A 55,000-nucleotide genomic window follows, 5' to 3' on the forward strand; every position below is an offset into this window, starting at 1 on the left:
AGAGAGAGAGAGAGGGACCCGTTTCCATTGACGTACCTTAGAAAAAAAATATATACCACTTTCCACTATATTTTTTTCCCCCATGTGTTAATAGGAATGGAATTTGAGACGTGATTGTGAAATTTAAAAAAAATTGTTATTGCCAAAAGGCCTACAATTACGTCATGGCCATTTACACCTTTTGAGATAAGAAGGTTAGGTAAGGTACTGTTGACTCGTGTGTGTGTGTGTGTGTGTGTGTGTGTGTGTGTGTGTGTGTGTGTGTGTGAGAGAGAGAGAGAGAGAGAGAGAGAGAGAGAGAGAGTGGTTGTGGGTGGATGTGTTGGAAGGTTTGAAAATTGTGAGTGGGAGGGGTGCTAGTGTGTGTGTGTGTGTGCGTGCGTGCGTGCTCCCTATAGAGACAAATAGCGATGATATTGGTGTTTCTGCAGGTAACTTAGATTTGCATGCATTAGGAGTAAGGTAGGGTATGTAAGTGTGGTTGAGCTAGAAAATGAGTGTAAGTGTATTTTGTAAGTGTGGACATGGATGGTAAGGGTTTGATGGAGCAGAAAGAACCAGGCAGAGTGATCAATACATGCTGGCCAGGTGTGTGTATTTCTGGATGTGCGTGTGTGTGTGTGTGTGTGTGTGTGTGTGTGTAAGAGAGAGACATTGAGAGAAAGAGGGTGAGAAATTGAGAGTATGCTTTTGAAGTTGGACAAGATTGGTGAGCTTGTTGTAGAGGAGAAAATAACCAGAGTGAGTAATGGTGACTGATAGCCACTGGGCAGATTGTGTGTGTGTGTGTGTGTGTGTGTGTGTGTGTGTGTGTGTGAAAGTGGGTATGGTCTGAGGGTGTGCATGTTAGCTTCCATATATTTGAGTTGATATGTTGTGGTACTGGGAAAAAAGAGAGCGAGAAGTAGTGATCGATAACGCATGGCCAGATGTGTGTGTGTGTGTGTGTGTGTGTTTGTGTGTGTGTGTGTGTGTGTGTGTGTGTGTGTGTGTGTGTGTGTGTGTGTGTGGAAGTGACTAAAGCGAATGAGAGAGAACGAGCTAGTGAGTGTAACTGAATTATTGCGTGGATCTTAGTTTTTGAGTGAGCGCGCGAATTTGAGTGTATACTGTTGAGTGAGTGGATGAATGTGAGTGTATTTTTTGGTATGATCATGTGTGGTGTGGCCAAAAAGAGCCTAAGGGATCGATACTGTGTGGCCAGGGTTGCTACATCCTCTATATTGATCTCCGACCTTTGGCTTCCGTGGCACAGCTTTAAGGTTGACCCAGTGTGGTGGTGGTGGTAGTGGTAGTGGTAGTGGTGGGGGTGGTCCTGCCTCAGCCTGACCACGGGTTGGGGGGGGTGGAGGAAGGCCTGCTGGGTGTAGTAGTAGCCTGTTTTACATCCACCCCCTTTTGCCTTCCCTTTTTAACTTTGTTTTTCTCCCTGTCTTCTCACTCCTTAGTTTGGGCATATTATTTTTACAGTCCCTTTTATCACTTCATCTTCCCCCTCTCCACTTTGTATATATTTTCTTTTCTTGTGTCTTATGTCTCTCCCTCCCTTGCTTTCCCTTGCCTTCTCCTTTCTTCTTATATTTTCTCATTCTCTCCCCCTGCAGTGGTGGTCCTGTCTCTGCCCTGACCACGGGGAAAGGCAGGGATGTTTGGGTGTTGCAGTAGTAGGCTGTTTTACATTCACTCACCCACTGTACTCTCGCTTTTCCCCTTTCTTTTTTTCCTTTCATATATTCTTTCCCCTCTGTTTCCTTCTTTTTTTTTCTCTTCCTTTTTTTCTTTCATGCCTCTCCTTACAATTTCTTTTCCCATTCCTCTCCTATTCTTTTTAATTTTTTCTTCCCTTCTCTTCTCTTCCCTTCCCTTCTCTCATCTCTCCAGTGGCCCTGTCTTGCCTTGTCCATGGGGGGGGGGATCTGGGTTTACTAGTAACCAGTAAAAACCATGTCCCTCCTGCCCTCCATTTTTAGCTCTCTTTTTCTCTCTCTTCTCCATTTTCCGGTTTATGCATTTTATTTATTATTGCATTTCCTTTCCCTCCTCCCCCTCCCCTGTCCACTTTTTATTTATATTCTTCTATTATAGCTTTCCCTCCCTTCCTTTCAGTTCAGTACCCTGCCCTGCTTTGCCCTACCCTACCCTACCGCACCTTGGTTTTCCTTACCCTACCCTACCTTGCCAAACCAAACCCTAACCTTCCTTTCACTATCTTCCTTTTCCCTACCCTACCCTACCCTGCCCAACCATCCTTTTCTCTCCCCTCTCTCTTTTCTCACCCCTTCATTGGTACTCCTGCTCTGACAACAGGGAGGAAGGAGGATGTCGGGTGTAATAGCAGCCTATGTAATTCTCCTTCCCTTTCCTGCCCTTTTTTTTTTTCTCCTCTCTCTTTTTGTCCGTCCCTTCTCCTTTCTTTTGCATTTCATTATCATTATATCTCCCCCTCTCTTTTATCTTTATGATCTGTTCCCTGTCCTTCCCTACCCTACTGTACCTTATCTCTCTCACTCTCACCTCTTCCTCACTGCCACCTCTTGCCCTATCCACCCCACTCCTTATCCCGACCCCTCCCCTCCCCCATTCCTTCCCCACTCCCCCTCCCCTTCCTTGTCCCACCCCTTCCCCACTCACACCCCGTTCCCTTACCAGCCTTGCGCCTTAGCCCACCCCCCTCTCACTCATATCCCTGTTCCACCCCTTCCCTACTCCCACTCTTTCCTTGTCCCACCCCTTTCCTTAATCCCAATCCCTCCCACTCCCATCCCAGTTCCACCCTTCGCTTTAACCACCACCACGACCACCCTGCAATTCCGGGCTGGGTGTCGCTGTTAACTCAATTCATTTAAAGGTTGTTAGCGCCATCTGCCCACTTAAATGCCTCTGCCCCACGCCCCTTGACCCCTCACTGCCACGCTCACGACCCACATCATGACGACTTCCTTCTCTGACCACCTTTAAACGACGACCATCACTTCTCACGACCCCCACACGACCCTACCCCACTACCCACATCACGACGACTTCCTTCCCAACCACCTTTAAACGATGACCATCACTATTTGCGACTCCCTCACGACCCTGCCCCTTCTCACGACTCTCTCACGACCCTGCCCGTTCTCACGACCCCCTCACGACCCTGCATCTTCTCACGACCCCCTCACGACCCAGCCCCATCTCACGACTTTTCACAGCAGTACCACCACATAACGACCCTGAAGCAAACATTGTCTTTAATACACGCCATTTTCTTTGCAATTTTTTCCTTTTTTCCCAACCCTTCACGACTTTTTTCTTGCATGTATATGAGTGAGTGGGGTGTGGGTTGGAGACAGGGCAGACTGATGGTGAAGAAGTGGCTAATATGGAGATGATTCGTTGATGGCCACCCCTTTCTGGGATTAGGACGTATGACTATAGATAGATAGATAGGTAGATAGATGGAGGGAGAGAGAGAGAGAGACAGAGACAGACAGACAGACGGACAGAGACAGAGACAGACAGACAAAGAGAGACAGACAGAGACTTTTCCAACCCTTCTTGACGACCCCTCTCGTGACGACCTCCCTATATCCACCCACTCACTGCCTTCACATGGCCTCGATATCCGATTTTTATTTGAGAGAGAGAGAGACAGAGAGAGAGAGAGAGAGAAAGGTGGGAGGAGTGTATGAGAAAATTGGGGGGCAAGGGAAGGAAATGGTACAAAAATGTGTGTGTGTGTGTGTGTGTGGGAGAGAGAGAGAGAACAATATCTTCCCTTTGTGCTCCACCAAGTGACTGGACTCCGGTCAATATTTGGCCGCCATCCCCTGAAGGAGGACCAGAAGAGGGCCTGAGGAGAGGAGGAGGAGGAGGAGGAGGAGGAGAGGAAGATGGGGAGAGAGGAAAAGAGGAAAATCAGGACAGAGAGGTCGGAGGAGGAGGAGGAGGAAGATGATGGACAGAGGAGGAAGAGGAGGAGGAGATGGGGAAAGAGGAGACAAGGAAGATGGGGAAAGAGCAGTAGGAGGAAAAGAAGGAGATGAGGAAGATGGGGAGACAGGAGGAGAAGAGGAAGATAGGGATGGAGAGGGGCTAGGAGGATGAGATGGGAAGGAGGAAGATAGGAAGATGGGGAAAAAGGGAGAGCGGAGGAGAGGAAGACGGGGAAAGAGGAGGAGGAGGAGGAGGAGAGAAAGATGGGGAAAGAGAAGGAAATACAAGAATACTAATATAACAGAGTGGATGATTTAAGAGAGAGGAAGAGAGGATGGAAGGGAGAAGTAGACAGGGAAGATGAACTGAACTTAAAGGAGGAGGAGGAAGAGGATGGCGGGGTGGAGAGGAGAGGAGAAGAAGAGGGAAGTAGGATGTATGACAAGAAAAAGTAGAGTAGGGGGAGAGGAATAGAGGTGGAAGAGAAGAGAACGAAGCCTCAGAAGTAAAAATTAATTAAAAGAAGGTAGAGGTGGGTGACATGTACAGTTACGGGCAAGAAAATCGTCCCCTTCTTTAGTCGAACCTTTATGAAACTTAAATAACATTCTGAATTTCTTGATGGAGCTCCGATAATCGCATCACTGGGTGCTAAAAAGTATTGTTCAGTCTCGTTAATTATCATGATGAGGTGTTGATATTTTTGTTGCCTATTGTACACACGTGCGACGGGAAGGAGAACAAGAGGGAGAAGACTAGAGGTGGAAAAGTGTATGTGGATTAGGAGGAAAGGAGGTAAAGGTGGAGCAACTGAGGAGGGGAGATAAAATGATGTGAGAGAGAGAGAGAGAGAGAGAGAGAGAGAGAGAGAGAGAGAGAGAGAGAGAGAGAGAATCTAAAGCAGCATAAAATTTGGAGAAAAAGAACTCATTGAAAAGGGGAAAGCTGAACCGGCTTGCCTAATGGAAAATGTAGAAAGTTGACAGGAAAATGGATTTGATAAAAGTTACATGGACGATAACTGACACACAGAGATCCAGGAAAAAATAAAAATAAAAAAATGGATAAAATGACCTCACGATGTAGCTACGATGTGGAAATATAAAGAAAAATTAATAGTTGAAGTGATAGTATGATCAAGCTGGAGGGAAGAAAAATAAAAGAAGAAAAAAGAAAGAAAAGGAAAAATAATAGCATATTGTTCAATTTATGAAGAGAAAGCACAAATGGAAGAGGAGGACGAGAAGGAGGAGGAGGAGGAGGGCGAGGAGAAGAGGACAAGGGGAGAGGAAGATGGAGGAGGAGGAGCAGCCTAAGTGAATAATCTTAATCACTAAATATTTAGAAATAAGAGAAAACTAGGTAGGTACGGTAAGAGAAATGTGAAAAACTAACCTGCTAACAAATTAAAGATAAATATTGTTAGCCAAAACAAAGTAGAAGAATCCCTGCTAAAAATGGAAAGAGAAAGGGGAAAAGGAAAAATGCTTCTAGGCTTCGGTAGGCGCAGGACGTATATGACTAGCGAGTGGGAAAAAAAGTGATTTAAAGGAGAAGGTGCGATCAGAAAGCAGTGGCTGGCAGGAAGGTGGGGATGATGTGTAGGTGTGTGGGTGCGTGAGTGAGTGGGAGGGTAAGTAGGTGTGTGAGGGTTTGGGTGAGTAAGGGAGTGAGTAGCCTAGGTGAGGGTTTGGATGAGTAGGGGAGGATTTGGGTAAGGGAGTGAGTAGATGAGGGTTTGGGTGAGTAAGGGAGTAAGTAGGTGAAGGTTTACGTACGGAAATGGATGAACTAGGGATTGGGTGGGAGTTTGGAGTTTGGGAACAAGTATGTGTGTGTTTGCTGGGAGGAGGAGGAGGAGAGTGAGGGATTGAGTGAGGCTCTTGAAGGGAATTCATGCGTGTGTGTGTGTGTGTGTGTGTGTGTGTGTGTGTGTGTGTGTGTGTGTGTGTGTGTGTGTGTACCTATGCCTACATCAATACCCTTGTGTATACCTCCACGTGACCAATATTAAAAAGGCAAAGGAAAAATGTGAACAGCCTCTCACACAAAAAATGTTGCCCTGAATTCTTTATTATCAAGAACAACTGAATTTAATAGCCAACAGAATATTAATAAAATGAGTGGCCACGGAATAAAAAAAATCATCCAGGTAATTAAGATGTTTATTCTGATTTAATTAATGTCTCCGCCGAAAGCAAAAAGTTCAGCAGGTAATTCCGGGGCACTTAATTGGAGGTGGAAGCTGGGTGTTTGGTATAAGTGAAGGTAATTATATACGGGAGTACGATTTCTCAGTGACCTCGGGATGTCATTACCTGAAGTGGTGTCATTATTAACCACTTCACACCGATGACGCATTATACTTGTCTCTGTGTCTGTCTCTGTCTGTCTCTGTATGCATTTATGTATGTATTTATATTTATTTGTTTATTTATTTATTGGTCGCTAATACCAAACTATTTGATAATGACGATAACGATTCTATTATGTGATAACGCTAATCTTACACGGAAAGCAGAAGAGGAGATAGGAAGGCAGACAGGAACGATGATAAGACGGAGGAGAAGCAGGAGGAGGAGGAAGAAGAAGAATTAAGGAAAGGAACAAGAAATGGAGAGAAAAAAGGGTATAAACAAGAGAAAGAGGAGAGGCAAAAGCTATTTCGAGAGCCGAGCTAAAAAGAAAATGGCTTGTCTTTAAGGAGCAACAGGAGGATTAGAGAAAGATTAAGGAAAGAAAATTGAATGTAAGAGAAAATGGGGAGCTGAACGGGAGAAAGTGTGTGTGTGTGTGTGTGTGCGTGTGTGTGTGTGTGTGTGTGTGTGTTTTCTAGGTATTAGTGAAAGTGTGTTGACAGTATGTTTATTATTATTATTGTTATATTATTATATTATTATATTATATTATTGAGTGAGAGCCGTGGAAATGAGTTATTTAAGAGGAGCCTGTGGAGTCACATGGAGAGACAGGCTGACGAATGAGGATATAAAGGAGCGTTGTGGTGTTGATGTGGATGTGATAGGAAGCGTTATGAGGAACACACTGAGGTGGTTTGGCCATGTGGAGAGGATGGAGGGTGAAAGACTGACGAAGAGAGTGTATGTGAGTGAGGTGGAGGGGGAAAGAGGGAGGGGGAGGCCGAGGATGAGATGGAGAGATGGGGTGGAGAGGTATATGAGAGAGGGGGGTGTGAGTTGGGAGCAGGGCAGTGAAATGGCGGGGGACAGGGCGACTTGGAGGCGATTTGTTTGTGGCCACCCCAAACGGGATTGAGGCGTCTGGCAATAGATAGATAGATAATTATTAATATTATTATTAGTAGTAGTAGTAGTAGCAGTAGCAGTAGCAGTAGTGTTAAGTATTAGGTAGTTAGATATAAGGACCATTGGCAAGGAGAACAGACGAAATTTGACCTAAAAATAAAGTAGGAAAATATGAGAAAGGTGAAGAAGTATCCTCGTATGTTGAGTTTGGGAGGCAATTGGGTCCGGAAAAGGTAAAGAGAGAGGAGCGAGGAAGAGTGTTAGGAGGGCAAAGAGAGGGGAAAAAAAAGTATGAGGTCTGCGAAGGTGGTGGTAGGGGCAGGGGAAATCTCGGCAGGGAGGGAGGTGTGTGGGCAGGGTATGAGGTGTAGAGGCAGGGTATGGGGTGTAGAGCCAGGTATAAAGGTGTGGGGACAGGGTGTGGAGTGTGGTGGTAGGGTATTGGGTGTCGTGGCGGGGTGTGGGATGTAGAAGCAGTTAGAGAGGTGTATAGGCAGGATGTGGGGTGTGATGACAGGGTGTGGGGTGTGGTGGCAGGGTGAGAAGTGTAGAAGCAGGGTGTGGGGTGTGGTGGCAGGGTGTGAAGTGTAGAGGCAGGGTGTGGAGTGTGGTGACAGGGTGTGGGGTGTGGTGGCAGGGTGTGGGGTGTGATGGCTGAGTGTGGGGTTCGGTGGGAGTGGTTTGGATACAGGATAAATCAAAGCAAGAAAGGAGGGAGGTTTGGTGGAAGGTTGTGGGGTTTTGGACAGGTTGTGAGGTTAAGACAGTAAATACAAGACGGGATGCTAAGTTGTAAGGATGAGGGTGAATGTTTAATGAAAGAAAGTGTAATTAAATCGCAAAAATAAAGGGACTACTTGCTCAGGTGAGATGCCTTATATAGATACCTTACCTACACAAAAATAGGGAGGTAGCAGAGTGGGCTGGGGGTCAGGTGAGATGAGAGAGTAGGGAGAAAGGTGAGATCAGGAGGTGAGATCACAGCTTAAATACACAAACAGGAGAGTGGGAAGATGGCCAGGGGTTCAGATGGCCTTTTGAGTTGATGGGTCCGGGTCGAGTTAGGTCAGCGGGAGGTCAGGGGAGGGCAGTCTTCAATGGCTCGTTTAACTTTTTGCTTCAGTAGAGTTTTAAGGAGCGGCCCCGCCCCCTCCCTGGCGATGACAGGAGCGTTTTGCACCCACAGTTTGAGGAGCACCGTCTTGAAGGGAGAGAGTCTGCTTGAAGATCATTTAGGTCTGTTTTTCCCCTTAATATTGTTTATGTACTGAATTATTATAACTTGGTAGGCTAATAAGTGATCCAGTATTTTTTAACTTTTCTGGTGGGTTATTTTGTTTCCCTCTGTCATTGTGTGTTGTGTAATCTGGTGTATGGATTTTTAAATTAATTTGTTTTTCCATCTGTTTCATCTTCTTGGAAAAAATGTCATCGGGATCGAGTTGTATAGCGTTATGGCAAAGGCTTCACAGAAATCCCGAAAGAGGATGGTCAGGAATCTAAGGGATGTACGAAGATAGAACGAAGGGAAGGATGAAGTAAAGATGATAGGGGGTAAATGGATGACGAAGCGATGGAAAAGTAAGAGAGGAAAGAAGACATGACGAGGGGTAGAAGGTGAAGATGACAAGAGAAGGAGACTAAAAGAAAACAAGAAAAAAGAGATAATGAAAAGAGGACGAGAATAAAAACAAGACGATACAAGACACGGAAGCAAAATGAGAGAAAGAAGAAACGACAAGAGAAGTGTAGGAGGGAAAGCGAGATGAAATATTATTAGAGAAAACTTTAAGACAAGACGAGAAGGGAAAGGATGAGACACTTGAACCTTGGAACCCTGAATGGCGAAGAGCAACAGGGAAGAAGGAAGAAAGGGAAGGAGATCAGGGAATGAAGGAGGAGAAAGAAAAAAAGAGGGGAAGGTGAGTGGAGGGGAGGGATGAAGAAGAAGGGTAGGGATTATAAGATGAGGGAGGTGTAAGAGGAAGAAGGGAACATTAAGGGGAGCAAGGAAGTAGGAGACGAAGGGAGGGGATGAAGAGGAGGAAGAAAGAAGGGATGATGAAGGGGAAGGCAGGATGGAGAAGAGGGAAATTTGGAGATGAAAGAGGTGGAAGAGGAAAATGGGGAAGGTGATGGGAAAAGGAGGAAGAAGAGGGGAAGATATAAAAGAGAAAGAGGAGAAGGTTAAAGGGGAAGGGAGGAAGGATAAGAGGGGCAGGAGTTAGGGGACGAAGGAGGAAGAAGAGAAAGAGGGGAAGGTGAGGGGGAAGAAAGGAAGGAAGAGGAGAGAACCCTAGAGAGATGGGAAAGAGGAAGGAACACTGAAAGGATTAGGGGATAAAAGGAGATGAACAGAAAGAGGGAAAGATGAAGGGAAGAGGAAGACCCCTAGAGAGATACAAACGAGGAAACATCATTGGAATAAAAGGAGACGAGGAGAGGAAGGAAGCGAGGAAGAAGAAAAAGAGGAAAGGGGATTCAGGAATAAAAAGAGGAATAAGAAAAGAGGGGAAGGCAAGGGGGCAGAGAGGAAGGAAGAAGGAAAGGAATTGAGGGATAAAAATAGGAAGAAGAAAAAGAGGGGGAGGTGAAGGGAAAGAGGGGAAGGAAGAGGAAGATGAAAAAGAGGGGAGGGTGAGGGGGAAGAGGGGAGGGAAATGGATGAAGCCCCAGAGAGATGAAAGGGAGGAAACAGCAGAAGTGAAAAGAGGGAGGGAGGCAGGGAGGGAAGATAAGCCGGGCTGAGAGGAAGGTAAACAGGTTGCTTGTAAGTAAGGATTGGGAGGTCCTGGGTAGCCGGAGGGAGTTGGGGGGGGGGGAGTGACGAGGAGGTGGGCCATAACCTGTGATGGAGGCAGCATGGTGTGAGTAGAGGGTGGTGTGAGGCAGGATGGTGATACGAGGTTGGTGTGGGGTAGGATGATGTGAAGTAGGTTAAGGTAGGCAGGTGATATGAGGTAGAGGTGTGTAAGGTAGCATGGTGTGAATACCGGTAGAGGATGGTGATAGGTTGATGTAAGGTAGATTGGTGGAGTGAGGTAGGATTTTGTTAGGAGGTTGTTGTAAAACTGATTGGTGATGTGAGGTAGGAAGGTGATAGGATTGTGGTGTGAGGTAGAATGGTGGTGTGAGATAGGAGGGTAGTAGGCAGGCTGCTATGAGGTCTGATAGTGCTAGGGAGGCTGCAGTTAGGCAAGTTGGGTGTATGGGTGAGGCAGTATATGTATATATATATATATATATATATATATATATATATATATATTTAATGTGTTCGACTCTGGGCATAGGCTTCACAGCCTGCTGCCAAGGCCCAGTAGTCCTCCTACATACCATACACCTCTACATGTATGGGTGTGTGTATGAAGCAGGATGAGTGTGTGAGCGAGGCAGGTTGGGAGGCCCATGTGTAGGTAATTGGCTAGGTGTTGGGGTGAGGCAGGTTGATGTGTATGGGGGAGAAGCAGGTTAATTGTGTTGACCAAGTGAATTGAGTGTGGGCTGGTGTGTGGCTGAGGCAGATTGGGTGTGTCTGTGCGTGCGGGTGGCAGGTTGGGTGAGTGGGTGAGGTAGACTGAGTGTGTATGTGAGTGAGGTAGGGTGCTTTTATGAATGAGGCAGGTAGGGTGAGTAAGTGAGGAAGATTGGGTGTGTGAGTGGGACAGAGTAGTTATATAAATGAGAGGGTTGTGTAGGTGGATGAGGAATGTTTTGTGTGTGTGTGTGTGTGTGTGTGTGTGTGTGTGTGTGTGTGTGTGTGTGTGTGTGTGTGTGTGCAATTGAATGTGTGGGTGAGGTATTGTGGTGTTATGGACGAGGTAGATTGGGTGATAACAACATAGGTGAGGGAGGGTAGATGAGGCACGTTTGGTGTGTGGATGAGGCAGTGCAATATATGTGTTGGGTAGACTGGATGTATGAGTGAGGCAGGAGGGAGTGTATGAGGTCAGGGCAGGTCAGGGAGGACAATGAAACCATTCCCTCGTCCTCTTCATTTTCCCCTCATCGTCACCACAATTCCCCTCTCTCCCAGCTTCCTTTGTTTCTCCTCTTACCCCTAGGCCCAATTCTCCCTCTCTTTCCCGCAGGCGCTCCCCCTTTTCCCCCCTCTCCCCTCACTTCCTCCCCTCTCTTTCCACCCCCCCAAGGAACAAAGGGCAGCACGGGAAAAAGAAAATAAATGCAGGGAAGAGAACCGGACCCGAGGCGGCGGAAGAAAGGGGAGATCAGGTCGAGAAGGGAAATAAAATATAGACATCAAAGGGGACCTGGAAGCCGACCGAATTAAAATTGCCCCGCATTGTGTGGAGGGAGAAGACGGTGGGGAGGGAGATGGTTGTTGGGGAGAAGAGGAAGGGGACGTGTGGTGGGGAGGGAAGAATGTTTAGTGGTTATACTGCCTGTCTATCTATCTTTCTCTGTCTGCCTAACTTTCATTGTGCAGTTGAGGAAGATGGTGTGGTGGTGGGGGAGAGATTGAAGGAGAAGTGTGGTTGGGAGGGAAGAAAATGTACCGTAGTTATTCTCTCTCTCTCTCTCTCTCTCTCTCACACACACAGACACACAGACACACACACACACACACACAGACACAGACAGACAGACACACACACACACACACACACACACACACACACACACACACACACACACACACACACACACACACACACACACACAGATCCCCATTCTTCTCCCCAGCACCACTCCAGGTCACCACAACACAGTCACCCCCTGTCCTCTCCCTGCCAGTCTTTGAGCCCCTTATCATGGCGTGTGTGACCCCCTGCCCCACTGTAATGAATGGTGAAATTGTGACGTGGGCTGGGAGTGTTAAAATGAGTAGCTGTTGGCTGCTGTGGACGCGTTTATAGTGAAAAAATGGAGATTGGATGGTGGTAATGCTACGTACTAGTGATGGTGATGGTACTTATGATGCTGGTAGTGATGTTGGTGATGGTGATGTTGACAGTGTTGATGATAATGATGATGACAATGATGATGATGATGATGGTGATTGGGAATATAATGATAAAAATATTAATACGGTGATTATATTCATATTACTACTACTACTACTACTACTAAGAGTATTACTAATTAAGAATAACTGATAATAAAAAGGACGCTACAGCAAAATAACACCATATCACCTTATCCTTCTGGGCCATCCTTTTTAGAACTACTTAAGGTGTCTGTCTCGAAGCATCATCAGCAAAAAACAGCTGATATCTCGCTGCCCTGATCAATGGCCAGTCTGTGTAACCTCATCTGGGCTGCCATTACCGTCTGGGTTGAGGATTATAAAAACAAACGCATAAATGGCAGTCTTCACAAATTGAGGGGTTGCCAGCGATCACCGGGTAATTTAATTGGGAACGCGGTCAACTCCTCCCAGCTCACACAGTCATATATATTCTAAAAAGCCCTTCAGGACATTTTGTGATGAACTATACTTAAATTCCTCAGTACTGTAATCAATATTCTGTATATAATTTACTAGGTTAAATACTGAAGAACAGTTACCAGAATGCATAAAACGACTAGTGGTCCGCTTGCATTCCATCACATAATATTAGGAGTCTTGCTGCATGTTTAATTTTAAACGCTTATCACTTAGTTATCAAAGAGGTTTCATCTGGCAAGTGCTGAAGAAAATGTACCGACTATTAGTTATATATGTATATATAAAAAAAAATCATAATTTATGAATTCGAAATCATGCGGACGAAAGCGTCGACCGAAATCACAAGTACCGATGTTTCCAGGAAGACAACAATAAAACTGGTGTTTATAATCTTCATCTGATCCCAGTACATACTTTGCAGTCAAACGACTTTGTATTAGTATTATATGTAGACATATATGTCCGTAAATTTAATTTGATTAAAATCATACTAAAAGACATGACAATGTGAATCATCGCTTTTAAGCAAGGAACAGGCTTTGTCGTGAGGTGTAGATGGTATTTTAGACTAGTTTAGTGATTCCTTTCAACTTTATCATACTGAAACTTTTTTTTTTTTTCATTTTATTGAGTAAATATGCTCATAAAATTATACTGATGAGCTGAGTGATGAAGGAAACACATACAAAACAGTTGTGTAGTTGACTGCGTTTTCGTTTCACATGAAGTTATCAGGTAAAAATTGACCATTTTTTTTAGAGTATGTGAACGCTCCAATTAAAACACTGTTCCAACCCTTCTTCATTTTCTATGAGTTGGGGACACTGAAGTGTTTTAGCGACGATCTTAGGCGATAACTCTCCCCAGAATTTTCAGTCTAAGTAATTTAATAATGCGTTTTCTGGTCATGAAGGACGGGATGGTACAGGGAATGGAATACCAGAAAAACTTGTTAGGAAGTCTCTCTCTCTCTCTCTCTCTCTCTCTCTCTCTCTCTCTCTCTCTCTCTCTCTCTCTCTCTCACACACACACACACACACACACACACACACACACACACACACACACACACACACACACACACACACACACACACACACACACACACACACACACACACACACACACCGCTCGCTGGTGGAGTGGTAACGTTCTCGCTTGCCATCTGGTAGACGGGAGTTCGCGCCTCGCTCAGGTTGCGAAAAGTTTCACTGATGAAGTGGGTGGTTACTGTCCCCCTAGAGCAAAGGGACGGGTGTGTGCATGTGTGAAGGTCACAGCCTTGCCCTTAGATCGGACTATATGAGCTCTCAGCTCCCTTCCGGGAGGGTAAAAGCTGACGATCACAACCACCAAGTGATCCTGACCGACCCGGTGACCCGGTGAATCACACACACACACACACACACACACACACACACACCTTCATTATCTGACCCCCTCCCCCCAGCATCCGGTTATTGAGGTAGCTGCGTAAACACTCGCACCTGTATCTCCCCCCCCCCTCCCCGATGAGAGGCTGGGGGCGTATTCAGGTTAAATTGGCAGGATTTTCTTTCTCCTTCCCCATCTCGCCCCTCGTGTTTTCCTCCTCTCATTTCTTCCTTTCATCATCATCATCATCATCATCATCATCATCACCATCTTGCCTCCTCTCGTATTTATTTTGTTCCTTGTCTTCCTTTCCCCCATTTTCTTCTTCCTCCTCCCTGTTTTTTAGCACGTTCTGTCTCTCAGCTTGTTCCTCCTCCTCCTCCTCTACATCAGTTCCTTCCCACCTCATCTCCCCATCCCCTTCCCACTACAACTCTCCACCCTCCTTTTTCCTTCTCTCCTCCGCCTCCTCCCCACCTCATCTCCACTCCTAATACACTTGATCCCACTTCCTAATACACCTGCTCCTCCCTCTCCTCTCTCCCTCCTCCCTTCCCCCTCCTTCCTTCCTCCACCTCTCTTCCTCCTTCCTTCATCCCCCTCCTCTCTTCCCCCTCCCTTTTCTTCCTTCCTCTCTCCCTCTCTGCTTCCTCCACCTCCACTCTACCTTCCCCCTCCCCTTCTGCTTTCCTTTCCTTCGCTGTTACCCCTCCTTCTGAATCTCTCTCTCTCTCTCTCTCTCTCTCTCTCTCTCTCTCTCTCTCTCTCTCTCTCTCTCTCTCTCTCTCTCTCAGCCTCTATTATACATTCTTAATATCTGTAATTCACCACAGGATCGAAACCACATCCTGCCAGATCTCTCTCAAATGACATCCTTCCTTTCCCATGAATAATATCTTCTCTTTGTAAAGCGTATCTGTTTCTTTGATGGCCTAAGTTCAAAGTAGGTTGGTCTGATTAGATGGTGTGCTTAGATGATCCGCTTCATTTTTAACAACTAATTCATTCAGGGCAGTTTGATCTCTCTCTCCCTCTCTCTCTCTCTCTCTCTCTCTCTCTCTCTCTCTCTCTCTCTCTCTCTCTCTCACACACACACACACACACACACACACACACTCAATTCTTCCCTTATGCTCATTTTCCTTGTAATTCGTTCATTGAGCATTAAGTTCATGTTAGAGTGTCCTCTCCTGAAAATAACCACCTACGTTACTACCACGATCACTGCGATGTTGTTTTAGATTGAAGGGTATTACTAGGAGAGAGGCCCTATCCGTCAGCTTCTCACTAACCATTTTCGGGCGCGAGATAGTTATATCCATAGATTTTAGAAACCAGCGACGCTACATCACACCATACAAGTCTCTCACACCATCTCACACAAAATCACACCATCCCAAGGGCAGTACCTAAAGGACCCAGAAACTCCCGCATCTTGTATTTTTGTATCAGTTCATTTCCTTTAGACTCGCCTAACTCTAGCAACGAGGTGGTGAGCATGTCTGTAGGCGATTTACTCAGAGAGACACCAGACTATAAGATTGATTGAAGAGAAAATACAGGTGTTAAACAGGTAAAGGCTCTTAATTAATCTTTTATTTTGTCCACACTAACGCCGTCTTTAATATGCTGAGTTGTGACAATAGAATACCATTGTAAATTGGTGCTAGTCACGAAGAAGTGCCATAATGAGGATGTAGAGCAGTAATATTGTTTTTCTTCTACTGATCTGCGTGATATAAGTTGCAAAGGGACGAAAATCCAGTCACGAAGAAGTGCTGTGGTAAGGATGTAGATCAGTAGTATTGTATTTTTCTTCCACTGACCTGCGTGATATACTGTAAGTTGCAAAGGGACGAAAATCCAGTCACGAAGAAGTGCTATGGTACGGGTGTAGATCAGTAGTATTGTATATTTCTGCCACTGACCTGCGTGATATAAGTTGCAAAGGGACGAAAATCCAGTCACGAAGAAGTGCTGTGGCAAGGATGTACCCAATCAGTATTGTATTTTTCTTCCACTGACCTGCGTGATATAAGTTGCAAAAGGACGAAAATCCAGTCACGAAGAAGTGCTATGGTACGGGTGTAGATCAGTAGTGTATGTTTCTTCCACTGACCTCCGTGATATACTGTAAGCTGCAAATGGACGAAAATGTGGGCGAAAATTTGGGCCAAGTTAAATGGAAAGGAGTATAGTCATAGGGGTCCAAACTGTAATTTCATAGTCCGATTTTTATGTGTGGAATCAGGCAGACTAACACAACTTTTGGCTGGGAACTGCTGTGTTGGACTCCACGTTGCATGTTACCCTATGTTTGCCGTCGCGCTTGTTTGGTCATGAGTTGATTTGATTTTGGATGTGTTTGCCCCCACCCCCCTGCACCCCAGCACCATCCTGCCACCATTCCCTCCCTCCCTTCCTCTCTCCCTCACTCCTTGCCCGCCTCCCTCCTCCTGTCTCTCCCTCCCGTCCTTCCTGCATTTCGCCCTCCTGTCCCCCCTACTTCTCTCCCTCCCTTCCTCCCTACCTCTCCCTCTGTCCGTCCTTCCTTCCCTGCCTTCCTCCCTCCCTTCTTCCGTCCCTTCCTTTCACTCTCTCTCTTTCCCTGCCTGACGTTAGTGTAGGGTTGGATGTGTGTGTGTGTGTGTGTGTGTGTGTGTGTGTGTGTGTGTGTGTGTGTGTGTGTGTGTGTGTGTGCCATGTATGTATGTGTTTGTCCAGGTGTGTATGTGTTTTCAGGTGTGTGCGCGCGTACGTGAGTAGGTTACGTGCGTGAGTGCCAGCTTTGATAACGTCACGGGGGCCAGACTCAAGGAAGCGTAAAACAGAGAGAGAGAGAGAGAGAGAGAGAGAGAGAGAGAGAGAGAGAGGGAAATGAAGTAATATCGGTAGTGAAGATCCATATTCACGTCCTATCATTTGTTTAATTAATATCGACCAGAAGGAATATTGTGGTATGAAATAGTAAGCTGACGAGTATATTATTTGCCCCTGCCGTGTAAATACATTATACTGTATAGCAAATAGCATATACAGATATTATATATATTGTATAGCTTGAAGATAGAAGGTTGTAGTAGTAGTAGTAGTAGTAGGTGATGGTGGTAATAGAAGTAGCAGTAGGTGGTGGTGGTGTTAAGAGTGGTAGTGGTAGTAGTAGTAATAGTAGTTGTAGTGGTAGGTGGTGGTGGTGGTAGTTGTAGTAGTAGTAGTAGTTGGTGATGGTGGTAATAGTAGTAGTAGTAGTTGTTGTGGTAGTAGTAGATAATGGTGGCAATAGTAGTAGTAGTAGGTGGTGGTGGTAAGAGAAGTAGTCGTAGTAGTAGCAGCAGTAGTAGTACTGTAGTAGTAGTAATAGTAGTAGTAGTAGTAGTCACAGAAGTCAGGCAACATTAATGCAGAGAGAACGATAATATTGGCGATAGTATAATCAGTCAGGGCCAAGTTACAGCACGCCAAGAAGCCAAATAAAAAACGCACACAGGCGAAAATATGAGGGAAAATACAAGAGCTGGTCTGAGGTTCCCTGATGAAATACTGGCACCATTATTACCTGCCCCACCACTACCATCACCACTACCATGCTTCTGTTCTTTACCACCTTCACTACTACCACATTTACTACTATCACTACCACGCCACTACTGACACATACCATACTAGCACTAACATTGCCAGCATCCCCCCCTCAGTAACTGCCATAATCACTACCACTACTGCTACTACTACTACTACTAATACTACTACGATCATCACTACCGCCAACACTACCACTCACTACCACTATCACCACCATCATCAAAATCATTATTTCCACCACACGCACGCCACCAATATCAGTTACTTTCACCATTACCACTACTACCAGTTACTGTTACCTCCACTACCACTACTGCCACCACTTCCATCAAACGCACCAACACTACTACTATTTACTATCACCATCGCTGCCACTACTACTACTACAACTACTACTACACTTCATCAAACTCACCACCACATCACCACATCAGTTGCTGTTACCACCACTACTACCACCACCACCGCTATCTATATCATCCAACACCACCACCACCACTTGTCATCTCCTGTCATCGCCACTATTACTACCATCATCACTACGGCGTGGCACATCATCACATCCCTTTTTCGCCTCACTAGACAACACACTAGAAGCCTCAGACAGCCCTCATTATCCGTCCTCAATCAAGCCAGCGCCGTGGTTAGATTTCACTCAGCTCGTCGGCCCGGCTCTCAGACAGGTGATGAAGTGCTTGGTGGGACCTCAGGGGTACAGGTGGCCGCCCAGACAGGTAGACCGAGAGAAGTACAAAGGCTTAGATTCCTGTAACCAACCCAGCCCACGTGCAAACACCTGCCGACAACATTCCTACACCTGCGTAATTGAAAGCGTTTCCAATCCCCCTCAACTTACAAACGTCCATTCTGAAGAGAAGGAAAAAGTACAGAATTTGTTAAAATGTGGAAAGATGCATAGAATTAGTTAAAATATGGAAAGTGCATAGAATTAGTTAAAATGTGGGAAAAGTATACAGTAGAGTTAAAATGTGGAAAAATGTATAGAATTAATTAAAGTGAAGAAAATGTGTTGAGTTAAAATGTGCTAAAATGTACAGAATATGTTAAAATGTCGAAAAATTTATAAATTAGTTAAACGGGGGACAAAATATATATATAGTTAAAATGTGGGAAAACATGAATATATTTAGTTAAAATGTTTAATCGTACTAAAGAGGTAATGAATTTTTGGAGGTACTGGTGTTAGGTTACCAGATTCTGAACGGTTAAATCAGTTCTACAGTCGTGACAAAAGTATGTTCTCTGTTAAAGTCGAAATACGTGGAGAACCAATTTTTCCGTAGCTATGAACACCTCTCAGTAAAATTCCCTCACCTGCCAACGCTACGCATTTGTCAGGAGATGCCGAGACAGAGAGAGAAGAAAGTAGAGTAGCGTAGAGCATGGGTGAAGCAAGGGAAGGGGAGATAGGATGAGGCCATGGAAGGGGAGTGGAGGGGTTGGTTGCAGAGGGGTGTAGGCTCAGTGATAGGAGGGGGGGTGGGGACCATCTCAATATCGTAAACAAGGAAGGGTCCACTATTTACGGGGGAGTAAGGTGCCGGCTACACTATCATCTCGTATCAGGCAGAGGGGGTAGGGGAGGATAGGTAGGCTAGTGCAGGAGGTTAGTTAGGTAGTGCAAGGTAGGATGGGATAGGATATATGGTAGGGTTGAGTAGGAGGTAATTTAGGTTGTGTGTGTGTGTGTGTGTGTGTGTGTGTGTGTGTGTGTGTGTGTGTGTTTTGTATACACACACACACACACACACACACACACACACACACACACACACACACACACAGAAATCCCCCCACACTCAAATACACTCACACAAATCCCACCTCCCCTCCCCACGAAAAATGGAATATAGAGATTTCCCGCATCCCATCAGTGCCCATCTACACCTGCATTATATTTCATCCCAGGTGAGTTCAGAAGTAATTAACGTAGTGCTGGCCATCCAATCGGTGCTCAGGTGTTCCTGTTAATACCTGTACCGTGTAATTTGACGTTTTTATTATTCCTACCTGCATGTCTAATTCTTAAGCATCGAAAACTGAAACGTGAGAAAAACATCGGAAGCTGAAACAGGGGAAACGTAAACTTTGGAAAGTGAAACAAGGGCCAAGTTTAAGTGAAAGAACTGTAGTCTGCATACATCTTAATCTCTGTGTGGGTAGGGGGAGGGCGTTCGTATACGGAGACATACCGGTAATTTGGTACCCCAGCAGGGTAAAGAATTTAATACCTGTCTCCACCTGCATGCAGTTTCACCCGTCTGCATATTTTCTTCCCTGAGTTAGTTCATTATTTTTTGTTCTTTACCGCCTGTGTGTTAGTGAGGGGTGGGGAGGGGGGTGTCGGAGGGATCGGGGGTAGGCCTGAGGGGGTTTGGTGGGGTGTCGGGGGAGGGGGTAAGCCGTGGGGAGGGGGGGAATGTCGTATATCTCTGCACTAGCCACTTACCGCATCGATCACAAGCTACCACACTGGCCGCTGTGGTGGTGGTGGTGAGAGTGAGGTAGTTGTTATTGTGGCGGTGGTGTGGTGGAACTGTGGCTTGATAATGTGTGGTTATGATGGTGTCGTGGTGGTGGTGGTGGTGCTGTGTGTGTGTGTGTGTGTGTGTGTGTGTGTGTGTGTGTGTGTGTGTGTGTGTGTGTGTGTTTTGAAGAAAGAAGGAACAAATATCCCAAAATAAGACCTGCATGGAAGGAATTGCACGTCAAACCATTAAGTGACCCCTGAAGAACCAGTGAGAAAGGGAGAGAGAGAGAGAGAGAGAGAGAGAGAGAGAGAGAGATTGTCTTTCAGTAAAATCATTAACAATAAATTTAACATTACTAAAATCATTGACTGATAGTTCTTCCCCAAAATGATACACTGTACATAAATAAATAGTGAGTTGATTGATTGATTGATTGATACACAGTTCATCGTAGAACGTAAATCACTCAGGCTGGTATTCCCATCTCGTATGAATGCTCCCTAACACCTCATACTAAGTGATTTATTTTGCTTATGTTACCGTTCTCTTCTGTGTTACTAAATCATTCCTTTATCACCATACTCTGCATAAATAACATACAGTTTGATATTAACCAGTCATGTCCAAAAATAAATCGCTAAGGATGAGGTGTTAGGGAGCTCCTTTACCTACGAGTGTACGGACCATAGTATTGACAAAAACAGACATCAGGACCACGACCCATAAAAATAAAGATAAAAATAAGCAGTAAAAATAAATAAAGGTAGATACACACCCACAAATAAATACACAGATCAAAAAATAACATGACAAGAAGGGCGGAGTCGGGATAAGGAGGGAGGGGGGGGGGAGCGGGATTTGGAAGGAGGAGGGGGGGAGTGGGATTAGGAAGGAGAGAGGGGTAGTGTCTCAAAAGATGTACTGCGCTACGTCTAGGTCCGCATAAGGGAAGGTACGGGGACACGCCCTTCTCTTCAAGTTAGTCTTCTTTTTTTCCTGACTTTTTATTTTTTTCGTTCGTTCTTGTCTTTTTTTCCTGTCTTCTTTTTCGTCCGTTCGTGTCCTCGTCTTTTTTCCTGTCTTTTTTTTTTCGTCCTTTTGTGTCGTCCAACCTGGTCTCTCCCCAACCCCCCCCTCTCTCTCTCTCTCTCTCTCCCCATTCTTACCTTTGTCTTTTCCCTTCCTCAGTTTCTCTCCCCCATCCAGGTATCTTCGTCCTTATTAAATCCTTCTTATACCTTTCTAATTAACCTGTCGATCTCGCTCCCTGTCACCTCTCTCTCTGTCCCCTTGTCAAGCTTCCGGAATATCCATATACATTTTACCTCCCGTCTTTATTCCCCGTCATCTTCCCGTCCAATAATTGTCACCTGCCTCACCTGTTTTACCTGTCTCTTCGGTGATGGAGAGGGACGCCTTCATGTGGTGGCACTGATATATTTGAGCTGCTCCTCTGCCCTGTTTTGCTCCCTCCCTATCCCCCAAAATGATGGTGAGCTGCACTAGGAGGACATTTTCAGCCTGCAGTCCACTGGGTTCACGTTCAGATGAGCCTATTCTACTATTTTCATCTCCCCGTTTCCCGTCATCTTGTCTTCCCGGTCAAAAAGTTTATCCTATCTCATCTTGTCAAACACTGATAACAACACATGACCTTTTTCGCTGTCATCTCAGTCACCTTGTCAATCGTAGGCACTATATTTTGTGTGTGTGTGTGTGTGTGTGTGTGTGTGTGTGTGTGTGTGTGTTACCTCGTTCCTTGTAAGACATTTAGAGCATTTTCTTATTATTTATTTGACCTCCTTAAGCACAGCAGTCGCCCTTTTTTCTTTTTCTTTTTTTATAGCCGTTTTCCTTTTTTTTTTTTTTTTTTTTTCATTTATTCACTTAATTTCCTCAGCCACCGAAGTCGCCAGTATTTTTGTCTTTTTTCTTTTTTTTTTTTTACTTCCTTTTAATCGTTTATCTTAAAGATATTTTTTTTTTTCACTTCTTTGCCTTGTACCTCGTCAGTCGTCATGTTGGGATGATTCATGTGATTCTAATTTTTCTCATTCGTTTTATCAGTTCCAGTCTTTTCTTCCTATTTTTTTTCTTTTTCCTTCTGTCAATCTTTCTATTGATCTGTCTTTATCTATCTGTCTATCTATCTGTCTATCTCTATCTATCTTTTTTTCTCTCGTCACCCTGCCCGTCTTCTTGAAGCCTGTTCTGACTTCCCCTTACCTCCTTATTCCCATCTCTTTGCCGTCAGTCACATTCACCTTTTTTACGTCTCCCTCGCCTTCCTCCTCCTCTGCTACCTTGTTCCGTTTTCCTCCTCTGCTACCTTGTTCCGTTTTCCTCCTCTGCTACCTTGTTCCGTTTTCCTCCTCTGCTACCTTGTTCCGTTTTCCTCCTCTGTTACCTTGTTCCGTTTTCCTCCTCTGCTACCTTGCTCCCTTGTCGTGCATCGAGAGCGTTTCCTTGTATCAGTTACCATTGTTACTTTGTTCCTTCTTTCTCTCCCACTCTTCCTTATTCTTTTTCTTCTTTTTCTTCTGCCTCTGCTTCGATTGCGTGTCATCCATTGTGAGCTTGACTGTTTTCCTCATTTGATCTTATTTCCTAGCAGTCAGTATTATTATTTTCTTCCTTTTCCCTCCACTCTTCCTTGTTCTTTTTCATCTTTTTCTTCTGCTTGCGCGTCATCCATCGAGAGCATGTCTGTGTTTTGTGTTTGATTTTCTTCCCTTTTTTCCCTGTCTTCTTCCTTATTCCCCTTTCTCCTTCGATTCTGGCTTTTCCCACTCATGTAGGGCGCTATTCCTTGAAGATCGTCTCCATTCAAGGAACAAAAACCCTTCCAATCATCCTATACTGTGTTTTTGTAATCACATCAAGCGTCGAAATTTAGGTCTGCCTTGTTGATGATCCGTTTTGAGAAGTGGAAATGTTATGGGAGAGAGACACAGGGTAGACCATGAATTCTTTATTTTCTTTGAAGATGGGTTCTGTGTAGCCCGAAATGTTTGAAAGAAAAAAAATCAAGCTCATGCCAGTGTCCCCTAAGTCTGCCTTCTTCATCCCTGACCTTCTTTTTCTCTTTTTCTCTTAAATCCATCTCATTGGCAGTCTGATATAACATTTTTTTTTCTTATCTCAATACTTTCTTCATCGCTGCCCTTCTTCTGCTTTTAAGTACATTTATTTGCTTGTCAGTTGCATTCACCATTTTTTCATCTCCCAATACCTTCTTCATACCTTCTACTCATAAATTCATCTCTTGCGTGTCAGTTACATTCACTTTCATTTTTTCATCTCTCTGTCTCCCTGTCGTCTTCCTCTCACCCTTTACCGTGTCAGACGTCGAGAACAAGTGTATTCTTCATATTTCATTACCCCATCGCAGTCACCCTTTCATTAGCAGTCACCTGTCGCCCCATTTCACTGTCACCTTTACGCCTACCTGTCCTCTGCTGCACATCCTGAATTTGTTCATATTATAGTGAATATTTGTATCTCATAATTTTCACTTTTTTTTCGTCTTCCCACTCCTCTGTCGCCTCTCTGCCACCCATCCCGTCATCCGTCGCCCTGTCAGACTTTGGGTACACGTCTTTATGCATCATTTGGGCGCTTTATCCCGCCAGTCACCCTGTCGTTTGCAGTCACTCACCTTTCCATCGTCCCTCTCTCCTGCCACCTCTGTGCAGTTCAGATACAACTTTACTTCATTTGACATCTTTATCCTCTCACCTTTCGAGTCATTCTTTTTCTGTCTGTGTCACCTGTTACCCCTTTTGCTATCCCCCCTGTCCTTCTGCAGTCCATCATCGTCCTTTCAGGGGATAGGGAAGTAGTTGAGGGAACAGGGAAGAGGTTGGGGGACGTTTGTTTTATCAGGTACCACACTAAAGCCTGCGGTTCACTGGGTTCACATATCAGATGAACCTGGACCACTACAGCAATAGCAACAACCCCGTCTCTCACGCCTGGTACAGTCCCCGATTACCTTTGTATCTCCCCATTGCCTTTGTCACCTGTCCTCTTTATCTGTCACCTTTATGTCTTTTTCTTACCTGCACCTTGTCTGTCACCTCGGTCGCCTGTCACTCCTCAGTCATTGCCCTCACCACTCCCTAATCTTTCAATCTGGTCGTCAATCCCTTATTTGTGCAACCTCTTTCATCCTCTTCAGTGAACCTTCATAATCCTTTCCCCTCTGCTGCCACCCATCTCATTAGTCCCCCTCCTCTGTCACCACTTCCTTTCTTCTCTCACCCTTGTCTGTCATCATTCCTTCTTCTCCATCACCCGCCTATACCACATCCCTTCCTTCCCTCACCGCTTTCATCATTCCCTCTTCTCTCTCTCCCGTCTGTCACCACTCTCCCTCCTCTCCGTCCTCTGCCATCGCTCCATCATCTCTCCCACCCTTGTCACCACTGCCTTGCTGTCCCACCCGTGTCATCACCCGTCTCCCACCCCTGTCACCAGCCTCCCTCCCTTGTCACCAATCAGTGGCAGAACAGGGAGCCTCTTTGTATGCAGTGAGTGCAGGATGGCGGAATGCTTTTACCTCTTTTTGTCCCCTCTAACAAAAGCCTTTCTTTGTCCGTCTCCCTTTGCCCTTGTCAGCTTCTGTCTACTCGCCCTCGGGGTGTAGGTATGGGTGTGGATTTGGATGTGTGGGTGTAGGTGTGGGTATGGCTGTGGGTGTAGATGTGGGTATGGCTGTGGGTATGGATGTGGGTGTAGTGTGGGTATGGGTGTGGGTTCGGATATGTGGGCATAGATATTGGTGTGAGTGTAGATTACACACACACACACACACACACACACACACACACACACACACACACACACACACACACACACACACACACACACACACACACACACACACACACACACACACCCTATTCATGTAGACATATAAGAAATACCACAATGATTAATTTTTTGGTCGTAATAATTCATGCATAATTCACATACGGTAAGCGGATTTCTAACAGGGAACAAAGGAAAATGCTCGTCCATGCGTAGTTTGAAGCTTAGAATAGTTATTAAGGAATTCATAATGGGATTTGGTAGGAATTAGTAAGACGTATGGATACTGAACCAGGTATTTAAAATTAACTAAATCACGGGGAATTGACTGTAATTTCCATTGCATAAAAAAGTTACATATTACCAGGATTTGTACAGAGATTAGGAGAGATATATAAAAATGTACGGTATATCTAAGAATGTATGGTATATGTAAGATTGTACCATGTTTATATGAACCTACGATATTTACAAGAACGTACGGTATTTATAAGAACGTGTGGTATTTATAAGAACGTACGATATTATAAGAACGTTCGGTAGTTACAAGAACCTGCGGTATTTATATAAATGGAAAGTATTTTAAGCACCAAATGAGACCCGCTGCGGCATCATAGCTAGATCAGATAACACAGTGCCGTGCGTGAGAAAATCTGGGCTATGCGTCGAAGGAATTGAGCCTCGGCACATCTGGTGACACGTGATAACTTGAACACAACTCTCCTGCTACGATAACATAACTCAGCTGATCACACACACACACACACACACACACACACACACACACACACACAGCTGACGACAATAGCACAGCTCTTCTGACACGATAAGATACTCATAAATGAACCGATCAAAAATAAATCAACAAATAAAACGACTGATGACACTAACAGAACTGATGGAACTAACACAACGCAGATGATGACATTGACGCCGCTCAGATGATGGTGGTGAAAACGGCGAAAACTCAGCTGATGGTATGTAGTATCAGAACTCAGCTAATGACAGCAGTAAAACTCAGCTGTTGACTGCAGCACAACCCACCAAACGAGAATAACACAGATCTACTAACGACGGTAACAAAACTCAGCATTTAACAGTAACACATCAGCTGGTAACAGTAACGCAATTCAGCTGATGACAGTACCAAAACCAGTCGCCCGTAACACTGCTCAACTGACGAAAAAAAAAAATGCATACTAAATACATACATAAACGATACAGCTTAACTGATAACGATAACACATCTGAAGGGACGACCATAACACGAGTCAGCAAAAAATACAATCAATACATGACTAAGAATCCCGCCCCATCTAACAACAAAAGAAGTCAGCTGATGGCCACGTGTGAATCAGCTGGTGGTGGTGTTGGTGTGTGTGTGAGTCCCACGCACAGCTATCCCCCCAAAAAACCACTGTGGCTCTACTCTTTCACTCCTCAGGCTCCACAGATGTAAGCTACACTGCACAGCTGCTGGTAAACGCTGTGGAGGTGACTGCTGCTGCTGCTGTGGTGGCGGGGTTTTGGTGGTTGCTGTGGGACTGTGGTGATTGACGTGGTGATGACATGTTAAGTTGCTGTGGAAGTGGTGGTTGTGTTTTGAGATTTTAGTGGTGGTGTTTTTGGCGGTGGGTGGTGGTGCTGTGGTAAAGTTTTGGTTGCTGTGGTGGTTGTCGTGGTGGCGACGTATTGTGCTGTTGCTTTGAAGGTGGGTAGGGTAGGATGAGGTAGGATAGGGCTGGGTGGGGTAGGGTAGGGTAGGATTGGGTAGGGTAGCGTAGGGTAAAGATAGGGTAGGATAGGGTACACTCACTGTCCTCGCATCGATCTGTCGCTACGCATCTAAACACCCACCCTGGATCTCTGAGCTGGGTGGAGCTGGAGGTATGGACACAAAAGGCCAGACGGGGCAGTGAAGAGGGCAGAGTCGGGCAAGGACTGGGTAGGATGGGTCAGGATAGGACAGGGTGTGGGGTGGGCAGGTTGGGAGGAAGATGGGGGCAGGTTTGGATTGAATATTGAAGGAAAGGGACAGGATGAGGTGGGATGAGTAGTGGAGACGGCAGGATGGGTGGAACAGGGTGGAGCAGAGAGGGAAGGATTAGGTTAGGCTTGGTTTAGAGATGAAAGAGAAGAACAGAGGTTTGAGCAGGATGTGATAGGAGGCGAGGAGAAGAGCAGAGCAAAAAAGTCAGTGAGTAGAGACAGGGTGAGAGAGGATGAGGTTGGGCAGTGAATTAGGCAGGCAGGTGAGTGGGTCTGGGAAGAAGCCAGACAGGTTTAGAAGAGACAGAGTAGAAGTTGCGATTGGACAGCGGAAAGGACAGACTGGGCGGAGCAAGGTCGGGCAGGATCGGGCAGGGCAAAGAAGAGGTCAGACAGGATGTGACGGGACGTTGAAGGGGACGAGTAGGCTAGAATAGGGAGAATTTGAGATTGGGAATAGGGAAATTAGGGTAAGACTAGAGAGGAGTAAGACAAAACAGATCGTGGTTGGGAGGGCGGAGCGAGGCGGATAGGGTGGAGGGGGAGAGGTGAAGGAAAGTGAGTGATAGCACACGGGCGTCTGGTGGCAGGGGTGGGGGTAGGGCGATGTAGGATGGGGGTGGAGAGTAAGGGAGGGGAGGATGTGAGAGAAGTTGAGGAAGAGTAAGAGATAATGGTGTAGAAGGGAGACAGAAAAGGGAATCGTGAGGAGGATGGGGAAGAGGTTGAGGAAACGTAGAAGGATGAGGGGAAGCAGAAGAGGGTATAGCGAGGAAGGGTTGGGGAAAAGTAGAAAGGGGATGAGAAGGAATAGGAGAGGGAATGGTGAGGAGGAGTAAGAGAGGGAATAGTGAGGAGAAACAGGGAAATGAACTAAGGAAGAGTAGGAGAAAGGGGACCTGGAGTGATAGGAGAGAGGTGGGTCAGGTGGAGGAGAAAATGGAATAAATTGTAGGAGTGGCGGGGAGGGGAGAAGGCGAGGTGGGGAGTAGGCAACTTGGGGAGTTAAGCATAGTGTTGGCGAGGATAAACAAGAGCCTGCTAAGAGTTATAGGTCGTTAAATCACTGTTATTCCCGTACTATTACACCTGTCCCCAAACTACTACAGGTCAGCCACTGCTCTGCGTGTCTCCGTCTCATACCCCACGACACTGCCTCCGAAAATCGAAAGGCAGGCGTAAAAAAAGTATGATTAGACTGGTTTCATTATCGCGCGAATATTTTTGGGTCGTAAAGCATGTAAGTTGTTGGATTCCCCAGGTTACAAAACGAGTGAAATTCAATACGATAACGCTATTTTTACTCTGATTTTTGTTTTTAGATTTTTTTTTTTCATCTTTGAGTGTACGTCTTTGGTTCTGTCACCTTAACCTGGCCCAGATTTTCATCCTTTTGTAGAAGAAAACAAAACTACAGCCTTATGTCCTTTCCATAGCACTTCCTCGTGACTATGGGAGCTTCCTTGTCTGATGTGAAGACGAGCCTTGATGGGGTTCATACTCTGCATAAATAACGTACTAAAGAATATTAACCACTCATATCCCAAAAATAAGTAGCTCAGGAAGAGGTGTTAGGGAGCCTCCTTGCCCCAACGAGCATACGAGCCATGGTAGCGTCTGGTCTGGCCACCCAGGATGAACTCCGGGATTGGGCGTGTCAGGAGATAGCCCCAGAGATAAGGCAGTAACCAGCGTGTCGAGCACTTAGGGTACACTGACATGTTTCTTATTCCCCTCAGTACCTGTCTGCTGGGTGGAGGCCGTCACAAACCTGTACCCATTTGGCGAAGCTCAGGGCCCTGCTATCCTCAGTTAAGGAAGCCCCCTAACACGTCTTCCTAAGCGATTTATTTTGCTTATTATTATTCTCTTCTGAGCCCGTATGCTCGTCGGTTAAGGAAGCCCCCTAACACGTCTTCCTAAGCGATTTATTTTGCTTATTATTATTCTCTTCTGAGCTCGTATGCTCGTCGGTTAAGGAAGCCCCCTAACACGTCTTCCTAAGCGATTTATTTATTTATTTATTTTTTTTTTTATGCGAGGAAGAAGGAACCAAAGGCCATGGCCCGCAGTAACAGTTCCTTCCAAGAGAAAAACAAAATACAATAGAGAGCCAAATTCAAGATCCGATCATTTTGAGATGCCTGGACACACTGCGTTTGAAAGACTGGAGATCATAGGCAGCAGGAAATACAGACAGAGGGAGACAGTTCCAGAGCTGACCTGTTGCATAAATGAAAGACTGGGAGTAACGGTTAACTCTTGCATTAGAGAGTTGGACAGAAAAGGGATGAGAGTTTGCTGCCAGACGGGTGCTACGCGCCCGTCGTAGAGGTGGAGGAATGCAAGCAGACAGTTCAGAGGAGCAGTGACCATTAAAGTAGCGATAGAAAAGAGATAAAGATGCAACAGTGCGGCGAAGAGACAGAGGTTGAAGGGAGTCAGTAAGAGGAGGAGAGTTAATGAGACGAAAAGCCTTTGACTCCACCCTATTGAGAATAGCTGTATGTGGGGAGCCTCCCCACACATGAGAGTTGTACTCCACACAGGGGCGGATAAAACCTCTGTATAGAGTCAACAATTGTGCAGGGGTAAAGAAAGAGCGGAGTCGGCTTAGCACACCCAATCTCTTGGAAGCAGATTTTACAAGAGATGTAATATGATCTTACTGCCCTATTCTGTGTTGCATAAATCATTCCAGCATCTCCATACTCTGCATAAATAACGTACGAAAGGATATTAACCAGCCATACCCAAAAATAAATCACCAAGGAAGAGGTGTTAGGGAGCCTCTTTAACTGATTGATATCCTGGCCTGAAAGTTAGCTACGACAATAGGCAGAGAACAGGTATTAGTGAAATTCTGAGTTAAATAAAAAATAAAAAAAAACGATAGAAATAGAAAAATGGTTTCGTGTGTAGGATGAGAGTGGCCATTGATAAAGTATAGTCCTTTTATCTTAAGCTGGCCCAGATTTTCGTCCTTTTGCAGCCTGTTTCGCATAACTCAGTGGCAGAATTACACAGCTCTAATTAAATCCTGTTCCTAGCACTTCTTCGTGACTAGCGCCGTATTGATGAAGCCTTTTCTAAGCAGTTGACGAAGAGAGAGACAGAGAGAGAGAGAGAGAATAAAATCATAACTGGGGAGGAGAGAACTATTGAATTACTGAAACTTTTTATTTAAACAGCTATCCCCATCAAACTTTAAAATATATATACGCCATTCCTCACTCAGAGAAAGGGTATATATTTTTTGAGCAGAGTTTACAGGAGATATAAATTACATTCGTATTGTTCGTGTATATGAGAAGCTTTATATTTATGCTGCAGTGTTAAAAAAAAAAAAATAATAATAATAATAATGGCCTTTGGTTCCTTCTTTCTTGCTTTAAAAAATGTGTGTTCTCGTTAAAATTAATGTGATTTTCATTTTCCATCAGAGTAATTGATGCTTTCCACCGAGCGTAATTTTTGGCTCACACAGTATGATAGTGTGAACGTCTCTTCTTGTCTCGTGTGACGGTCTCTTCCTGCCTAGTGTGACGGTCTCTTCATGCCTCAATACTTGTCTCACCTGTTTAATCAGTGTGACGTTTTCCACCTGTCAGAGTGAATGATTCCAAGTATGTTAGTATGAATTTTTTTTATTGCATTTAAGTGACTGATTCTTGTTTTACTAGTGTGATGTTTCTTTACTGTATTTAAGTACTCACTCTCCCAGTATGACAGTGTTATGATTTCTCCCTCATATAGGCGAATGATGTGCTGTTTCCTCATTCTTCGAAGCACGGTATTTTGCCCTTTCTGCTTGGTAGTGTGATGATCCATACTTCTCACTTCTGTTACTCTTCATGCTTGAGTGTGATGTGTTCATACCTATCTCAGTTCGTGTCTCTGCCAGCATGCAAGTGTGATGACATATTTAACGAGTGGGGTGGCAGCGTGTATGATCACCTTTAGAGCACACTAATTGATCTACCTGTCTCTTATTTGTGTCTACCTCTATCTCCTACCTTTACGGTGTGTTCGTACATATCTCAGTTCGTGTCTCTCCCAGCATGCAAGTGTGAGGACATACTAAAAGAGTGATGTGGCGGCGTGCATGACCACCGCTACAGCACACTAATTTAGCCACGGCGTCGTTCCTGCAGCGCGTCTCACAACTTAGCGTCATAAACCTGCGTCGAGGGCTTATCGCAGGCTAGATATGCAAATTGAATGCTGTTGTGGGGGTCATATATCAGAGAGCAGCCCACGCACGCACACACACACACACACACACACACACACACACACACACACACACACACACACACACACACACACACACACACACACACACACACACACACACACACACACACACACACACACACACACACACACACACACACACACACACACACACACACACACACACACACACACACACACACACACACACACACACACACACACACACACACACACACACACACACACAGGGGGCAGCTCATAAAGAGGGCAGTGTAATTCAGTGGTGGTGGAGTGTGGGACAGGGCTGTGTGCTGGGGGTACTTCAGTGGCTGGCGTAAACTGCGTGTGTGTGTGTGTGTGTGTGTGTGTGTGAGAGAGAGAGAGAGAGAAGTGAGGCGTTTGCATGAAGCGGGATGGAACGTTTGCAGGGAACTGAAGCATAGGTGTGGCTGAATAGCGAAGCCGAAGGAAGGGAAAGAAAGTAGAAAGGTCTGCAGGAAGATAAAACATTACCACCAAAAATTAAGGAAATAGGGAGAAGAAATAGGGACGTTTACGAGAAGTGATGGGAAACGTTTGTGGATTATAGTTGCCATCTGAACGTTTGAGAAGAGGAGATAGGAACGTTTGCAAATAAAACAAAGGTGACCGGGAACTGAACTGCGGTAGAGAGAATTGGAGAAGGAAATATAGAAGTTACAGGTAGGAAGTTGGAGAAAGAGAGACTGGAACTTGAGACAGGAAGTTAGACGAAAGGAGAAGACGTTGAAAGTTAGAAGAAGGGAGAAAAAATAGGAGATTGAGGGACAGAATTAAAGAGAGAGAGAGAGAGAGAGAGAGAGAGAGGAGTTGAGACAGAACGTTAGAGAAAGGGAGAAGAAATTTAGAAGGGAGAAGAACTAGAAGGTTTGAGAAAGGAAGAAAAAAATGAAGCTTGAGAGACAGGAAACTAGAGGAAAGTAAAATATTAAGTTTGAGAGAGCGGGGCGAGGGGAGTAGGAACTTTTGCGGGAGTGGTAGGAACGTTTTCGGGAGTGGTAGGAACGTTTGCGGGAGTGGTAGGAACGTTTGCGGGAGTGGTAGGAACGTTTGCTGGTAAAAAACGTGACCACCTGGACCTTAGTTGGTATAGGCGAGGTAGGAGGCCGGGGTGGGACGTGCTCCTCTGAATAAGGAATCGAAGGTTAGCGTGGTGGGGGAACTCGTCTTGGGGAAAGGGAGAGGCTTGTAGGAGGGGGGACAAGTGTTGTGAGGGAGGGGGAGGCTTGCAGGAGGGGGGACTCGTGTTGTGGGGGAGGGAGAGGCTTGTGGAAAAGGGGACTTGTTGGAGGGGAAAAGCTCTAGGATGGGAGACTCGTGTTGTGGAGGAGGTGAAGGCTTGGGGGGTACACGTGTTGGGGGAAGGGAGAAGCTTGGGGGGAGCACTTGTGTTGGGGGGGTAGGAAGGCATAAGGGAGGGGGACTCGTGTTGGGGGGAGGGGAAAAGGCATGAGGGAGGGGGACTCATGTAGGGGTAGTAGCTTGAGAGAAGGGAATGCATACGTCGGTGGTGCAGGGTTCTTGGTTAGTATTATGGAGTGATGGCGTAGTTTTAACCCTATGTCTTTATTTTTTCGGTCAGTATTTTGTTTATATCGTCTGGATCTTATACACGCATTTACTTGTAGAATTTAAGCCTGCTGGAAGAGTTGGATTTCATATACTGAGAGCCCAACTTAAGTACAGTAATTATTTAGCGAAGTTTTACCCATTATTTCCTCCTCCCCTCTCTCTCTTCACTTCCTCTTCCCTCCTTTCCCACTCTCCTATCTTCATTCCTTCCTCACCACTCTTCTGTGCATTTCCCCGTGGATGTCTCCTTCCCCTTCTCTCCTCTTCCTTCTCCTGCCTCCCCTCCCACCTCCCTCCTGCCCTTCCCTTCCCCCTCTTCCCTGTCCCCTTCCCCCTCCCCCTTCCCTAAACTGCAAGAATTGTAACATGTTTCACATTTGAGTCAAACTTTGCCTATCCAAGTCTGCAAAGTGTGTATTCAAAAGTTTCGTGCAGTTAGGCTGGCAAAGTTGGTGTTCTGTGTTCATTAGGGATAAGAAACTTCATACAGGTGCTCTTTTAGCGACGGTGTATATGTGGGGATTCTCTCTCTCTCTCTCTCTCTCTCTCTCTCTCTCTCTCTCTCTCTCTCTCTCTCTCTCTCTCACACACACACACACACACACACACACACACACACACACACACACACACACACACACACACACACATTTTATGAATACAGTGCCGCAATAGCCCAGTGAATATATACCTTAATTTAATCCACTATAGTAAAGATAAAAAGTAAAATGGACGCTTTATTTTAACATATAATGGTACTTGAACATAGCTACACCTTTCACAGCTTTACTAGTGTGACAGGAAATGATATACCTGGGTGAGCTACCGGTGTACCAATATAGCCTGTCTGCCCTTCAAGCCATCTTCACAGAGGGGTCAAAGGTCAACCTGAGCGTGACCTTTGGACGGTGGGAGGGAGAGGCGTAAGTGTAATAAATGGATCAGCGGAAAGGGAAGAGGTGGAATGGCTTGGAGGAAGAGGAAACGTAGGAGTGAGTAGGTGAAATGGGAAAGGAATCTGCAAAAGACAGTGTATGAAAGGTAAATTTAACGTCATTACTAGACCGTATTATTATGTCGATTGGAGGATTAACAGTACGTGTAAACAGTTCACGTGGAAAAAAAAAAGAAACAGAAAGGTGACAGACAGAGAGGCACACTTAATGGAAAAAGATTGAAGATCGTGTGTCAAAGTGGGAATGGAGAGAGAGAGAGAGAGAGAGAGAGAGAGATTTAATTGACTGAAGAGCGTGTAATGATATAGGTGTGTGAGAGAGAGGAGAGGTAGGAGGGGGTTTATAAATGTTTGAGTCTAGAGTGTGTGTGTGTGTGTGTGTGTGTGTGTGTGTGTGTGTGTGTGTGTGTGTGTAGTGGAATGAGTATTTTTCTACCCTCAAATATACACCCCGGATCCTGTACACCGTCACCTTTTCCCCCTCCTACAGATGGTATAGGAAGTTCCGTAACACCTCTTCCTAAACGATTTATTCTACCCTTAACACCCTAGTATTCCCATATTTATGTTACTGATGGAAAGTATGTCGGTATGAAAACGATATAAATACCACACGAGAGAATAAGCAAAATGAATCGCTAAGGAAGAGGTGTTGCGTAGCCTCATATCACGTAAAGGACGACCCGAAAACAGAGTACACATGGCAATTAATCATGAGTTTAATAAGGGGTAGAGCTTGGCCAGATGTGAAGGTGATGTCAGATGTGATGGTGATGTCAGATGTGATGGTGATGTCAGAAGTAGTGATGTCAGATGTGAAGGTGATGTCAGATGTGATGGTGATGTCAGATGTGGAGGTGATGTCAGAAGTGGTGGTGTCAGATGTGAAGGTGATGTCAGATGTGAACGTGATGTCAGAAGTGGTGATGTCAGAATTGGTGATATCAGACGTGGTGATGTCAGATGTGATGGTGATGTCAGAACTGATGATGTCAGATGTGATGGTGATGTCAGAAGTGGTGATGTCAGATGTGAAGGTGCTGTTATGTGGAGGTGATGCTGTTTGTATTCATGTATCGTAGCGGCCGACTTCACACACGCCTAGCACGAAGGGAAGCTTTACTATCCATCCTTATGTCGTATTTTACATTCTGAAGGTTTGCTGTCCATGGTAAGGCGACGTTTTATTGCCTGGATGTCTGTTATCTGTGCTCAGGCTGTGTTTTAATTTCCCAAGGTTTGCTAGCCATCCTTAGGTCGTGGTTTACTTTTTGAAGGTTACTTTCCTTGCTTAGGCTTATTGTAGCTTCAGGAGAAGAAGTGATTCGTAGGGTCAAGGGGCTCCACTTTCCGTCATTGGAGAATAGACACGAAGAACAAACAGGCAAGCCAAGGTGAGACAGGTATAACAAGAAAAAATCCCCACCCTGTACTACACACGTCCCACACACGGGTATGGTCCTGGGTGAGGGAAGCTGGCGGCGTAAAGGCTGAGGAATGAATGTGACAGCGTGTTTGTGGAGTGTCGGTGTTTGCGAGTGTGATACAATATGGGCGGATTTCCACATTGTCTTTCCCAACGCAAGCTTGACCATGATAGTAGGATCTCCCTGTCATTTTGTTGTTTTGCTGTGACCTCCTCTTCCATGACACTCCTCTCACTCGCAAACGCAGTGCCACCCCCACCATGTCTTCCTACCTCGTTCTTCTCAGTAACCTGCAGGCCAGTCGCTCTCAGTCTGTTGGTAATTATTAACAAGTAAATTATTTGGCTTTTTGATGTGGGTGGTGCAAGTGTGTTCGTATTTAAGGTTCTCGTGAAATATCTTTAACACTATATTCCTTTTACCTTAACCTGCCTTAACATTTTCGTCCCTTTGTAGCTCACGTGCATGAATGGAGGAAAAAGCATTACGGCTCTACATCCTTTCCATAGCACTTCTTTGTGACTAGCATCATATTTTAGTGTTAATCTATTTTTAAAACTCAGGCGTCATGAAGGAGAGGTGGCAATTTTAGGCACAGCTAGAGTGAAAAAGAAATACAGTAGTTAAAATGGCTTTGTCGAAGTTGAAGTCAGTAGATTGTGTCACCTTGATGCGAAAGACACCCACTGGCCTTTATGCTCTTGGGTAAGGAAGTTCCTAACATCCCTCCCTTAGCGATTTGTTCTTGGTTGTGACTGGTTAATATCCTTTTGCACGTTATTTATGCAGAGTATGTCGCTATTAGAATTATTTATGTAACACGGAGAAGGACAGTAAGGTGTAATAAGCAAAATAAGTCGCTTAGGAAAAGGTGTTAGGGAGCTTCCTTAACCGACGATAATATGGGCCACTGACTCCCCCCTCCCCCTTGTCATCCCGGCCTTAACTGCTGTTGGGGGGAGGGGCATCTGCGGGTGTGTGTGGGCGGGTCTGGGCAGGCCGAAGTGATGGATTGTAGGTGAGGGGGGTGTGGGTGTGTGGGGTAAGGGATGAGGAGCGTGGGTGAGGGAGATGTGGGTGAAGGAGTGAGGGGAGGGGTGAGGAGGGATGTGGAGGGTGAGGGATGAGAGTTGATGATCAGGGGGGTGTATGTAGGGGGTGTGGTGGATGAGGTTGATGGATCGTGGGTAAGGGGGGTGTAGGGGCGAGAGTGATGGATTGTGAGTGAGGGGGTGTGAGGATTTAGGGATGAGGGATGATAGATTGTAGGTGAGGGTGGTGTGGAGTTAGGGATGAGGGGTTTGGAGTCGTGGATGAGGTGGGAATGGTGGTGGGGGATAGGGGGGAGGCGGGTGAGCGTTGATGAATCGTGGGTGTAGGGAGTGAGGGGATGGGGTGTAGGGAGGGTTGATGGATCCCGGGTGCTGTAGATGAGGGGTGAGGGGTAGATGGATCATGGATGGGAGAATGGGGAGACAATCGATTGTGGGTGAGGGGGGGGGTTGTAGGGTAGAGGGTGATGGATCGTAGGTGCGGGGGGTGAGGGGTGATGGATCGTGGGTGAGGGGGGGTAAGGGGCGGCATCTCGGGCATGATTGATGGCCGACGCAGATAGGGCGGCTGTGGTCAGGGTGGAGGCAGCTGTCCAGAGGCTGTGCTGGTAGTGGGTAAAGATATTGTTCAGCCACGTGTCAGGAGGAAAGGGTAGAGGAGGAACACGGGAAAAATGAGGAGGAGAATTATGGTGTTCAGGTGGAGGAAGAGGAGAAAAATGAGGAGGAGAATTATGGTGTTCAGTTGAAGGAAGAACAGCGAGAGTAAAAGGAGGAAGAAAAAGAGGGAGAGGAGGAGCAGGAGAAAAATGAGGGGGAGAATTATGATGTTGACGTGGAGGAAGAAGTAGGAGAGATATGAGAGAAGCAGGCGAAAATGAGGAGAATTATGATGCTGAGAAAGAGGAGCAGGAGGAGGAAGAGGAAGAGGAGAAGGAAGAAAAAGATGAAGAAGAACAAGAGCTGAAGGAGGAAGAGGAGAAGAGGTAGAGGAGGATCAGGAGAAAATGAGGAGGAGAATGATGATGTTGAGATGGAGGAAGAAGAGGGAGAAGAGGAGGATACGAAGCAAGAGGAATGGGAGGAAGAGGAGAAAAAGTAAATTGATAACGAAAAGGATGACTTAGTATAATACTGATGATGGTAATGAGGAAGAAGACGAAGAGAAGAAACCATTAAACATATATGCATCACTATACCAACTAAGAACCTCGTCTTAACTTAAAATCCTAATCGAAGTAACCACACAAACGCCTTAAACAATCTATCTATCTATCTATATACAAGACGCCATAGTAAAGTGTTGATGAAATTGAAACAAGACAAATATTAGATACTGAACATCATCCCTCTTTCACTCTTATTCTGTCACTCATCTTTGTACCCCCCCCCCCAGTCAGATCTCATCCAGTTCATGAAGAGAGAGAGAGAGAGAGAATCAAGCTTGGTACATCTGTGGAAGGATAATCTGATGTTTCTTAAGCTAAATAAAATCATCTGAAGGTACCATAGCCAACAAGAAGAATATAACAAGACAAAATATCAGATTGGAAAGGCTAGCTAGTTCTTTTAACTTTTTCGAATCTTTGTTCCTTACATATTTTGCTGTTACATTTACTCATAACTATAAATTCAGTCATGGCTTCCTCTTAACACCCAGACGATTTTATTCAGCTGGCGGGTGACCTCACTTAATGAAGGGGTCAACCCATTTTGTTCCTGACCGGTTTAGCTCAATCTCGCCATAACCGTAACCTGGACGCCGCGCCGCTCACTACAGGTATCTCATCAACACGCCACTTACCTGCCCGCTTGCACCCTCCCCCCCAGCGGTTCAACTAAGCCACTTCCATTGTGCATCACTGTCAGGCGGGGAAATCTGCCGCCTGAATAGATTAATCCCTCCAGCCCGTGTTAAGTGGAATGGAGGTGTTCAGAGCAGCTTTCACATTGCTCTGTAACCCTGCTCACTCGTCATTGTTGTGGTGAGGCGCTGGAGAGATGGAGTGCGGGGATGAGGGTGGTAATTGGTGGGGATGATTGTGTTTATGTATGGCTGTGAGTTTAGAGAAGGAGGAGATTAAAGTGTTGGAGAGATGGGGATGAGGATGATAATTGTTGGAGAGATGCAGTGTGGGCATGAGAGTGGTAATAGGTGGGGATGATTGTGTGTTTTTATATGGGTGTTTATCTGGAAAGGTGAAGTGTTGGAGATGGCTGTGTGTTTGGAGGAGGGTGAGGTGTTGGAGACTGGGGATGAGGGTGATAATTGGTGGAGATGATTAGATGTTTGTGTATGGCCTTGTTTAGGAGAAAGGTGAAGTGTTGGTGAGATGGAATGTGAGAATAAGGGTGGTAATTGGTGATTATGTGTACATATGGCTGTGTGTTTGGAGGAGGAGAGTGAAGTGTTGGAGAGATGAGGCAAAGGATGGATGTGAAGATATGGGGAGATGGAGCAGTGTGTGGTGTAGGTGTGTGGCAGAGAAGAGTGTGTTAACAGAATGAGATGGTGAGATGTGGAGATGTGAAGATGCTGGTGAGAAAAGGTGGAAGTGTGTAATTTTAGCTGGCTTCCTTCCTGGAGTTACGAGGGGGGAAGGTGTGTTTGAGATACGAGATGGAGGTGTTTGGGTTGCAGAGAGAGAGAGAGAGAGAGAGAGAGAGTCCTGTGAATGATGGGAGGTGGAAATGAAGTAGGTGGATGTGGGCAGTTAAGGAAGAGATTTGTGGCTGTGGATGACCGGTGGGTGGAAGTGTGGGGATATTAATCGTGAGAAAAGAGGACTGGAAGTGAGCGTGGTGTGGAAGGGAAGAGTGTGTGGTTGCGGGAATGTGAAAAGATTGTGTGGTTGTGAAGTGTAGAGAGGAGGTGCGAGTGTGTGTGGAGAGAGAGAGAGAGAGAGAGAGAGAACGTAGGTGATGTTTAGGTGTGAGCACTGGGAAGGGTAAGAGTGAATTTTGGTAGATATCATGGCAGGGAAAGCGCGTTGTAGAAGTGTGATTGTGTGTGCAGTGCGGAGGGGGAGAAACTTATAAAAATGCCAAGAACTGCGCTATACGGAGGGACAGAGTGTGTTGTGGATGTAAAGTGGGCCTGTAGATGCAGGCAGAATGGAGGGAAAGAGTGTGTGTTATGGTGTAGTGCGCTTGTGAACTACCTGTGTGAGGTGGAGTGTGTGGGTGTAAGGAGAGGAGGTGTGTGTGTGTGTGTATGTGAGAGAGAGAGAGAGGGGGGGGTCTGGTAGGAAGCCTAGCGTGTGGGCGAGTTATAAGACTGAGGAAAAACCCGATGTCTCAACAGCACCCTTGAATCTCTGCCTCAAGACGCTGGCCGACCTGAGTGGCGTTTCTTGAGTGGGGGTTCCAGGGTCCGTCTGTTTACTAATATACTGGCTTAGAAGGAGGTGTCTAGTATGCCTCTAAATCCCTGGTTGATGATGATGATGATAAGGTGGTGGTGGTGGTGGTGGTTCGATTTTCAGTTTTGCAGTAGCTGTTTAGGCTGATGATGATAATAATAATGAAGGTTTAATAAGTCCGGTTTACATACATATATACCAGCATAGAATGGTTTTTGGAAGAGCTATGCCACTATGTATTAAATGGCTGCTGCTGATAATGGTGTTGCTGGTTTAATGGCCATCAAAATGTGCAGGTAAAACAGATTCACCTTCGCCTGTCTACCTGTACAGTATAGTAAGCTGGACGTAGATTAGGAGCAAGCATACTTATTCAGTCCCGGGCTAAATAAAGATACGAATTATTTTTATTATTAAACCTTTTGTAACCATAGTCAGTTATTATGTTCATCAGAAAGAAACTGTAGCACTTAGAGGAATATAAGGTGTTTTGATTAACCTTTTCGCTGCTAAGGACACATTGTTTTAAAATATTCATAGTGCAGACGATCTTATTAACCTGTAAGAAATTCTGAAGTCAAAGGGTTAATATTGAGGAATTTTTTTATGGTATTCATATGCATTTTTTTTGCTCGATAGCCTCTTCATTATCTCAAATTTGGTGCGTTTGTGGAGGAGTCGTAATCTTTATTATCCATATCTTTGAGACGAGCATATTAGTTCCTGAGAATCCTTTAGAAATGAGGTAAATTCAATAACATATATACTAACTCTTTCTGAGATACGTGTTCAATTTTATTTATCCTTAATCAAGCCTCTTCCCCTATTCCTCTTGCCACAGGCTCCATCCCCCCTACCCCATTAACTTCCTCCCTTTCCTCCCCATTTGCTTGCCCCACTTGCCTTCCCCACTAGCTTCCCCCTCCTTCCCTCCTCAGTAGCTTCCCTCATCTCCCCTCCCCATTATCTTCCCCCACCTCTTCTCCCCGTTGCATGTCTGGGGCCATTTGTGATGAAGTGAGGGACTGGTTTTATCACAGCTTTATAATGGAGAATATCACACACACACACACACACACACACACACACACACACACACACACACACACCTCATTATCACCACCAGCACCAAACACCATCACCATCATCACCATTTTCGTCGTCGTCGTCGTTGTTGTTATCGCCCTACTTGCAAATGGGTGGGGTAGAATCCAGAAATAGGAGAAGGAGAACTGTTTAAGGAATTACAAGCACAATAGACTCCCAATACCAGTTCCCAGAGCAGTGACCCACTCTGCCATGACTCTAATTATTGGGAAGCTTAGAGTCTCACCAGGTGTCTCTTATTGAGAAGCTTAGAGCCTCACCAGGTGTCTCTGTATCATGTGCAGTACTAACTCGCAACGCACGTATCATCATCACTATAATCCTTTTTCCCTAACTTGGCCCAGATTTTTGCCTGTTTGCAGCTTATTCCATGCATCCTGTTGACCGAGAAAAGAATACTGCTACTCTACATCCTTTCCATGGCACTTCTTCTTGACTAGCGTCGTATTCTAGTGTTAAATTCTTGATAAGACTTAGTACTGAAGATGGAGAGATGGGAGTTTTAGGCCAAGTTAGAGTAAAATGGGTATAAAAAGCGAGTGCTACGACTTTACATCATTTACATGGCACTTCTTCGTGACTAGCATCGTGTTCTAATGTTAAACTCTTGATTCAACTTATCACTGAAAATGGAGAGATGGGAATTTTAGGCCAAGTTGGAGTAAAAAAGGTATAGTTGCTTGAGGTACTTCATTGCAAGACTTCTCCTACCATTCTCCCCTCTGACTTCATGATATTCTGTTAATTATTTTTGAGCAGTGTCGATAATATATAGGCTACTGATATTATGAAAATGATTTAAGACATCTGTTGAGAAAAACGGTATCGGTAAGAGTACTTTTAAGATAGGAAGTATAAGTTAAGAAACGCATTTTTTTTGTCAGTGGATGATTACACCGGCATCAGTGCACCTAATAATTTTGTGTGCAAATAATATCTCTCTTTTGTGAATTCAATAGCCTTGGATGAGGATTAGGGGTTGCCAAGAATATTGTGCATGAAACTAGCCATATTAGTAAATGTTCCTCTGATACTGTGAAAGTTGTGTGAATACTTTGCCAGACTTTCTCGAGCATATTTGATGAGAGTGGGTAAGAGGTTTTTGTCTGATTTAAGGTAAGAGAAATCACACACCTGTTTTAGTGCTAATTACCGGGGTACTTTCTTTTCTTCTTTTTTTTTGGGGGGGAGGAGTTGTAGACAGGAAAAACACTATAATTCATCATTGCTAATTATGTTTTTCTTTTTTTATATGATGCTTGGTTAAAAAAAAAATTGTTAATTTTGTTTTTCCTTTTTTTATTTAATATTAGGTAAGAAAAACTGCTCACTAAACCTGCATTTTTGCCATTTATATTTTTCTCTCCTTGTCTGATTTAAAGTAAGGAAAACTGCATATGTGTTTCATTCCTTATTATATTATTCTCTTCTTTTTTTTATTTTACGTAGGTATAGATAATTATGTGCTTTATTTCTAACTGTATTTTTCTCTCCACAGGTATGGGTTGGATGCTTTACCTGTGGCCGGATCGAGCTCTTAGTATGAGGCTCTGGAACGTGGTAAGTGTTTAGGCTGCACCTCTTCAGTCCCAGGATGTATATTTAGTTGTATCCCTCAGACGAATTTTAGCTTTTTTTATGCGATTTTAAGCTTTCCCCTGACGATTTTAAGCTTTCAGGCGATTTTAGTTAAGGTTCAGGCGATATTAGTTAAAAGTTCAGGCGATTTTAAGTAAAGTTCAGGCGATTTTAAGTAAAGTTCAGGTGATTTTAAGCTTTCTCAGGCGATTTTAAGCTTTCTCAGACGATTTAAAGCTTAGACTTCAAATCCGAGGGGTTGGATACAGCCTTCATTGACCCGTCCAGTGCGAGAAAGCTTTATAAAGTTTAATAATCTCGAGGGAGCAAAAAGAGACTGAAAAAAAAAAGAAGTTACAGTACTGAAGGGGTTTATATATTGCCATCCCTACCAGTAAGTGAGGTGGGTTATGTACTGGTGTGTTCTGGAGTGTACTGGGGGCTGGCTGACTGGGGTGTCGATTATGGGGTGGTGTTATGATGTCTGTATTGGGCTGATGTAGAGTACTGGGCTGGTGTACTGGTGTGGTGCTTCTGTTGGGCTGGTATTATGGTGTCAGTATTGGACCGGTGCACATCACTGGACTGGTGTACTGGTGTCTAATTGCTCTGGTGTAAACTACTGGGATGGTGTTATGGTGTCTGTATTGAGCTGGTATACTGATGGTGGTATAGGCTACTGGTGTGAAGTACTGTGCTGTTGTCTGTACTGGTGTGGTGTAGCCTGCTTGAGGATGCTACTGGTGTGCGTACTGGGGCCAGTGTAGCCTATGATTGTGTTGGTTAATAGAGTGTTGTATCTCGGTATTACCTTCTGTACTGGATTGGTGTAACGTACTGGTTGTGTGGGCAACTGGAGGTGGTATCCTGGTATTTTATTTGGATTAGGTTACTGGGGCTGCAATACTGATAGCGGACTGGGAATGGTGTACTGGTAGTGGACTGGGAATGGTGTACTGGTAGTGGACTGGGAATGGTGTACTGGTAGTGGACTGAGAATGGTAGTACTGGTAGTGGACTGAGAGTGGTAGTACTGGTAGTGGATTGAGAAGGGTGGTACTGGTAGAGGACTGAGAATGATGGTACTGGTAGTGGACTGAGAATGGTGGTACTGGTAGTGAACTGAGAATGGTAGTACTGGTAGTGGACTGAGGATGGTGTACTGGTAGTGGACTGAGAATAGTGTACTGGTAGTGGACTGGGGTGCTGTACCGGGCAAGCCACTAGCACCACCACTGGGTCGCTCATTCCCAGTAAGGTATGGTTGTGTATATTCTGCCGCTGAAGGAGGGGAGAGGTGGGGGTGGGGGTGGGGGCAAGGATTTACGCGTTATGGGGGCCAGTCGCCGCCAGGTGGTGCTGAGTGGGGAGGAGGAATATGGGGAGGGGAGGCAAGGGTACGGAAGTGATGGGGAGAAAGAGTGGGTGGGTACATTTGGGGGTGAGTGGGGAGGAGGTGTATGGGGAGGGGAGACTGGGGTACGGAAGTGATGGGGAAGAAGACTGGGTGGGTACATGTGGGGGGAAGTGGGGAGGAGGTGTATGGGGAAGGGAGGCGGGTGTTGGGGTGGGCACATATAGGTTGACTGGGGGAGGAGGTGTAAGGGGAGGGGAGAAAAGGGTACGAAAGTGATGGTGGGGAAGATGGAATGGGTACGTATTGCTGCAGTAGGGAAATTGGGATGGGTACCGTACATGTAGGGGTATGGAAGGAGTTATATAGGTTAGGGGAGGGGAGGGTATGGAAGTGGTGCTGGTGGGTAGAAGGGGAGAAAAGGTCAACGCCATAAAATAAGGCGCTGTGGTGCTGGGTAAGGATAGGGAAGTGTAGGGAGAAAGGTGAGGTAAGGAGATGTGGGGAAGTATCGAGGGAGGCGGGAATTTGGAGGGTTGGTAAGGGTAGGGAAGTGAGGAAGTGTGGTGAAGCCTGGTAGGAATGGGGAGGAGAGGAGGGGTTGGAGGTAAATAGAGAGGTAGGAAGGTATCAGGCAACGAGATGGGGAGATAGACGGATAAGCACAAAAGAAAGAATAATCTGTAGTTAGCAAGGCAGAGAGAGAGAGGGAGAGAGGCAGAGACATAGGCAAGCAGGCAGGCAGATAAGGCAGGGTACAGACCAGGAGGCACAATAACCAGCACATGAACCATTACCCTGCCATAACCTGCACTGACCCCTCCCCTCCAACCTTTACTAATGTTCCTCCACCCCTCCCTCCCCCTCCATGGCCAAGACTAAGGGTGGGGGGGAGGTTGGAAGTGGGGGGAGAGGGGGCAGAGGAAGGGAGGGGGAAAGACTGGAGGGGAGGTGCGATTATATATAGTTAGGAGGCAGGATCGTGTGGTGGTGAGAGAGGGTTGGTTAGTGGGGAATAGGATGAAATAGTGAGGGTGGGAGGAAGGAAGGTAGGATGTTGTAGTGGGGAGGGAGGAGGTGAGGTAGGATGGTAGAGGGATGATTGGAGGTGCAGTGGGGAGGTGGGATGGAGTGTTATGTAGGCAAGATAGTGTTGTGGGAAGGATGATGTAGTGGGTGGGAAGGGTGGGAGTCGGATGGTGCAGTGGATGGGAGGAGTGATACAGTGGGTGGACAGGGTGGGATTAAAGTGTTACAGTGGATGGAGGAATGATACAGAGGAAGGGCAAGATGGGGGTAGTATGGTGGAGTGGGTGGGCGGGGTGAGGGGGATGGTACTATGGGCAGAGTGGGGACTGAATGATGCCGTGGGTGTAGGGAAAGGTACAGTTGGTGGGGGGAATGATAGAGTGGGCGGGCAGCTGGTGGGTGGGCGGGTTTAGTGAAATGGGGTGGTCTTGTGGCAGAGCTGGGTGAATTTCGCGGAATATTCTCCCTCCACCCTAAAATAATATCGAGTGTGGTTTAGCCTCACTTGCTATTATTTCACCCATTGCGTCTCGCCGTAAACCAATTCTCGAGGATTTAGCTGAACAAACCGGACCTTAACGTAGGGCGGAAGAAATTGCTGATAAAAGAAGAAGAATAGTTACGCCTTCAGCTGTTCCGTTTCCCAGGCGAGTTTTGTTCATATATTTTACGTGGACGGTATGGCTTATGATTTTTGTTGACTGGTTCAGAGTTTAGTGAATGTTTGTGGTTAAATGTGGATAAAAATATAGATAGGAAAGCAGTGGTTGTTGAGACAGAAGGGGAGTTCCAGTTTAATGTATTGGGGAAATTAAGAGAGAGAGGAAGTGGTGGAAGGATCAGGTAACGTGGTGCGGTATGAGAAAAGAGTTATCATAAATTCATGGACGGGCATAACCTTCTGACTCTTTTTCTTTTTTCTTTTTTTTATTCAGGCTACCATCGAAATATTTTACTCAGCTTAGAACAAAAAAATAGCAGTGGAGGGACTACTGGAGGCTACATCTAAGCCCTTCCAGTTCTAAGTCTCTCATCGTCTGAGTCAAATCGCCTAGTAATAGCAGCTAAACTATCTTCGAAGAGGTCATCGTAGTGAAATGGTTAAGAAAGTAGTGGCGGTACTCTAAAAGCATTGATATGGAATAGAGGCTTGAGTAAGTCTATGGAGTGTGCATGGGAACTGCATGGTAGTGATACTTCTCATATTAAGATATGAATGCGAGACTTTGGTGTTGCATGAGTGTAAAGAAATCCAGAGAGAGAGAGAGAGAGAGAGTACGGTATATTGTGGAGAGGGATGGCGGTGTAAGTCGTTCCAGTACACCCGGGGATTGGTATAGCCTATGTATAATCGTATATTAGCTGGAAAGAGAGAGAGGGAGAGAGAGAGAGAGAGAGAGAGAGAGAGAGAGAGAGGTGATTTTGTGTGTGTGTGTTTTAGAAAAGCATTGCGGGTAAATCTGTATGTTTAGGTTTGATCGGAAAATTATGAAGTTTAATCCATGTTATTTGCATGGGGTGGGTGAGGGGCAGGGGAGAGGGAGGGGGAGGACGGGAGTGGGGGAGTTTGGAGGAAGCGAGTGAGGGAGCTGTGGAGGAAAGAAAGGAAGGGAGAGAAGATTGGAGAAATAGAGGAGACTGGAGTGATTTGAAGGGTGGGAAGGGAAGTAGGGGAGAGGAGGAATTGTAGGAAGGACGAAATGTAGCCTAAGGGTTGCATAGACAGAGGAGAAATTAAGAGAGATATGCTGGAGATAATTAAACTGGTGTGCATTGAAGATTCATTTTGTGCTGATATGCATGAGAGACGCGTATACAATCATTGAGTGGGCATTTATCGGTATAGGTGCAGAACAGATGTTTGTGTAGAAGAGAATTTTATGTAAAGAAGAGAAAGTAATTTTTTTTATGCAAGAAAGAAGGAACCAAAGGCCAGGAGCCCGGAAACCGTTTTTCCAAGAAAAAGAAAACAAAAACAGTGCAAAAGAGAGCCAAATTCAAGATCCATTATACTTATAAAAGAGACGTTGTTTGTTCAGTAAAGAAATTAAAAGCACCGGTACAGAAATTATTTACCTGTGCTTTCTGTGACATAAGGAGAGAGAGGACCATTGTGAAAGTTGGTAGTCTAAGGATGGGAACACGCTGACCTTTCTTAACCCCGTCACCCATCCGGCTTCACCTTACCTGACCCGCCTCCAGGGGCACGATGGTAAGGGGGGGGGGGACTGGAGAGCTGGGAGGGGGAGTGAAGGAGTTGGATTGAGGAGAGAGTGAGAGGTAAACGAGTGCATGAGAGGCAGAGGAAGAGGACAGCTAGGAAAAGGCCAGGGTGTTGTGGTAAGAAGGTTGGAGAGAAGGAAGAGAAATGGAGTAGAATAGTGGGGAGTGGGAGGAAGGTGGAGAAGAAAAAGGATGGAAGAGGTTAAGAAGGAAGTAAAGGGGGAGTGGGAGGAAGGAAGAGGAAAAGGGCTAGGTCATCCTGTGCCGTAGCCCAAACTCCATAAGTGTAGACCTTTGACCGAAATAACTCCACTCATGATTAGAAGTTTCAAACCCCAAGGAAAGACTGTTACTCTGAGTGGCTCCTTCTGACGCCTAAGCTACCAGGAGAGAATTGCTGGGGTAAAGGGAGGGAAGGAAGTGAGGGCGTTAGAGGAGAAAAGGGAGATTAGGACTGAAAGGCAAGGGAAGATGCAGAGAGAGAGAGAGAGAGAGAGAGAGAGAGAGAGAGAGAAGGCGGGGAGAGAAAGTATTATGATTTCATGTGTGCTTGCGCGTGAGGTGAACATGCAAGTGTGTGCACTATATTTGTACATCTGTGTGTGTGTGTGTGTGTGTGTGTGTGTGTGTGTGTGTGTGTGTGTGTGTGTGTGTGTGTGTGTGTGTGTGTGTGTGTGTGTGTGTGTGTGTGTGTGTGTGTGTGTGTGTGTGTGCATCAAGAGGGAGTTCACCCCGAGTAAGTCACAGTCTGGCTTGCACTTCCCAGAGGGTTAGACAGCTGAGGTCAGGCCACAGAGCTGAGAGAGAGAGAGAGAGGGAGAGAGAGAGAGAGAGAGAGAGAGAGAGATTAAAGGGAAGTAAGGAAGGAAAGGTGACGCCGCAATATGAAGGCAGAAACAGGTATCAGGTAAAGCGAAATAGGAGAACTGAGTTAGCCGTAGGTGTAAGGCAGGAGTTGAATAAGAGAGAGAGAGAGAGAGAGAGAGAGAGCAGAAGAGTTTAGGCAGTAGAGATGACAGACAAACCTAGGGGTGAGAAGGAAGATGTGTGTGGTGAAGCAGGAAAGGAGAGGTAATCTAGAAGTCAAAGCAGGAGAGGTGAAGCAGTAGGGAGAAAGCAGGAGAGGCGGGGGTAGGAGAGGGGTAAGGGAGGAGATTTGAGTCAGGAGGGAGAGGTCAGGCATGCTGAGGTAGGCGAGATGGAGCAGAGGAGAGTTTTGACTGGAGAGGAGGACGCCCCGGGGAGAGAGAGAAGATGGAAGGGTCACGCTTCTCACGCTTACAGTAACCGCCCGTCTGTTTCACTGCTTCATCACTGTCGAGCATCTGGTGGGGTCTTAGGTGAGTTTCAGGTGTGTTTACCTGTCACTTGTATTTCGTTTGTGGTGTTGACTTATTTCGCCCTTTACTTGTGTGTGTGTGTGTGTGTGTGTGTGTGTGTGTGTGTGTGTTTGGAAAGATAAACGGACACCGATAGATAAATAGAAAGGTAAAGCTGGATAGGAGGGAGGAAGGAGGGTGGGCGGGGGGGCAGGCAACATCCAAATGCAAATATGTCGCTTTTGAGGGCGGACACAACACGACCAAACTGGGAGGGGGAGAGAGGCGAGTAATTAAATAAAAACCAGACAGCTCCCGCGGTTGTCACAAATGTTGACCTAGTTAAAGCATTCACTACACGTGCGTCAATTTCCTTTTATATATTCACTTAATTTCCTGCTTTTCTTTCTCAGTTTGTTTATTTTATTTATCTATATATTTATTTATTCACATATTATTCTGCTTTTCTTCGTTTAGTACTGTACCTCTGCCAACGAAGTAGGAGGAGGTTATGTATGCACCTATGCTTGTTTGTTCGTCCACAATATCCCCAAAAGTTCTCAATGAATTTCGGTAAAATTTTGTGGAAGGGTGGGCCATGGGCCAAGAAAAAATTGATTGAATTTTGGGGAGGATCCGGATCCGGATGCTCTGTATCCCGCACAATGTCTCCAAAAGTTCTCAAAGAATTTCTATAAAATTTTGTGAAAGAGTGGACCATGGGTAAAGGAACAGTTGATTAAATTTTGGGACGGATCCGGATCCTATGCATTCCACACAATATATCCATGGTACCGGATCCGGATCTTCGTATTGGCAGTGACATTGGTGGAAATGTATGCTCTCTCAGTGCTTTCTAGTTTTATTTTTTTTATTGTACGTCTTTTTTATTTTTCCATTTTTTATATTTGTTTTATCGGTATTTTCAGTGTTTATTTCTAAGCCTTTCACTATCGTCACGTCCGTTTCTTCTATGTATGAACTCATTTATTTATTTATTTATTTAACCGGAGCCAGGTATTCAGGGTGGCATCAGGTCTGGCACTGAGTATTCTGAGGCGGTGCTGGTTTGGGTAACTGAATACCGTAATCGTGGTGAGTTTGCTATGGTTACTGAATATTCGTTGTAAGTCAGGTCCGGGTTACTAAACATTCTGGGAAGGGTTAGATGTGGTCACCTGAACGAAATACTCTGGTAAATTGAATACTGGTTACGGAATATATATATATATTTTTTAATTACACAGTTTTTCAGTTCACACCTCTCGTTGTAAAGGGGTTGAACACTCTCTGTTACACCTATTCATACCGTAGCAATGTGTAGTTTTATTTCCGGTTCATGGACACGGTAGACCACCATATATCATTATTATTATGATGATGATGATGATGATGGTGATCTTTTATTATTATTATTATTATTGTTATTATTATTATTGAAATTATTATTACTCGCTTAAAGACCGCCTTCGGCGGCCTCTGCTAGAGGTCAAAAGGCCAGAAATGAGTAATAATTCGGGAACCGCTGGGCCGATTGTACTGAAAGTTGTTTTATTCAAGTTAGAGTATTTTAACGGCACCGTCCTCAAACAAAAATTGCTGTACGTTGCCCCGTTTTTGCTGTGTTACGGTAGCAAATAAACCAACAAACATAGCCTACAGAAGTCGGATCATTATAATATAGATTATTATTATTATTATTTTTTTTTAGCAGTGGTAGTCTAGTTGTAGTCTCGCAACGAAGGGGCTAATACTCAGGCTCTTATGACTCACACAACTGAATAAAATCGTCAGACGCCAAGAGGAACAGAATGCTAGAGCTATCCTGACCATGAAGGAGCTGAAGGGATGACTAATTAACCATTTAAGGTGAAGGTAAAAGGATGTAAATGAAATGGATAGTAGATATATTTTTAACTCGATCGTTGCGTTTGATACGAAGCGAATGATAAGGGTTGGAAGGTGGTGAGGGTAGGGGTTGGGGGAAGGGTGGATTGGGGAGTGGGAGGTGGTGAAGGGGAGTAGAGTGGGGGTCGGGGGAAGGATGGACTGGGGAGTAGGAGGTGGGGAAGAATAGGGGTGAGGGAAGGGGGGCTTGGTAGTGATAAAAAGAGGGTGGTGGTGAAGGAGAGAAGGCGTGGGTGGGGTGCAGGTGGTGGGGAAGGGTGGGATGGGAGTGGAGGGTGGGGGGAAGAATGGAGGTGGAAGTGGGGGGATGGGTGAGGTGGGGGTGCAGGTGAGGGGAAAGAGAGGGATGGGGGGAAAGGGTGGGGTGGGGTTGGAATGACGGGGGAGGGTCGATGTGGGTGGAAGGGCAGAGTGAGGGTGGCTGTGGCGGGGGGAAAAGATGGGGTGGGGTTGGAGATGAGGGGAGAGGGTGGAGTGGGGGTGGGGTGTGTGGGTGGGGAGTTGTGGAGCCGTGTGGAAAAAAAGTGACCGTAGCGAGCGGGCGTGTTAAGTGTAGTGGAATGCAAACACAAGCTTTGAATTTTATTATTGCAAACTAGCGTGGATGTTGGTCTCTCTCTCTCTCTCTCTCTCTCTCTCTCTCTCTCTCTCTCTCTCTCTCTCTCTCTCTCTCTCTCTCTCACGCCGTATCCTGTGATCTCTAGTCATTTCTGTCCCTACTCATGAACCTCTTATCCCCCCATTATACACTACCCTCCCCATATAGCATACTGTTGTCAGGTAGTAGTAGTAGTAGTAGTGGTAATAGTAGTAGTAGTGGTAATAGTAGTAGTAGTAGCAACCTCAGGCTTGTCTGAATGTGAACCCAGTGGACTGCAGGCTGAAACTGACCCCCTCCTGCAGCCCACCAACTTTCTTTCTGGGGATAGGGATGAAGTGCAAAGAAATTTGTATAATTATATTTGCTGCTCCACCGCAAAGTTATATTAAATGCGAAATACTGTGTTTTAAATTACGGCAAGAAAAAACAATTAATGGTAGGCTGTTTTATTTATTTATTTATTTTGCTTATTTATATGAGAATAGATAGAAAGATTGATGGGAAAATCCTTGTAAAAGCTAGTGAATGTTAATTACTGGATAAATATAATAAAAAATAAATTAGAAAGTATTGATGATGTGAAGTAGCCTCATTGATTATAGAACCATTAAGAAAAAACAGTGAAATAAATGAACAGAGACCCAAAATAGATAAAATACTTCCATAGAGAGGATAGAGAATAAGAGACTGACTAGAAGAGTGCATGTGAGTGAGGTGGAGGGGGAGACCAAGGATGGGATGGAGAGGTGTAGTGGAGAGATATATGAGAGAGGGAGGGGGGTGACTTGGAGGGAGGGCAGCCCATAATGGCAGAGGAGAGGGCGACATGGAGACGATTTGTTTGTGGCCACCTCTTACGGGATCATTGCATGTGGCTATAGGTAGATATATGGATGGATAGATTGATAGATAAACAGATAGGTAGGTATGTATATAGATAGATAGATAGGTAAGTAGTTAGGTAGGTAGATGGATAGATAGATAGGTAAGTAAGTAGGTGGCTAATAGATAGACTGGTAGGCAGGTAGGTGATAGACAGATAGATAAATGCACAGAAGTTTCACAGATAGATAAATAAGCAAAACAAGTAGACTACACGATACAGTAAGCAAATTAAGTATGATAAAATAGGCAACACCGATAAAAGAATGGTAATAAATAAAGATAAAGGGAGACGTTTGCCAGAGATAAAGCAGTTACATAAATTATTAAGTATTTAGTACGATACATAACGATCAGACAAACGAAATAACAAGCTACATATTACAGGAAACAGAACACATGTAAAAAAAAAAATAGAGTAGGTAAGAAAAACAACAGTACAGGAAGCTGCATGGTGTAGGAAACAGAACAGGGGACATGGATGAAAGAGAGAGAGAGAGAGAGAGAGAATGACCTTATATAAATCAGTGGTACAAATGCAGGTATGGGGAGGCGGCGTCTTTCCCAGGTAAATCATTTCCAGGGGGGAGGATGGGGGTCGTAAAGCGACTGGAATGTGAGAGGGGAGGGGAGGGAGGGGGAGGAGAGGGCAGTGGGTCTTACCAGGTCACGGTCAAGTGGAAGGACGGGAGTGGAAGGGGGAGGGGGAGAGGGAGGGATAGAGGGAGTTTGATTGAGTCCCGGTTCTTCCTATAACCATGTACTCTGATATTCACCATGCCTGAGTAAATAGTGAAAAGGAAGAGGGGAGTTTGTTGATAATAGTCTGGTATGTATTTTGCGTGCGTGCGTGCGTGCGTGTGTGTGTGTGTGTGTGTGTGTGTGTGTGTGTGTGTGTGTGTGTGTGTGTGATTTACCCTGTGAGACACTTTTTGAGATGGAACGACCTTTGTTACTTCTTTCAGCACGCTTGTTGCTGGATTTAGGAGAGAGAGAGAGAGAGAGAGAGAGAGTCACAAGATCTATCCCAGCTGAGACATGCTATTAAAACAAATAACACTATTACCATCACACTTGTCTTCAATGAGGTAGCCATTATTAGTGTCCAAGTGGTGATATGTGACGTTGTGTGGCGCAGATCCCCTGTGCGTGGGAGGACTGCTGGACCTAAGGGAACGAACTGTCTGGTCTGTGTCAAAAAAAAAAGAAAAAAAAAAAAGAAAATAGGAAAATCAGTGGTGTTGTGTCGATGATAAGGAACTGGTATGCAATTCTGTGGTGTGTGTGTGTGTGTGTGTGTGTGTGTGTGTGTGTGTGTGTGTGTGTGTGTGTGTGTGTGTGTGTGCTTGCATGCATGTTATGAGAGATTGCTACTATTATCTTCGTGTATTTCCTGTATAATATGTAGCCTTTTCGTATGCCTGTGTGTGTGTGTGTGTGTGTGTGTGTGTATGTGTATGTGTGTGTGTGCGTGTGCGTGTTTTCGTGCGTGCATGCTTGCTGGCTGTGAAAGATTGCCACTATTATCCCCGTGTATGTATATGTATGCAGTCTGTGTGTGTGTGTGTGTGTGTGTGTGTGTGTGTGTGTGTGTGTGTGTGTGTGATGGAGTGCCTGGAGGTCAATAACAAGGGACGGGAAGGTTGTTGCTCAGATATGATGGCTTCCAAATTGCACCGGAAAACTGATTTAGAGGATAAGGAGACCGAGGAGGAGGGGGAGAGGAGGTAGGAGGAGAGGAGGGGGAGAGAAGAGGAGGAGGGAGGAGGGAAGGGGGAGGGATGAGGAGATAGTAGGAGAGGAGGGGTAGAGAAGAGGAAGTAGGAGGAAGAGAGGGGGAAAGAAGAGGAGGTAGGAGGAGGGGAGGGAAAAGAAGAAGGGGAATTGGAGGTAGGAGGAGGAGGGGAGAGAAGAAGGGAAAAAGAGGCAGGAAGAGGGAGGGGGAGGGGGAAGTAGGGGCAGGTAGGAGGAAAGGGAGGGAGAAGTGGGGGACGTGGAAGTAATGGATTGAGGGAGGGAGAGGAAAGGTGGGAAAATTGGTGGAGGAAGAAGTAGGCAGGAAGTGGAAGGGGAGAAAAAGGGGGGGAAGTGGAGGCAGCTGGTGGAGGACGAAGGAGAGGGGAAAATGGAGACAGCTGGTGGAGGAAATAGACGTTTATGGAGACAATATTTGGAAGAGGAGACGGAGAGAGAAGAGGAGGGAATGGAAGCAAGAGGAGAATGGAAGAGGGGGAAGTGGAGAAAATAATCTTAGTAGGAGGAAGAGCAGATGCAGAGGGAAGAGGGAGAAAGTGGAGGCAGGCTGCGGAGGAGGAGGGAAGAAGAAGTGGAGACAAAGGAAGGAGGAGGAGGAGAGAAGAAGAAGTGGAGACAAAGGAAGGAGGAGGAGGAGAGAAGAAGTGGAGCAATTGAAGGAGGAGGGAATGGGAGCAGGTGTAGCTGAGTCGCGGAAAGAACGAAGGAAAATGCGATGTGTAAAGGGAATAAGGATTAAAGCGAGGGAAAGAGGCGGAAAAGTGAGAGGGGAGGAGAGGAAAGAAGTTGGAGGAGTGAGTGGGAAATATGAGGGAGGCGAGGAATGGTGATGATAAAAAAAATGAAAAAGACGAAAATAACAGGAAGGAGTTGATAGTGATGAGAAAACTATGGAGTACAGTTTGTATTTATGACGAGCACTAGCTTTTGAGAGAGAGAGAGAGAGAGAGAGAGAGAGAGAGAGGAAGGTTAAGTGAGAGATAGCACGGGTTACTGATTGAACAGTTTTCAGCAGGTCAGCATGAATCATCGAGTCAGCAAGAGTCTGCATGGGTCATCAGCAACAGAAAGTCTATGCCATCCATACACGTGTCTATCCTCAGTCAGCACCTGAACTGAGTAACATGGTTGTCGAGTCAGCAAATCAGCAGGAATCATGGGGTCAGCATGGATCAGCAGCGAACAGAGAGACTATAATCGAGTCAGCAAGAGCCAGTATTAACAGAGAGTCAGCATGGATCAGCAAGAGAGAGTCTACATATACTGTTCGTGGGTGTGTCTGCCCCCAGCCCGCACCTGGCCTCACCCCTCATTGACCCATAAATAATTGCAAACGGTCAGGCCTGGATACAGATATATCAACCGGGAATTGCAGCTGCCAATGAAATGGTGATATATATTTCATCCGGCTCGTGTTGCAAAATTCGTGGCGCTCTTTTGCAGCTCGGCGTTGTGAAAGAAACAATTGGTCATTAGTGTACTGCGGGAGCGATTGGTTTGGTGCTCTCCCCTACGCTCCGATTTACAGGGGTTTTCTGCCGTTCTCAGTCTGGCGCTCTCTCCCCAACGCTCCGATATACAGGGGTTTTCCGCCGTTCTCATTCTGGCGCTCTCTCCCCAATGCTTCGATTTACAGGGGTTTTCTGCTGTTCTCATTCTGGCGCTCTCTCCCCAACGCTCCGATTTACAGGGTTTTTTTCCGCCGTTCTCATTCACAGCGCAGTCATCAGTCAGGTTCACAGCACTTTCGTTCCCTGG

At 45.5% G+C, this 55,000-nt stretch overlaps 1 non-coding gene across 1 annotated transcript; it reads left to right on the forward strand.

Annotated features, from left to right (window-relative positions):
- The first annotated feature begins 19,238 nt into the window (after positions 1 to 19,238).
- LOC145399268 (small nucleolar RNA SNORA23) lies at positions 19,239 to 19,353 on the forward strand. Its single transcript, XR_013897258.1, has one exon. It is a non-coding gene; the product is annotated as a small nucleolar RNA SNORA23 (small nucleolar RNA).
- Positions 19,354 to 55,000: the final 35,647 nt, after the last annotated feature.

The sequence above is a fragment of the Coenobita brevimanus genome, chromosome 5, assembly GCF_032717465.1.
Source record: "Coenobita brevimanus isolate Jiangsu-jjx chromosome 5, ASM3271746v2, whole genome shotgun sequence".
Taxonomy (NCBI): domain Eukaryota; kingdom Metazoa; phylum Arthropoda; class Malacostraca; order Decapoda; family Coenobitidae; genus Coenobita; species Coenobita brevimanus.